The 72089-nt window shown below is 38.2% G+C and overlaps 1 long non-coding RNA gene across 4 annotated transcripts; it reads left to right on the top strand.

The window, feature by feature from the left end:
- The first annotated feature begins 15306 nt into the window (after positions 1-15306).
- LOC113970606 lies at positions 15307-63949 on the top strand. 4 transcript variants are annotated; one of them, XR_003535230.1, is made up of 4 exons: positions 15307-15418; positions 20220-20310; positions 52562-52638; positions 63857-63949. It is a non-coding gene; the product is annotated as an uncharacterized LOC113970606 (long non-coding RNA). The 4 variants fall into 4 exon arrangements; XR_003535222.1 differs by having other exon boundaries at positions 15307-15510; XR_003535226.1 differs by lacking the exon at positions 63857-63949 and adding an exon at positions 54081-54885 and having other exon boundaries at positions 15307-15510.
- Positions 63950-72089: the final 8140 nt, after the last annotated feature.

The following is a 72089-nucleotide window of genomic DNA, read 5'->3' as shown; positions in this document are numbered from 1 at the left end:
AAGAGAGAAAGAAAAGGCAGGCAAGGTGAGCTGTAGAATGAATGTAGGACACAGAACTGAACATAAGCTTGTGTTGGGCAGGAAACCTCCTACTGTATCAGAGCAGTGAAAAACACAAAGGAAACTACAGCATTCTATACGTAGTAGTGGAGAGACTTGAAATTTCTGGCTAACGTTACAATCTGAGCAGTGTAATTAATCTGGAATTGAAATAATACCACAGATGTTTAAAATTATTTTTTTCTACCGAGTCAGTATCCTGCACATTTACAAATTGTAGGTTGTGGATTAATAGCCCCTGAGGTTCATTACTCAATGGGCCTTGCTCCAAGCTTTGAATTTACACTCAGCAAAGTGTATTTGGATTGAGACAATTTCCTGAAGTCAGGCCCTGAGTCTTCAAAATAAAGTGTGTTTTCTCTTAATGTGTTCTGTGGGCACTGGGATGGGAATGCTTGCTGGGGTGCATGAGATATTAAAATAAATTAAAAAACCCCACACCAATTAGAAAAAAAAGCACCAGATAAGATTTAGCACATGTACATTTCAGAATGGGATGCAATGTGGAGATGGCCAGATAGTATAACCCTATTAATGTCATATACTCAAAATGTAACACTGGTAATAAGATATTATATTTGCCTGCTGAAGGGCAGGACTTATTAACTAGTTCCATGTTCTACACTAATTTGATTGCGCTGTCTTGGGACATGAGCTGACATATACATGCAGTGCAATACACCTCTCTGTGGAGGTACTTGCTACTTAGGGTTTGTTATGGGATACAGGCAAGCCTTCTAAGATTCTGGGAGGTACAGAAAGACTGTGGGTCATATTCGGATAGGGTAAATTCCATCAAAGGCTTTGTGCTTGACATTTCCTGTTGATTCTCTGTAGGCAGCTCTCTGTCTTGACCCTCATTTTAGTTCTTTAAGTCATTCCTTAGAGTCTATCAGCTGCCCAGTTCTCCAGACATGGCACTTAGATGTACGTGGGGCTGTTAAAATAAATCCCTCTGTGATTGTCATGTTTCATTCATCCTCTGTGGCATGCTTGAAGTGAGAGCCCAAACACTGGGAGGCCAATAATGGATTCTCTTCACCTGGGGGAATGGGACATGTGGCATTCTAGTTTCTACTCAGAAATATTTACATAGATTTTACAAAATGAAAAAACCCCAGCAAGAAGGGTGAAAATGTGATCTTGTTTGGAAATGATGATGGTCATGTAACAGTTGAATTAAACCTCTGAAGCAGAAAGGACTTCCACAGTTGTTAAGTAGAGGGGAATCCAGAATTATTTTTTACTTATGCGGGCTCCTGAGAGAGAGATGGAAGAACAGTGCCTTTGTCAATTTTTTTGTGACCAGGTAATGAATGGCTGATCATTATTTAGATGGTTGTGCACCTTGTTGACTTTAGCAGTGGAAGAAGGGGATGTTTTAAGCATTGAATGTTCAAATGATGTCTTAAATGTTGGGCTTGGAAACCTGAAGAGTCATAAAGGTATCTTGCGAACCTAACTCTGGTCAACCCCAGCATTCATTTCCTGGTGGTAATCTTTGAATATGACTTTTTTCAACTAAAAGAGAAATTGTACACTGAAGTAGTGCATCTTTTTTTCCTGTCACATTTTGTACCAAGAATCACAATACAAAAGCTTATTTGGATTTATGGTTGGATAAATGGTTTTGTGACATAGGTCAAGGAACCCTTCACGTAATTATTTAACTAGCCTCTGGAGCATTATTTCTCTGATTGTACAATGGGAATAATTTCTCTTGCACTTTGCTATGCTTAATTAGTGTGCAAGTTCTTCTGGCAGGTCTAATATCTTAAAATATAGGTAAGCATTTTAAGGACCTATGCACTGAGATCCCCATTTCCACTAAGTGCTGCAGGTAACAGGTAACAAGATGGGCTGTGTGACAGCGTGCATGTCATAGGGTGCTCTCAACCATAAAGCTTAAGACAGTATGCACTTCAGACAATCTAAATACCAGTGATTTATTTTAGCAGCTGTTTACATAATTCTTGTATAGGTGTGAAAATTGTCTATGAAAATATTTAAAAGTAAATGCAATTTATTCTTCTGAAGTTCAGTATCCAGTTCCTAAACGTGGAGCTCCAGATGGAAGTTTATTTACTAGAAGTGTGTCTTTAACATTATGTATGACAGTATATGCTCTTCCTTCCCTTTTACAGTGTTCTTATTTCTATGTGCAGGTTCCATTTTGAACCTACTCCATAGCAAACATTTTATTTTTCAGTCACCTTGGAAGACATTTCTGAGAATGGTATATATTGAAACAGGTTCATGACTTTCCTGTTTTTCTCACAGACTATCATCATGGCTAGGCTTCGCGAACGAAGATTTAGGAAGGCTCTATCCACATTTGTTACAAGCACACTGGTGGCTAATGAGGCCAATACGAGATAGACATATCCGATTGCAAAAGGCACAGCAGAAAGACTCCTTAGGTGGTATATTCTGCAAGACATGGTTCTTTCTGCGTTGTCTTTTCTCCTTGAGAGTGATCCTGCGTGTGTTCTCAACAGAGACAGCTGCGTTATAGATGGTGTGTCTTCAGGCCTCCCGATTTGAGGCCAGAGTAGACCAGTTATGTTGATCAATATGGCCAAGGCTGAGATGTTGTTTCAGGGAGTCCTTGTATCTTTTCTTCAGGGCTCCTCTCTTGCGGCAGCCGGTGGCAAGTTCACCATAAAGCAGGATCTTAGGGAGGCGGTGGTCCTTCATCCTTGAGATGTGTCCTGCCCAACGCAGCTGCGTTCTCAGCAACATGGCCTTCATAATTGTGATTGCTGCTTGTTCTAGAACAGATGTATTAGTCACATAATCTGACCAGTGGATGTTTAGGATTGTACGGAGGCAGCGTTGATGGAAGCGTTCTAAGAGACGCAGGTGGTGGTGGTACCCTTTAATAAATATTGCCTTGATTCTTCGTTACGTTAGCTACTGCTGCTGTGTCTTTAATTCAGACTTTTCCATTCACAGCTGTTGTTTAAATGTTTAGAGATCAAGGGGATAGAGTAGGTCAGACCTGTTTGTATTTTGCATGCATAGATCACTTGATTTTATGAGGGGAAGGAACTTATCTAACCTTGTAACTAATAGTTACACATTGATTTGCATAATGAATTTGTAGCAAAGCTTTCCTTGTCAGCAACGAAAAGCAATATTGGATTCAAATTTACAAAGTTGTAAAGAATGATAAACCAAAATATACTGATCCTGGGAATTAAGGTAACAAAATGTATGTCTGCTTTCCACATGTTAGCCTAATTCCTTGTTTCTCTGGATTCAGATCTCCTTTGCAAGTGACTTCATGCAGCCAGATGGGGAAGCATTTTCCTCACCTCCCATGTGTGCAGGGAAGATCCTCACTCCAGTGAAAACCATGATCCCTTGATGGCACAGCCATCTGATATGTAGGTGGGAGGACACTTGCCTGTGTCTCTTTCAGCACAAGCAGCATAATCTAGAATAGGAAGGAAGGTGTAGGAGATACAATTTGCTGCTACATATATCCACTATGAGTCCAGAACTTTTGTGAATTTTATGCCGCAAAGCTTCTTTGTAAGTTGAATTTGTTTGCATGTTAGCTCCACTTGGTATGTTCCTGTATGTTATCACCCAGTTACATATTTCTACACACAGGTCTTAAAATTAGGTAGTGCATGTTATATAATTTTAACAACTGAGATCTTTGGTTATGAAAAATTCTACTAATACAAAGCAGAAACACAAAGGATGAAAAAAATAAGGGAATGAAAAACATTAACCTAGAAGGGTTGTTTTTTATAAAAATGTTGACATGATTTATTAAAATATGGGATTTTATAGAACAAAATACATTTACATATCCTAGAGGCATGGAAAAAGTGGAAATAGACAAGGTAGCATTGAACATTCATTCTTTTTTTATACACTTTTTCTTTATTAACTTGGGTTATAATATCTGTTTTATTATTGGCTGCTTTTATTTTTATACGGTTTGGGCCTGATCCAGTATCTTCTTACCAGGAAAGACTATTCTTTGAATAGGGAGAATAGGATTTCATCCTTTTGTTTGTTGATTATGACTGCTCATTGGAGTTCACTTTTATTTCAGCCGTTAACACTAAGTCACTATATCTTGAGAGTCTCCTGGATTATTGCTTGATAATTGGGAGACTGTGTAATACAACAAATTGTTTTTAAAAAGGTATAGTGTGTAACAGAAGGTTGCTCTATAATTTGTTGTAATTGTTAGTTTGACTCACTTGTCTATTCTAAACAAATTTTACTGTTATTGCAATTACTGAATGTCAAAAAATAGTAAAAGAAAAAAATAATATCAGCTTCAATTTCAAGGGTGTTGTTAATAGGAGAACCTGAACTTAACTGCAGCATTAACATACAATATCGGGTTCTGCCCTTTTAAATGCAACAAAAGTCAAATAAATTTTGTGGATGAAACTGAAGAGTATTTAGTCTGTTTTGTTTTACTTGGTGCTAGGATAGAATGTGAAACTAAATATGTTCATCCAGAGATAACTGAAGTTCCTGCTCCTGTTTAGATTTCATCATCTGTTAGAAATCTCCTAGGTGATTAAACTAATGCACTGTAAAAGAATGAATCAGTCCTGCAGAGCTCTTCTCTGTACAGGGAATAACTTGCTCGGTAAAGTACTATTGGGGTTTTACTAAATTAAAATCCTAGGAATTTTTGTACATAATATATTTTATCTGTGAAAGCTGAGTAAAATTTTATATGTGACTCTCAAACTAAATTCCTATGGTAATTAATAAAGAAGATTTGAATACATTTCTGGTAGAGTCATCTTTGACCAATTTAATAACTTGATTTTCTTAACAGAGGAAAATCCTTATCTCTCAAGGCTTGCAGTAACATTGAGATACACCATAAAATTGTTAAGAAAATCACAGAGTCTTTCCTTTGTTGTGAAAAGATGAATTCAGATTGGAAAGTTATCATTTACTGACTCAGGTGGAATTCAGTCTTGGTAATTATTTAATATTTATATTTCAGTTCTTTTCTAGGTACCAGTAGATCCCTGAAACTCTTACCAGATGCATCAAGTAGGCTGCTTGCCTATGCAAAGCCAACTCATTTTAACTAATCACTTGTTTACAGATAAACATGAATATTGGTTTTTGCATGTCTGCAAAGACAGGTAAAAAATGTAGTCAAGTGCATATTCTTCTAGCATATTATACACACACTTACCTTATTTTAGTAGATTTATTAAATGTTACTTATCCCCACCCCCTCTTGGCCTATTTTTTGTGACTGCTATGGCAAGGGGGAATGACAAGAGCTAAAAAAGAGATAAGGAAATGATCTTATCAGTCGGCTCAGAGATGGCATTTCCTGAGTGGCATTTTGCAATTGTTGCATGGATTAAAAGTGCAGATATACAATAAATTTGTGTTTTTCAGTGGGTTTGTCTTTCCACTCCTGATCTTCAGCTGCAACTTACTCTTGTCCACTTCACTGAATGTAGTTGTGGATAAAGACTACAAGAAATTAATTGAAATCAAACAAAAGCTTCCTTTTATTATATGACATAGCATTTGTGTATGCATTCGCTAATTCTAATACTGTTTGTTTTTTGATTGTAGTGGACAGAAATAATTATCTCCGCTTTTTTTTAATATGGTATGTGCTTTTCCAGTTTTTAAAGTTTCTGTCAAAATTCCATGTAAACAACTTACTGTGCTGCACCCAGTAAGTACTTGCATGATGTGCACATTGCTGTAGATTGCTAAATCAATGTTAAATCTGACTAGAGTTGACTGAATTGGTAAAAAAAACCCCCACAACCAAATATATGTACTCATTTGAATTCAAAAGGAAATTTTAATTCAATCATGTATGCTGCCCTTTTATACTTTCTGTTTGTGAACACTTAAGAACTTGATTCTGAGAATATTCCAGGAACATTTAAGACTGAAGATTTTATGAAAACAAATGTTTCGTATAGTAGTAACAGGGTGAGAGTCCTTTGGTCCGTTGGTAATAAAGCTTGTGATGGTGTTGTGGAATAATGGTTGTCTTTATAAAGAGCTGGTTGATGTAGAACTTGATTTAGAAGAGGGCCTTTCATGGTTAAATTCAGTAGTCTTACACCAGCTGGGGAAGACTACCATACTTAGGAAGTAAAGCTGATTGTTTTTCATAGGTATGTTACAAAGTAATCTATTTGATCTACTTGAAACAACCAAAATTTTCAGGAAAGAGTTTCTTGTGCAATAGCACTTGGCAGAATGGAAAAGAGGATTGCACACTCTGGAGAAAGGAGTTGGTAGCAGCTCAGCATACAGTGCTTTCCTTAGTTATTTGGGAACAGTACGTTTAGTTGGCTTTTGACCTGGTGTCCTCCTAAATCAACAGTAAAGGTTGGACAGATAAATAAGAGAAATTTGATGCACTGGTAATTAAGAAAGTATTCAGATTCAGGGCAGTAACTTAGAGGAAATGAAGAATGCAAACAGACAGATGCAAACAGAGGAGAGCTTTTCCAAAGCTAATCCAACAACCTTTGAGCTCTGTCTCTGCAGAGTACAGTACTTTGCCCGCTGTGGAGGGAAGGCTGATTTCATTCTTTCTCCTATTTTGTTTTCAGTGTGGAGTCACTGCAGTAATCTCTGTTCAAAAGATGTTAGGGACATGGCAGAAGTTGCTGCAAGTGAGAAGGATTACCCAGACAGTTTCTGTTGTGAGTTCTATTTCCTTGACAAACATTGACCAAACAGGACAGCAATGGTAGCTGATGGATTAAGGCAGGGCAGATCCTGAAGGAAAGAGTTCCTTTCAAGAGGTGGGTTTTCGACAACTGGCAAGTCAAGGAATTTTATCTTTAGTGGAATGGAGACTTGGAAGTTCTTTCTACCCATCTGGGAAGGTAATAGTCTAAATTGCCAAGGAGTCCTAAGGTAGCAAAGTAATGAATTAAGGAGAGCATCAAGCTGGACAGAGTATAAAGAGGCATGTTAATGAATTTAAGAGTAAAATAACTGCTAACTAAGGAACACATTCTCTTATTTAAGTCACCAATTATACTGGAAGACAGCAAATATTTTACTTATATTTATAAAAAGCCCCTGATAGGATTTACAGTGCCTGGCAGAATGCCTGTTTCAGCTGAATTGATGCCTAAACCCCACCCATTTCCTCTGCCTTGCTTAGCGGTGTCACATTCAGCCAGCTTTAGGAATCTCTTTAGCTGCATATTAATTGCATGCAAGTATGCCATTAGGCATCAGGGCATGTCTGAGTTAGGTATAGTAACACTTTAGTATCTTTGATGTTCTGAGCAAAGTAATACTCTGATAAAATAACATCCTTAGTGGATAAAAGAGTACAGAGCAGAGAAAAAAGGGAGTTCATTTTCCTCAGGAGAAAAAAAATAACCTTTGGAGTATCTCAGGTTTCCACATATGGGTGGAAGTTGGTCTATTTATTAATCATTTGGAAAATGGAAGACCAGTGATGTATTAAATTATAAGTATGCTCCAAAATAATGTAGTTAAAGTTGAAGAAATGTGAACAAACTTCAGGAAGAACTAACAAAACTGGCAGCAAAGTTGCCACAATAGCAGGATAAAATCAGTGTTGATTTAAAGTGGTGATCCAGGATGCATGGAGATCCAGGAATATACAGATGATAGGAACGAAAAGAAAAGCCCACCAGTTCAATAAGGGTTTTTAAAGGAGCCTTTAGTTAGTTGAAAACACTGATGATTAGGATTAGAACAACTGTACCTAAGCATGCGCTAAAGTGTATTTTGCTTTTCATGCCATAGTTATTTTTAGCATCAATACTCTGTTTTTCAATTTGAACACAAGCCTTTTGTTTTCATTGAAGTTGGAAAGGAAAACATTCTGGAGTAATTAGAACACTACTATTCTTTTCAGCCTTAACATTCCCTTTATTCGTAGGGTTAAAAAAAATCAAACTAATGGACTTCAGAGCCTTGTTGGGTGCATAGGCTGGGAGAAGCAGCAGGAAAACAATATACCTAATGTGGCGAAAGGTGAGATAGCAAACTTTTATGTACCCTGGGTACCACGTATTAATCTCCTGATAACTGCTTTCACATTTGAACCTTCTGTCTCTTACGTGAGATCCAGCAATCTTTGCTTTTTTCTGTTCTGGGAGCAATTTTCTGAATCATTAATTTTCAGTGGCCAGGCTTCAATTAGCTTAATCAGGCATTGATTAGATTTCTCAAGTCCCTGGCATTTATTTTCCACCTTGCCTATATGGTTCCTTGACTCCATTACCTGATTGTTCACTTATTGCATATAAGGTTGATTCCTCTCCATTAACATTCCCTGATGAGAGGTCTCGTTAGCCATCCAGCTAGCCACTTTTATTAGTGATGGTGGCAATTCATGGTGAAGGCCAGTTTCTACTGCTCTTGCAAAGAAGGATACTTTCTAAGTTGTGTTACTCTATCGGCAATTTACTCTTAGATGAAGGTGCTGCTTATCAACAGTTCTGACCCAAAGGGAAAATACTTTATTTGGAATACGCTTCATACTTTGTTTAAAAAATTGTGAAATTGTAGAAAATGAATTAAGTAAACTACTAATTTTTTGATAGCATACTTAAGTTTAGGTTTTTTTTAAATCTGCTTTTCTTAGTGTCTAGCCTGATGTATTAAAATGCATTTTCATAGCCAGTACTCATGATTTCTGAGGGAGTTTGACATAGCTTTATAAGTAAGGCTGGTGGAAGGCACACATAGGCTCCATGTCCCCATAGACTACAGCCCCCATAGACCCATGTCCCATTCCTAGATACCAGTTGCTCAGCAGTTGCTCTTGTGTGCAGACTTCTTCCTCATGATACATGTTTTGGAGAGGTGTGAGCATGCAGCAAGACAGAAATGAGCCTGGAAGTGAGGCATTGGACAGAGCTGGAAAGTGGGACTTGAGATTCAGGTGAATTTTTCTACATGGAAAAGCACTTTCTTTTCTCTAAATTCTATTGAGGTTCTCGCATTGTCTGTGGCCAGATGTGTACATTATGTTTTGTTTCTGCAAATTGTGTCTTCTAAAGGCTCAAACCTCTTTTTGAAATTCGCTTTTTAAGTTATGTGCATACAGTAGCTTGAACTAGACAGACCTGAATGTAAATGAGCTTGTGCCAAAATCAATAGCAGGGAACTTCTGATAGCACAGTTTCGAGTTTAACAACTTTGTGTTATATATGCTAATTAAAACTCCAGTCTCTAGTAAAAAGTTTTTTTAACAATAAAGTATGAATTGAATTGAAAAATATGGAATCAGATCTTCAAGCATTTTTTGCTGTAGGTTTTTTGAGTTGGGAGAGTTGCCAACATTTCCTTTTCTTTGTAACTAAACTGAAGTCGCCTAACTTCAGTTTTGATGAGTCAATGTGTCTAAAAAAATGACATACTGCCAGGAAGCTTCTAGCTCACTCTAATTTTCACATACTTATATAATTATATATGATTTGTCTTATCACAGTCCTAGGACATATAGGTGCCTTCTAATTTAAATGATAAAACACAGAAAGGGATCCTTGCAAGGTTTAACATTTGGGTTTTTTGTGATTGTTCAGAAATATTTTGAGCTTCAGCTTTTGGTCAAAAATATTAGCACAAAAAATTGTAAAAAGCAATTAACGATCCCTTTATTCTCAAGAGTTAGTTGAAACAGTGATTAGATTCAGTGTGAGACTGTTCTGAAGTTAACTTCCTCTTTTTGTAGTCTTTGCTTTAAAGATTCATTGTGATCTGCTGGATTTTTAGACAGAGAGAGATCTCTTATTTTTCTTATTCACTTTGTTGTTTATGCTTCATGTCCTTATTGTGCCCCTCCAACCATAACCGCTTATTTGAGAAATATAAAATGTGGGGGGTTTAGTAGGTTTCCTGTCTTAAAATTATTCTGAAGTTATATTTTAGTGGATTGCAATCTCACATACATGATAAATATTCTTTGGTTTTATTAAAATATCCCCTGTCCCTGTTTTGAATTGTCCCCTCCCTTTTGAATCAGAGGTACCCTTCAGCAAAGAAATTTTCATGTGTCTAAAGCTGTCTTTCTATAGAAACCACGGTCTTCTGTGATGAAAAAACCCTTTGAAAATATCTGACAGTTCATCTCTGCAATTAGTAATTTTCAATTACTACATTCAGAGTGGCATAGAGGATTAACATACAGCTATCTCAGAAATCACATCCAGTGTCATCACTCCTTCACTTTTGGTCATTAGTTGTCTCTGAGGTTTCTGGGGCTTACTGGGACCATTTGCAGGGCACCATCAGTTTGGACCTTTGTCTCTTCTGACTAATGAAACCCACTGCTGATTCACTGCATTACTTAGGCAGTTAATAATGCTCTGTGAAGGACTGCTAGGAAGAGGTATTTTGTCAGCTACAGAGGCAATGATGTGGGGCTCGTGTTTCTCCAGAATTGATGGCACAACTCTGACAATCTTGCCAGCTGCCCAAGCATGTCTCATTTTCAGTTTTGGAGCTGGAGGTTATTGATAGAGTATGGGTAAGTGGCCTGTTCAACAGCCATTCTTTCAGGCATAGCTTTACATGGTTCACCCAGCTGAACCACCCTAGCACAAAGCAAATGTGAAAATGGTTGCCCTGAGGTACTTTTTCTTTCTTCCTGGGTGGTCCCAAAGGGCATTGTTGGGTGCTGTACTTCAGTGCACTTTCTACAGGTCTATTTTAAGAATCACCTTAGAAATCCCTCATCTCCAACATATGCATAAAATAAGGTGCTTGATGAAGGGAGAAGTTATAGTCCTTGGTGGACAGTGCTTGATAGACACCTTGCCTAGTTCTGGCTAGTCAGAAAACTGCTGTGGCACATGTCCCCTCATTTGTGTTTTTCCTGCTGATAAGGCAAATAGGCCTATTTATTTCAGATCCCCACCTTGAAACACCTTTTTACCTTCTGAGTAGTCCATGGAAATGTTCCTTCAACAAGCACTACCTTGAGTTCTCAAAACTGAACTTAGCAAGGCTGCTTGATTTATTGCAGTGGGTTCTTAAGGAAGTCCTGTGACATTTTGTTGCTGACAGCTCAAAGCTTCTGACTAAAGATGAAGTTATTGGTTTTAATTAGATCTGGATAAAAGGAACACAATCATAACAAAATTCTCATAAAAGTTCATTTCCATTTTTCATCAAAGCTTTCTTTACAATGAAATTTTCTTAGAGGCAAAGATTAGATCTATGTAAATTTAGGTGCTTAACTAAGTTGCCAAAGATCAGAGCTTAGGTTTTTTTTAGATTTTCTCTGCAGTCAAGGGAGAGAGACAGAGAAATCTAGAAAGACTGTAAGTCTGGTTGATGTGGGCTGGGTTGCACACTGAAGCAATTTGTCTTTCTCCATTGACTACAGAGGATAGATACAAGAGCTGCATAATTATGCAGCTTGTGAAAATAAGCTTAGATGAAGTGCAGAAACATTGAGGGAAGAATCTAGATCTAAACATCTTTCCTGCAATGGGAATTAGTTGACTAGACCTCCATTTGTCCCATATGGTCTGCCTCAGGGAACGGACCTGACTTAGGTAGGGAGATACTGATGGAACAAGCAATGTGAGCTATCCTCCCCCTAAATGTATATATTGCATTAATGACCCAGGAAATATTCATGACTACTAAGCAAACCTGCTTCTGCTGGAGAGGCTTAGCTGTGGCTGAAAGGCTCCAACTGACTCCAAAGGGTTAGGTATAGAGAATTTTATTCTCTCTTTCAAGAGAGAAAGAACAAAAGCCAAGAGCTGGTCAAAATCCTAATACGTCCCTATCCCTAAACATTTTGAAGCAACTTGAACACAAAATTTATGGCTGAAATTCAGTGCTGCATAAAACAAGAGGTGTACAGCATTAGTTCTTAATATACATTGGTTCTTATTTTGTCTTTCAAAAAAACATATGCTGATAACACGTTGTGATAACAATACATGTGAACATTAATGTTCTGAAATAGAAATTACTGCATACCTTATTTACTGCTTCAGCTTATGTTATGGTTAGAAATAATAAGGCATATATTCTTGCTAGAAATAAAAGTAAATGTGGTACATTTTGTGCAGGATCTAAATGGAAATTAAATTAAGTTTTAGACAGTGAAGAGTACAGTTCTATATTTATTCTATACATACATAAAGAGAATACATTATGTCATAATAGGTGGGTTTTTTGGAGTGAATTTGGGACAGCCACATTATTAATGATTAAAATATGGTGGGTCATCTCTTGCTGTTATGAATATTACCCTGTATCATTGCACTTTGTACATGAAATATGATGCATGTATTGTGCCAAGAGAAAAAAATATTTTCAAAGCAGTTATATTAAAAAAATTGAAAAAAACCTTTTACTTTCTGCTTGTAAACTCTGGTACTTTCCACCTGTATATCTATCCCAGGCCTTTGAGGCAGCCATAAAAAATAACTTTAAAGTATTGGGAGTTTGAAATTTGATATTTCAAGGAGTTTTAAGAGCTAGATGCAATCCCTAGGACCTGTTGGGAAAGAAGGGGTTTCTCCTTTCAGTTACCTTTTCTGCTTTACAAGACTGGAAAAATTTCATTCTTTAAGTTATGATTTTTCATCATGGCTAGGCTTCGCGAATGAAGATTTGGGAAGGGCTCTACCCACATTTGCTACAAGCGCGCTGGTGGCTAAAAAGGCCAACACGAGATAGACATGTCCGGTTGCAAAAGGTACAGCAGAGAGACTCCTTAGGTGATATGTTCTGCAAAATACGATTCTTTCTGTGTTGTCTTTTCTCCTCAAGAGTGATCCTGTGTGCATTCTCAAAAGCATCAGCAGCGTTAAAGATAGTGTGTCTCCAGACCTCCGGATTTGAGGCCATAGTAGACCAGTTGTGTTGATCAATATGGCCAAGGCTGAGATGTTGTTTCAGGGAGTCCTTGTATCTTTTCTTCAGGGCTCCTCTCTTGCGGCAGCCGGTGGCAAGTTCACCATAAAGCAGGATCTTAGGGAGGCGATGGTCCTTCATCCTGGAGACGTGCCCTGTCCAACGCAGCTGCGTTCTCAGCAACATGGCCTCAATACTTGTGATTGCTGCTTGTTCTAGAACAGATGTATTAGTCACATAATCTGACCAGTGGATGTTTAGGATTGTACGGAGACAGCGTTGGTAGAAGCGTTATGATTTTTATTAATACAAAATTTCTCTGATATAGACTTTGTCTGCCTTTGTCCTTAGAAGTAATTTGTGGAGGAATAAAATCAAAGATTTTTGGAATTTCTTGTGACTCTGAAATATTAAAATAAGTCCCAGAGAGCAGGATTAATATGCAGACATCAGATATCCTTGATATAGGTGTTTTTTTACACAGTTAGTTTGTCACGCGGCTCTTACTGAATGTGCTATTTTGCCATGTCACTCTACAAGGACAGCTGGATAAATTTATTGAATGGTGAGTGTAGGAATTTCTGCAGATGGAGGAAACATTTTTCCTGGCCGATTGATTTAAAAAGAAAATGATTTGTCAGTGTGCAAATGTGTCTGGAGGAAGAAGAGTAAAGGAAAGAATTAGTCCGTATAATCATAAGTGAATCGTACAAATGTGTACATGTGCTCAGGCTGTGTAGATACCTGACTGAGTTATTAATTGTACTCATGAATATTATGCTGGACTGGGATTTTCCTGAAGAATATTGGAAAATGTTGATTCGGTGAAACCAAATCTTTTTATAGACACATATTTAGTTTCATCTGGATCTGTCTGGGAATATTTTCAGGTAATAGGAGAGAATTTGAGTGGCAGGAGAACATTGACCTTTCCACTGGAATAATGAACTGGTTGAGGCACCTGGCATGGACATGGACGAGAGAGAGAGTGCAGAGCTGACTGCCCGTGGGCCCACCTAACTGGAGGAGGTGAACCTCTTGCCTGTGCCTGAGGTAATACCTTTCCCCATCCTCCTGGCACTGCACAAGGAGGCTGTGCTCAGTGTGAGTTTTATAAAAAGGACCATTTTTAATAGCTTTATGTGGAGTGTTTTTTGTTCTTTTTTTTTTTTTTTTTTTAAATCTGGAAAGATATTCTTGACTCTGAAATTTCAGAGAAAATTCAAATTTTCTGCAAGTTATCCTTGAATCCCCATATTTGCTTTTAATCCCACTGCATATTTAAGCTCCTTCACTTAAGAAAATCCTATTTAATAAGTCAATCTCTACCTATATTCTTTTGAGTGTCCTGCTTCTTCCTTTTGATTCCTCCTTTTGTTTTCTAGTACTTCTGCATTCTGCCATAGGCCTCCTTTTCCAATATCCCTGTTTTCCCTAAAACTCCTAATCCAAACCACTCCTTAACACTTTATTTCCTTGCAGTTATTCCCTCACACTGCTTGTCTGCATTGTACAGATGAGAGTTCCAGTTTTGTAGTTGGGTCTTATCCCTCACATTTTTCTTTCAGAGGTGTTCTTTTAAGAAATCCATAAAGTTTTACAGGTTTAAAGGCCAAACTTGAGAGGAAGATCTGATAAGGGAGCAAGGGACTTTGCTATTCTTTCCTTTACCCCAATTTTTCTTTTTATAATATTTTTTCCATTTGCAGCTTTGCTCCATGAATAGCAGGCAAAAGCCCACGGGACCTGTTTATCCAATCACCCCTATTCTTACACATTTGGGGTGGAATAAAATGGACTCCAGATACCATCAGCTCCTGCTGTTGGGTAAAAGTCTGACTAATGTTATTTTGATAAAAACCAAAGAGCCATCCCCCCCTTCTCCCTCTTCCCTCCCCCCCAACCCCCACCCCACCAAGGGATTATGCATTTATTTTATGCTTTTAAATTGAACAGAAAGGAGTCATAATTTCATTTAGCATCTCCTCCTTCTAGCTGGTCTTTGGAAGATTGGGAAAGGTGGGGTGTACAGTTGGAGCACCCCTTTTTTCGCATTACCAATTCCCTATGCCTCTTTTCCTCCCCAAGCGCAGACAGGCACACAGGCAAACAACAGTCTATCTGCAACCCGGTTACCACTGCGAGCAACTACAGCTTTTTTGTTTAACTGTATAATTGCTCTCTCGGTGGGTTTTCTTCTCCCTGTCTCCATTTGTTTTCTTAATAACTAAGACCAGCACATTTAAATGGTCCTTTTTTTTTTTTAACAAGCATACTGGATGTAACAAGATATGCAACTAAAAACATTAATCATATTAAAACTAATTAAAAACTGAAAAGTTTCTGTGCATTCCAAGCACTGGGGGCGGGAGGGGGCGGGGAGGGCTTTGGACTGAGCACTGGCGTTTCCTGAGCACAAGCAAATGCCTGACACATGGACTTCGCCGAATTCCAAAATGTAGCAAAACAGTGCCTGCATATTTGGCAGGAATCACCACCAGTTCAGGTCAGTGTCTGTTTCAGCAGAAGACGAAGCCCTGCATGTTAACAGAGGAAAATAATTCAGAGGAAAAGGGGAGGACCAACATGTGACATTTTGTAAGTGCAGCACTTGCGTTACCCAAGGCGCAGTACTCTCTGTAAACACTTCCTCTGATGCCACTGCCTTCGAATGCATTTTTTCGGATTGGGGCGGGGGGAGGCAGCGGGAGGGGTGAGGAGGAGGTCAGGGCTTTCAAGCTGTTGGGATATGAATGAGCTAGGGTTTTTCCCTTTTTTTTTAAACTTGTACTTTTTAAATGTTGAGTGCAATAAATGTTTTAAGGAGACACCAGTGAATCTGTGGCCAGAAAGACATGCAAGCAGTGCTACAGGACACCAAACCCCAAACCAGTGGGGGCTTGGAGAAGAGAAGGGGCAAGGCTGCAGGGAAGGTGGTGCAAGTGATGGGGCTCTGCAGTGCAATCTCACAACACCAAGTGTAGGGGAGGCCACCTGGGAAGGGTGGGTGGCCCTTGGAAGCCCCAGTACCTCACCTTGCTTCCACCTTCCTGCTCCATAAGCCTATGGCATGTTCTTGGTCACTGATCCCTGATGTTGAGGTGCCCGCGTCCGCTTAGGGGCACAGTCTGATCCCCCAATTAATTTAGAAGCAAACCTATTTTTTACTTTCCCAGTAAGAGTAGGTCATTAAGATTTAAAATACTCCTTTGGTCATGGCCTGCTTGCTTTCTTGAATTTCAGCACCTTAAGCTGCCTTTGTTGTTGAGGAACTTGCTATTTCTGCAGAGATAGGGCTGCATCACTTGTTATTGTAACACTTCTTGGTGATAAAGTTCAGTCTAAAAATTAAGCAGCTGCAATGTTGCAGCACAAATTAGTTTAATGTAAGCAGTCAGGAGCAGCTGTTTGGCTCGGGACTGTGCTCCGGCAGTGGGGGAAGGGCGCTGTGATGCTGACAATGTTTTTTTCTCTACATAAACATTTTCGGCTGTTGCAGCTTTTGTGCCGATCATGTGACAGTGTCCCTAGGCAGATAATTTATTTCTGTAGCTTTCATGAGCAATCATTAACCTTCAGACACTGAGCTTGCTTTCTGCTTTGTGGCATTTGTTATTTTTTTTTTGTATCCTAACTAGTTTAATTCACAGAGTGTCAGGAGAAAATTACAACCAATTTATAATAGACTGTAATGCATAATACTTATGTTTCTATTAAAACAGACCTTGCTTACAAGACCATTCTTACGGCTTAGCTTGTGTTCATGGATCAGAATAATTATTTTCAGTGATGTAAGTGCAGCTGTCATTATGATACTCCCATAGTGTCTTATTCTGAATGCAAAGCCCTTCAGAGTCCTGATTTAGGACCACCCTTTTGAATTCTTCCTTTGCTGGACACACTGCAAAGTTTATTGAGATGCAACAGGCTTGGGAGAAAGGGCATAGCATTTATTCTGGCGATTCCTATTCTCCCACCATGACCGGCTGCTGAACAGGTATTGACCGCTGCAGAAAGTGTGTCTAGGGGAGAGGCGAGGCATTACTGATAACAATTACAGCTTGAATCTGTACTAACTTAGTCTGGGGTTTTAGAGCAAACTCAGCAAACAGGATTGGATCACAAAGCAGTTGTGACTGTTAGAAAAAGACTTCATTTTTATTCCTGTCCATTTTGTTAGAAAAAGACTTCATTTTTATTCCTGTCCATTTTGTTACAGTAAGGGAAACAATAAATTAAGTGACTTTGTCAAGGTCACTGAAGAAATAAATGTCAGGATAGGAATTTCCCTTTCCCTAATCCTTTTCCCCAAATCCTGTGCTTTTGTCTAGGGAAGATGACAAAAGAGTGAAAACAACAGTCTTGGGCAAAAGAACTAAAAAGTAAACAATGAAAAAACAAGGGTGTGGGGGGTGGGTGAAGGGAAATCTTGAGCTGAAAGCCAGGGTAACTGCTGATTTACTGTGAATATAATTTTCCTTCAGATCTGGATGTGATTTTTGCTTTTGTTTGCTGCCTCTCTGCCCTATCTTAATTCCCTTTTCTAACTGGCCATTCACTAGCACTATGAAGCTCGTCTTTTTTTATACCAGAAAGCAAGATATTATGTTTATATACCCTTTGAATAGGTGTAGTCTAGACATGTGTATTCCTTTATTTCTTATAGTTTGTGCCATAGTGGAATCAGACATTTATGACAGAAGTGCTACCAACATAATGTTGCAGATGCGATGGACAAGACAGACACAGAGTGGAGGGGAACAGACATGGAGAATTAAAAGATTTTTCCAATGCCCCAAGGAAGAAAAGGGACTTTATCATAATCTGGTCGATGGAAGAGCAGTATCATCCAGATAGCTCAACTATTGCTTTACCCCCTTAGGACTCAAATGAAACTTTGTCTATCCTATGATTGCCCATTAACTTATGAAAAAGACATATAACTGGGAGAAGACCAAAATGTATGCTTAGTCTGAGATATGACAGTAACACATGCTGTATCATCATGTAAAATATACAAATAGGTGGATGGATTTTGCTGTCAATGTCAGGAAAAACATTTCATTTCTCATTAGTTAAAAATAATGTCTGAAATTGGTGTTTTACTGATGCTAGGTTTCTGTGTGGAAAGACGAATGAATGAGTAGCTCACTGTTTGAAACCTCCATCTTTCAAAATGTTTAATGAAAATGAAAGCACAACATATGGTAAATGTGGACGGAAATGAGGGATGAAAAAGCAGAAGCCTGGGACACTCACTGAAGGGCAAACGCGAATACAGAGGGGCTTGTTGTGTTACAGATAGAAGCAGGTAACATTTTCGGATGTATTAGAGTGACTTAGGACTTATCATCCCGTTGACTTTGATTAGAGTCTGGATGTAACTGCCTAAGTGAATTCCGAAAACAGGAATTAGATTTCTAAGTCATTTTAAGGTGCTTTTGAAATTTTTAGCCGTAATCCCAGGGTGATTAATTTGTAACAAGGTGATTCATTTGTATCTTTCTTGTCTTCAAAAGCCTGAATGACACATCTGAGATGCACTCTAAAAGCACAGGTAATAGAGTGCTACCTCAGCGACTTTAAAAGACAATTGATTAATTTGAATTCATGCTTTTATTCACAGGTTTAAAGGATTCTGAAATTAGTAATAGCACTTTGGAGCCACTTGGTTTGAACTTTTGCTTCCGTGCCCTTGCCTTCATTAGGGTTTTCCCATTTTTTTTCTTTCTTTTTTAATTTTTCCTGAAAATTGTCCCTATCTATCCCCATTGCTAACAGCAATGCAGCGCCCTGGTCACAGCAAAAGCAGGAGGTCTAAGATAGTAGCTGTTTTGCTGCACAGAATGGCTGAATAGTTTTAGACAAAACAGTGTCCTGGAACCTGTTGTGAACTGGTCTCTACCAGTTTGCACTGGGAACTACAGGCACTTTTGCTGGAGCTGCCCTGCAGCGAGCAATGCTGGGAGAAAGGCCTGGTCAGATACAGTTAGTAAGACAAGACTTTCTTATAGTAAATTCAAGCCACCTAACCCGCTAGTTTGCCCAAAGATAAAATAAGACTGATCGCTTTGGTATTTCACCAGATTTTTTTAGAATCTTGCTAAGAACATACTGTAGTGTTTTATGAAGTTAATTTTTTTGTTATTACTGTCCTAATCTACTGTCGAAAAGCTGAAACTGTAGTAGTACTTGTATAGCTTTGGTCAAGACATTATATAAATCTATATATACTGTTGACTTACATCAACAACATTGTTGCTAAGGTCAGTTTCCATTGCTGCTGTGAGCCTCTGTGTTTTAGGGTATAAGTGATGACACAAGATCCTTTCTGGAGTGAAAGGAAGACTGCCAAGTGTATCTACCGGACTTCTTGAAAACATTAGTGCTTACCAGAAACAGCAGACACCAGAAACAAATCTAAATATTTGACTTGACTGTACTTTCAGAATCGAAGGATCTTATGGTCACAACAACTTAATTTTCATCCCCTGGTATAACTGCAACCAAACAAACTTCTCAAATTAATTTAGAAGGCAATGACTGGTATTTACTGTCTGGAGTAAGGAAGCCTGGATTTGCTTGCATGTCTTCAAGGAGAGAAGCAGAGTAGAGAGACTGAATGCAATACAGGTTTGATTTATGGACTAATATTGCCAGCTTTTGACTGTGGAAATTATTTGGTGGAATGATTTGTTTCATGCAGTTTCAAAGTAATCTCCCCGAGAGCTAGGAAGTTACCTAAGTTTTGTGTGCTGCGGGCTGGAGAGAATCATATTCCCAAGGAGCCCTCCTGCATTTTGCAGTGTGTCAGCAGTCTCAACCACTACACATTTTTTGATGTAAAGATTCCTAAAAGGTCCTAAGGAATATTGGGGACATATGAGTATTAGGAAAAACATGCCTGTAAGAACATACTCCAAAGCTCCCTACTCTCATTCACACAAGAGTAGAAGAAAGGTAAAGCTTCATCACAGCCTGGGCTGCAATACCTGGGCTTTTCTTTCCCAAGTCCCTTGGCTGGAAAAAGTGCTACGCATCATTTGGCCCTTGAGAAATGGAGTGCCTTGCTTTGAGAGCAACCCTTGCATGCACTTCTGGCTCATATTTTTATTTAGGACATCAAGCACTAAGTTAATAAGTGACAGAGCTTTCCTTCTTGGGAGCCCAGAACTGTAGAGGGTGTATCTAGAAGATCTAAAGTCTACTGTGAAATCTACCACCATCAGTTTTCTGAACTTGCTTTTTTAAATATAAACCGATACAACATAAATGTGTATGTAATACTTAAACATATTCTAAAACAGATCCCAGACTGTCCACCCTGCTCTCAGGAGAGAATGATAAAGCAGTTTTGTGAAGTAATAGACAGAGCTTGGAAATGGTGACAAACACAAGGTAAGAATGTATAGGAGAATAGTTAACCTGTTTTTTGAGGAACTCGAACTGTAAATTTCTTTCCCTTGCATTTTTCATTGCTTAAAGAGGGGAAAAAAAAACCCCAACACCCTCAAAAGGCAACGCCACAAACCAAAACCCTAACCCAAGACCCTGCAGAGGAAGTGAAACTACAGGAACATTTTTCACACTAGCTAATTTCAAGGGTCTGGCATATATACAACAAGCCTAGGAAGTTTACAGGTTTGCTACACCATTCTCCAGAATGCTGATACATTGGGTTTTCCTGTGATATGCACATGTGCTTTAATGTAGTTTTAAGCATTTCTTTATTTTCACTTTAAATTTTTATCTCCTGTAATCCACTAATTCTCTTCACTGCCATGCAGCTGATCAGATCCAGAGACTTCATAGTAATCTTTCATCCCAGCATGTGTATATATTGGGAAAGCTGAGCAAAATGAATTTATTTTCACAAGAACAACAGACAGTCCTTATTTTCATGAGGACAAGACAATAAGCTTGTAGTTTATAAATCAGTTTATAAATCATCTATCTGAACTGCAAAACAGAAGGGAGGAGTTGGCCAGAAACAGGAAACAAGGATCTCGAAATGTATTTTAACACAGTTATTCCTCCCTGAAAATTATCAACAAAATAAAAGCAATGGCTTACTAACCAGAAGCATTGAAGAAAGCTCTGAGGAGACCTCATTGTGGCCTTCCAGTACTTAAAGAGGGCTTACAAAAAATGAGGGAAGGCAACTTTTTACACAGGCAGATAGTGGTAGGACAAGGGGGAACAGTTTTAAACTAAAAGAGAGATTCAAATTAGATATTAGGAAGAAATTCTTTACTTAGAGGGTGATGAGGCACTGGAACAGGTTGCCCAGAGAAGCTGTGGATGCCCCATTCTTGGAAGTGTTCAAGGCCAGGTTGGATGGGGCTGTGAGCAACCTGATCTAATGAAAGGTATCCCTGCACATGGCAGCGGGGTTGGAATTAGATGATCTTTAAGGTCCCTTTGAACCCAAACATTCTATGATTATATGACTGGATCTTCTGCATAAGTTTTAGTTTCTCTTTGGGGTATCTGGCCATGGGTTTAGGAATGTGACTACAGGCATGAATATTTTGTCCTGGGGTTTTTTTCCCCTCTTGAGAAAAGTTGTCAGCTTGAAAGAACGTGGTATGGTGAGACCAATACCCTTTTATGGAGAATGTGTTTCAAAGAAAAGGATAAATCAGAGAAACAGCAGGAAACATCTTTATAATTTCATCAGCTCAATTTAGAGATAATATTAGGCTTCTGAAATGTGTTTGTTCAGTTGTTTGTTGGTGGTTTGTTTCCACTTGTTTGGAAAACTTGTATTTTTATTCATGGGTTTTACTCACTGTTCTCTGAGAGAAAAAAAAAAGATTTTTCAGTAAAGCTTTTACTTTTTTTTTACAGAGGATTGAATGTTAAAGGTGTTAGGTACCTGAGAATGGGTGAAAATAAAGAGGGACAATGTGCATAATATTAGTTAACAATATTACTTAACTGCCTACACAGTTTTGTCTTGCTATACACTAGGAGGTCTACTTCACACCATTATTGATAATATTTAATTCTACAAATGCCTTCTCCAAGAGAGAGTAAAATATCCAAAATACAGCTAAATGGAGAAAAATTCCCAGAATCTCCCAATTAGGGAAAGTTTCAGGTATAAATAGAGTGTAATTGAGACCTAAGTGGTACATACCCTGTTGTGACCTTCTGCAGAGAACATATTCACCTTTAGCTAACTATTTGAGCAAAGATATGTCTGGTATTAGTCCTGTAGTAAATAAAAGACATTCCTTCCCTTTAAATGTGAACTACGATGTGACTTGCAACCCCAGAATGTCAGTTCAGTTTTCTTGGAGGGGAAGCTGCTTTTTAAGTGCTTGAGTGGATTTGAGAAGCAGGCAGTCATATACTTGGGGGAAAAAAAGAATCCTTGAAGAAAAAAATTGATTTTCAGATTTCCCATTTAGAATTGAAAAAGCAATGCTTTTTGTTTGTGTGCTCAATATGTAGTGAAAATAGGACCTATTATAGCCAATCACTACTATGAGTTTACATCCAGTTTCTTGACTGAAGCTCAGATTTAGCCCAATATCTGCCTTGGGAAAGAAATACATATGTGAGATGAAATGATGGAATTTGATGTAATACAGAAATAGTCTAACCAAGTATAACTAGAAATAACGGCATGAGAGTGAACAAAGAAAAATCCATGCTGATAATGAGGAAAAATTTCATAGCAGTGAGGTGTGCTAGTCTGCTGAACGGTCTCCCAAAAAATGAGTTGAACCCTCATTGCTTTAGTTATTTTTAAAATGAACAAAACAGTCAAAACCCTTGTAAGAAGACACTCTTAATTAACAAGAAGATAGGTAAAATGACCTAATGGGTCTTTTTTTCCATCTCCACTGTTAATGACTATTATTTTAGATGAAACCAGGTTTGGCAATAAAATTATGGATTTCCGATTTTCACAGCAATTTCATAGCACTCTTAGTCCATAATAATAGCAGTACTTTCCCACTCTTCATTTCCCTCTAAAAACTTTTGTGTCTTACTTTTTCTTCAAAGAGGGCTGTTTTGTAGCCTTCTGACTAAAAAGAGCTGTCAGGTAGCATAATTTACTTTAAATAATACTGCTTGTAAGTATAAGATAAATATTTGAACCTTGGGCCTCCTCATTTTCATCAAAAACTCTTCAGTCAGAGCTCAGGTCCAGGGCAACAGTACTGGGAAATATGTCATTACCTGTATCTGTGGGTCATCCTATAAAAGAAGGAGCCCTGTATACAGCAAAATCTTGTGTTGATTTCCGCAAACATAAATTATGAAGGTATGAGATGCAGCACATCTTTGTGATTAGTATTTAGGGTTGCTTATATGATTTCAAGACTTTTCATCTTTCCATAGAAACCAGTCTTTGGCCTGAGTGTTTTCACACTAGCAAGAGGTCCAGGCAAAGGTGACTCCTGCTCCTCTGTCTGGGCATCTCTGGTACCTGTCACCACCCTGCATCCCGTCCCTTGTTCTCAGAAACTCCTTATCGACTTGTATGGTGAACTGGCTTGAACAAATGGTAGCTCGGCAGAAATAACAGATACGAAAATAGTGCAAGGAGAGAAACAATGGCACATGGTCCTTTATGGGCCTGGTTCTCAGCAGCTGCTTTTTTTCATATGATAGTGTCCTGCATTTGAATGGTTAATACTGATTTAAAAACTGAAGTAATGCTGCAATAAGTCAGGTCCTACTTCTTCAAAGTGCTGTACAAATATTTGCCAGTCACTCTTCCCAGCAGCCAGCAAGCTATGCAACCTTGTTGCTGCTTTATCAGAAGACAAATTGATTGAGGTAAGATGTGGGAAGTTCTGACTGTTGTGCTACAGTGATACAGCAAAGATGGGCAAAGGGCATTGAAGCCTGTACTTCATAATCAGCCCCAGACAGACTTGCGAGTAGTATGACCAAAATTATTAGAGTATAAAATTTAGAGAGACATGGTGCTAATGTATATTTATTAGTGGTTTACTGAGATGAACGTTCATCCCAAGAGTTAATCCAGGAATATCCAAACCACTGTAATTATCCCTGCACAAAGGCTCTCTATTATTTGCCTGTTAAATAACAAAGCCTTTTCATTACCTAGCACTGACATAGCTATAGCTGTAGTGGTAGGTAGGCAGCAAAGTAGCTTCCTCTGTTTGTGGGGGATGGGATGTCATGGGATGAAGCCTTCCCCCATCCCTGAAAGCTCTAGCAGAATATAAATGGGATGGCCACACTTTTCTTTGAATAAAAATGACTATCATTGTTAATATGCCAAATTTTCTATACCACAAACAGCTGAAATCTTAGGAATGGTACAAAAAGAACAAGGGAGCAAAATCCTCACACAAAAATGAAAACATAGAAGCACTGACCACAGGAAAGTAACTGTATTAAATTTGGGAAAGGATCCAAAATCTCTAGTAGCTTTCTAATCTGCAACACAAGAGCAAGGATTTTCATTATGTTTTGCATTCCACATGCGCCTTTGCTTTGGAGCTCTTATGCAATTGGTGATGCAGTAAAACCATTGTATTCATAATGATTTCAAACATGTGGATGCTTCCAGGGTTTGACCTATTTTACCACTCATGCATTATACACTGAGTAAAGCTACTCTCATATGGCAGAGTCATTAGTACTTAAAATGTATCTGTCTACTGCTGTCCTTTTTCTCTGCAAGGCTACTGATCTTTTACAATTCTAAATCAATTATTCTTTATTCAATAATTTATGTTTACATGCGGCAGTGGAAACTGCCCATGCACATTTTGAGGCAGAGCTTAGCATATAGAGTTAATGTAGGGGGTTACAACTGTTATTAGCCCATAGCAAATACTTCTGTTAGGAGTTCTTTAACCATAATCTAAATGGTCTTTTTTAATTAGCAATATTTTTTACTTTGGAGATATAAAAACATACCTGTGGCCATTACTTCCAGAGCAACAATACAACTCAGGTTTTTTGGAGGCTCATATTCAACAAAATTCTTAATCCCATGCTTTACTTTCAGTGGGATGAAGTCTTCCCTAATTAAGTATGTTTGAGACCTATTAATGTCTACAGGACTCAGACTTTGCTCTTGCTACAGTAAGGTGCAAACTTCTTGAACATCAGTGTAATGCTCCAGGACCTTTCCATGAGCCAGACTGCAAATTTTGTGTACTCTAGTCATCATTACAAGGACAAACCTTCCCGCTTCTTTTTGGAAAAAAAAAAAAAAAGGCATTAATATCTGATCACCAAACAGTGTAGTTCAGGGCTTATTTTCTTTAGATCTCATGAGCCATCCTATCTGATACTGCCAGCAAGCTTGAACTTTGAAGACAGATGATTTCTCCAGGCACTACCATGGATTGCCGGAGTAAGAACAGGTCCAGGTCAAATGTATTCTTTTGCTGCTGAAGTGTTACTGTGGGTAAGGCATACAGCAAATATGGGAGATGATCTCCAGAGGTCCCTTCCAACCCTAACAATTCTGTGATTCTGTGAGATAGTGAAAGTAGGCTCAGATGAAAAGTTTGCTTGCCATGGTGGGGGAAGCTAGTGAATATCACCCTTCCCCCCTCCCTCCTCCACAGGGATTTTGCTTTCTGTGGGTCAGTCTTCATTTTTCTCCACAAAAACTGGATTAATCTCTCTGAAGCAGCTGTACAACAAAAGCTTAGACGTCTGCCCAGAAAATCTTTCCTCTGTACCAGCTGCACTAGTAGCACTGGGGCACAGATCTTCCCTTACTGACTGCGCAGAGAGAAGCTCTTCACTGTCATATTGCTCCTTTTGACTTGTCTTTTTGAAAGTGTTGTGAGGGAGATGCCACTGCAATGCTGAAGAAGACCATCCACTGGTCACTTCATCATTAGGTGGCCTGGGGCAGAGACTAGAGCTATTCCTGTGGGTGAATTCAGGGCAGGACTGAGGGTTTCCCTGCTTCCCAGTTCTGGTCTTACACCTTGGCTCTGAGCTGAGGTAGATGGTGTTTTTCTGTCTGTCTCTGGGCTCTTAAGAGCTTTGGGGCCGAAGTGTGGTCTCTAATGAGAAATTAAATGAAACCTTGGCTGTTTCTGTGACCTCCAAAAATAGGAGCAAAGTGGAAACAGAGGCAAGAGTCAATCAGCCAGTGATTACATTAAAGGAAATGGTTCTCTGCGGAAAGCATGAAAGAGAAAACAGACTGGTTGCTAGGATTGAAGAAATGAAAAGAAGACTTGTGGGGTTTTGAGGTCCTTTACTTTATTTTGATCCTTTCATAGTGTATTTTAAATTCATAAATAATGGAATAAAAAAGACACCAATAAAACTCAGCCAAATGATCTTGAGCCCTCAAGCCTCAATCAAAAAGTAAACACTATAATGCTTTCTAAAGGAATTAGTAATGCACAATTATAGTATTCCATGTTTAAAAATAAAGCTGTTGAATAAATGAACAATACCATGGCAGAAAAGTATTTCAGCTGAAGAGTGAAATCCCTGCAGAGTGTGATCTGTGAGATTCTGCAGGAAATCTGCATTACAATACACCATTTCCATTTCCAGGGAGGGACTCAGAGAAGGACACATGGAGGAGAAAAAAGAAATGAAAAAGTCCCAGTCCTTTATGCCTAGGTTGTAGGGGGCCTTGGCCCATCATTCTCATGCTAAACAGTTACTTTTTGTCAGGTACCCAACTGAAATGGGAATATTTTTTTAAGGAATAGTGAATGTGAAAAAGGCTAACAGAATTGGTTCTCCATAGCTCGCCTAGATGCAGCAGACATGAGTTTACTTTTCTGCCTTGCTGAAAATGAAGTACGGAGCGTGTCTGAAGCACTGGGCTGCTCTGCTGCTCTTTGTCTTCTGCTCCTCCATTCCAACTACTCCACCTCTTGTTACTAATTAAATGTCTTCGCAGTGGAGGAAAGGTTTTGAGCTAGATCATTAGCCCACTAGTCAACCAGCTTATGTGGGATGTGGCATGCCGGGGTCCTAAGGCTGGTCCAGTGACAATCCCAATGTGGTGTTGCTGTTCTCTGGTACAGAGGACTACAAATAGTGTCCTCTAGGCTTGCGTCTTCTGGCTGTAATTTAGCAGCTGGGGCAGGGACTTGGATACACAAAGTATTATGTCCTGGCTGACTGCCCCATTTGAACGCTAGGGTGCAATAGGCCAGCCTTGCTTGTGTGTGGAAAAATTTACACAGGGCTGGTTTCCTTTTGCTGCAGAGTGGGGAAATTTGTGAAATCTTGGTTAAGTTTGTGGGATAGGAAAAAGGGAAAAGCAGCAAGTGGAGGAAAAAAGAATAAAACTCCTGGCTCCTAGTCCCCAGGTTATTAAGCCAGACACAGCAGAGTGTGACTAGGTCACTGGCATTAGTATGTTCATGTGGTTACACTGGTGAAGAGTAGCAGTATACATACTGTCTGCACCATGCACAGCAGGCATATAAAATGTTTTGGCAGATGGAAAGAACAGGCCCATCAGCTGCATAAATATGTTTGTTGCAGACTGTACTATAACTAATACAATGGGGTGCTACCCTCTTTGTAGCAGATGAAGACAGTCTTGAAAACAAGATGCCTTGTCTCTGTTTCCTTAGCATATCATTACACACAGAGTGTCTTCTGCTTGGACATGTATTTAAAGGAAGAGAAACCACAAAGCAATCAGCACCTTGTTATTTCTGATAATCAGAAGTTTGCGGTGATTCCAAAAGACACAAAATTTGCCCCTAACCTCTACTCCTGGAAAGCATTATGTTTTCCCTTAAACTGTCATCTTTTGCTTATAATTTATTGTGGCTCTGCATTATACCAAAAGATGATCTAATTAGGGATAGAATAATTTGAAATTTCTGCATTTGTAAAAAAACAAATGCCTGCCTTCATACATGGATTTATTCACATCTACACACATAACTTGGTGCATGTTTTTATGTATGTGCATTATGACTATGGATTTTTGTATTTATGTTTGTTGTGAGTGTGTATATGAAGGCAAACATTTCAAATAGGTGTGTATGTGAGGAGACAGTTTTAAAAGCATACCTTACATGGTATAAAATATACTGCTACATAAATCACAGGAAGAATTCCATCTCTAAATTAAAGTACACTCCAGAAGGAGCAATTATTGCCTCTAAAATGTTTCTGTTAAATTCATGAAACACCATACAATTTTATTCATGTTATCATCTACAGTTGCCTGAAAGTGCAAAAAAACCCACCTTAGCCACTAGCGGAGAAATGTGCAAAATACTGTCAAAGGAGTGGCAAAGGTCATTTCTATTGCCTGCCTTTTTATGCATTTCATTTTTGTTGTCTCTTTTTTCTCATTGCAGTTTGTTTGTGTACATTGCAAAACTTAAATGGAAGAAAATATGAGGGGGCAAAATAAATATAAAGAAACAGACTGCTGTTCAACAGTGCTGAGCTGGTATTTCCATGAATGATGTTAGACTCGTGTTTAGAATAAAAATTTGGAAAATCCACAAAGAGAAGGTTGCAGCAATGCTTTTCTCCTTTTCTCTCTCTTTTACACCTGACACATTTTAAAATTAACATCTATTTCTGTGTAGTTCAATAAATGTGTTATCATTACGTACTGATTCTGTGAGGCACAGAGAGGCCATGAAATAGCTGGCCCGTTCATTTTCTTTGGTACTGTAGATGGCCCATTGCTCTGTGCATGGGACTTTCTTTGTGCAGGTTCAAATTCCAAACTTGCTTGCTTAACCCCTGCAATGATAGTAATTGATTAGGGTTTAACACAGCAATAACAACATTTCCATATGCAGGTGCCTACCATCAGGCATGGAAGCCCTGTTTGAGATTGTTAAGGAAAAGGCATCATTTTCCAGAGGTAGCAGTTTTCGTTGAGTTCAGTTGTATCAGCATCTCCTTTGTATCACTGAGAAGGAGCAGCCTTGAACTCTGGTTAATCAGTTGAAATATTATCTCGATCTTCTCAGTAAAGTGCCTTAAATTCAGATGAGCTTTTCTTGTTCAAAATCAGTCTTAGCAAAGTGTATAAATAAATGCTGAAGTAAAAGGCAAGACTGAGGATAATCAGATATTTAAGTGCTTTGCTGTATAAGGGCATATCTTAAGTATTTCCTCTAGTCAGTCCCTAATTGTCTGTTATGTCTGCCTGGAAATGAGATTTACAGGTGTTTTGGCAATGTTGAAAGGCAGTGTATTTTCATTTCTATAGCTACTTTACTTTTTTTGCTGTAAATTTGCTTTCTGCCTCCTTACTGCAACACTCCTTCTAACAGTAAAGAAAACTCCATGTGAAGTATGAGCACAGTCCTTGAAGGAACACTTTAGTCGTTGAGATAAGAAAAAGCATTTTTAGGAAAATGTGATGGATAAGTTGACCTCTGTTAAAAAAAAAAAAAAGTGTTCTGGTTTCTGCGCAAAATGCCACTCAGTAGGTGATGGTGCAGGTTTTTCAATCCTCACAAGAGTCTGCATAGTTGCAAACTTACAAAAGTGAAAAATGGTGGATAAACAGTGACATTACAAGTAGTAGCTGCACCTCCTGTGCAAATGCAGAGATGATACCAAGTGGAGCTTGTGCAAAAACCGGGCAAGCCTTTTCCCCACAGGTCGCTGCAAAAGAGGAGTGAAATGGTAGCTGAAACAAAGGTGTTACAGGACAATACCTGAGTGCCAGGCAGTCTCAGCTGTACTGCCAGGACCATAGCAAAGGCAGAGAACAAGGTGTTGTATGCAAATATTTCCATTGAGAAGGTAGAAATTCCTGAAATCTTCATATGTTGAATGGTTTTAGGAGAGTTCCAGCATAATTTCTTTGATCAAAAACTTTAAAGATCCTGAGGTTTTAGATGTGTAGACTAACTGGGCTGACACTATGACCTCTAGGGCTATTTTATAGACAAGAACAAGATAGTGACACTCCAATCCAGCAACATAAATCTCTTGTTTAGTAGCAACAGTGTATTTCAAGGCATTTTCATATTTACTTCACCTATGGAAAAGGTTAGATCTGGGCAGGGAACATATTCTCAGCCCCATGAAACTGTTTATGGTTGCAACTGTTTTTCCTGTTGGAACAAACCCAACATGATTTTAAAGTTTTTCATGGAGAGAAAGCGCATCACTGAACTGTTAAGAGCCTGCTCATAGTGAGTTAAACCAGGGACCTTACAGAACTCAGAGTGTGGCTTATTTGGGCTGGGATTTGTGTGTTTGAATTCTGGACAATCCACGTATTAACCTGTGGAAGTGATGTTTTCTGTCTCCAGAGTTTCTATGATTAAAAAGACAGAGAGACAGTTATACCTCAAAGAAAATCACTGTTTGCAAATAGCATCCCAAAATGGGTTGAATCCCTGTAGTGGAGACTACTACGTATCACTCAAACTGTTTTGTCTACCCAGACTGGTGGCTTTACTGCCCACTTACATAGCCAATCAATATGACTGGCAGATTTCATCACTGATGTAGAATTAAGGTATCAGAAAGTCCACATTTGCTTTCACCTGGTCCTGGACCGAGTTCAGCTCTGATTTCTGGCATGAACTAAGCTCCAAATTCCTTAAATTAGCATTGGCTTCTGACTCAGACACTCCTACCTTCTCTCTGACCTGTAAACAACAGCATAGGCCAGCCAACTCCTCTCCCTACCACTATACCTATAAGCACACATCTAAAAAAAAAAAAATAATTTCTCTGTTTGCCTCCCAGTAAAATAGTTTTCTCAGCCTACATTTCTCAAGCCTTTATGAAAGGGACTTTCTTTTTGACTGTGACTTGTGCAAGCAACTACATGCATAATTTCTGTTTGATAAACAGTAAAAACAATGCTAAAATTAAAACATTCTTTTTGTCAACATATGTAGCTGGAATGCTGAAGGCTGTTCTGCTAGTAGGGAGAGATCTTGCACGCATTTATTGATCTGGTTAAACTTTGCGGCTCATCTTTAAAGCCAACAACTTCTCAACCCCAAGCAGCAGAGCACAAGTAAAGGCAGATGGTCGAATGAAGCAGAAAGACTGACTATAAAAATCTCAGCCTTCCAATAACACTGCTGCCTCCCAGTTTTTTCATACAAATCTCTCCATTTTGCCTTCCAGAGACTCACAATTAAAATTCTATTCTGCCTGTCTAATCAAGACAGCAAATCTATTGAATTGCATAATGCTGGGGATAATCAAGGAAGGATGTGACATGAATCCATTTTTCTTTACAGGTAGAAAATGAAATATTTTCTCTCTTCCCCTGAAAACAGATGAATGGCTAAGGATTTTTTATTTGGCCTATCTTTCCCCTCTTGTTCCTTTCTGCCTTTGGTACCAGCCATTCACTGCTGAGTAGTCTGCTCATCAGGGACCACCAGCATCAGGGCAAACAGGTTATGCTGTTTCAGTGGTAACAGTGCCTTACTGGTGTGGGAAAGGCACTGCATGTAGCAAGCAGATTGAAGTGGCGGTGTTAATCTCCTTGCTGCCCACCCCTTTATTGAAGGTTATTTTTCTAGTATACAGGAGAACTGAATAAAAGATGTATCTGCTCCCTAGTTGCTGTAGCTAAGCCCTGTTTATTAATGTACTCTGAAATCCCTTCTGCACCTCCTGTAATTCATGATTACATCCTTTAAGGCTGGTCTGGGCTTTTGAGAAGAAAACAGGGGCTTGCAGGATTTGATCCTGCAGTCTGTGGGTTCTCACACTTCACTAAGTGACCAAATGTAACTCTGGAGCAAGGGCATGTTGATCCCATTCAGTTGTTTTAAGAGGAGTTATGTGAGCTTATGCAATGATTAAAATTAGCATGTAGCTTCCTACCCACCAGTAAATCCCTGTGCATTGAAGTGAACAGGCAGACTACTTTTTGTGTAAAGTCAGAGAGACAATCAACCTAACTGAGCTGAATTGGTTTGTAACCCAATCACACTTAATTTGGTTATAGGAAAAACAAGGCCCATGGAGTTTCAACCTTGTTCCTGTGCAACATCAGGAATCTGATTTGTGCCGATCTCATAATCGGGTGCAGACAACAAGGAAAACAACTCCTTGCAGCGGTTTCTTTACTGAGCCTAACAAACCACATCTGATAAGCTATATAATTTGCTACAGCAATTTGTGCCAAAAATAAAAGGCACAGTCCTACAGTGCAGCACGTTTCTGAAAAAAACAGAACCCCACCCCTTTCCTTTGCAGCATCTTTTTCTTGCTTTTGCTCTTTCAGTGAGCCTGAGCAGATGCCCTCCATTCTGAACGACTGTTTCTGCACTGGTGTCGGGCGTACCTTGCCCACCCTGCTCACCAAACTGATTTTGTCTCGTCTCTTCTCTGGAAGATGATCCAAGGCGATGGCACTGGCAGCACTATGAAATGATGACAGTACCATGATGACTTGAACAGTGAAGGCTTTTTCTTGGCTGAGTGACCCTTACTAGAGGGGGGGAAGCTGAGGACCTGAATTGTCAAGTAATAAGCTACACAACTTTTTCTTTAAAAAACCCATCCAAGTGGCTTTTGTTGTTGTTGATTTGACAGTTATTCTAATCTTGTAAGAAATGTGTCGCTTTTTAGTTCAGTGACCAGAAAAGTAACTAGTTCTTCATGTGTGTTTTACATATCAGGCCCCTAACGGAGAAAAAAATTCCCATGCTTTTTTTGGGTTTGCTTTTTTCTCTTTGTCCTGCTGCTTACAAAGAGAAAGGGGAAGAAAAAAACAAACAACACAAAGTTCTGAAGAATGCAGGCTGTCAGCTATGCTGCGAAATAACTTGGAGGTTAAATGTGAATCACTGCAGTATGTTTTCTAATTTGGATTTTGCCAAGGTTACCTTAAAAACCTTAATGCTTTTTGCAGTGTTTACAACAAAACTGCAGATGTGCTTCTTGGTTATTAAAGGGAAAGCATATGAGAGGGAGGTGGGCTAAGAGGAAAGGAGAATGAAAGGTCAATGATTTTAATTCTACCTCGCTGAATTCCAAAGTTTGAAGGGATATATTTGCTTGAAAGGTCATGCTATGGAAGGTAAGCACCCTGAAAGCAGCATGTTCAGGGTTGTACAGTGGAAATAAACAACAAGGTAACTTGCCGGGATGTTTGTGTGTCAAAGGTGACAAAAAGACCTGCCTTTCTTTTCAAAGCCTCTCAGCCCTCTGCAAACTCACTGGGATCAGGACTGGAGTTTAAAGGCAACAGATTTGTATTTGCTTTAACTCCTTAGATAAAAGCCCGATCCAGAGGCCAACAAGATTTCACTTCTTACTGAAAGCAACTAAAGGAGAGAGTAGCAGGCTTCACATCTGAGCAGTATGTGAAATTTTCAGTGTTTGTGAGTTCACACTGTGTTCCCTTAAATATAAAAACTCTAGAAAAACAAGTGCTGGGCACAAAGATCTGCAGTGCTGACTTTGATTTATCCAGCATTATGAAAATCTTCTGATGATAATTTTGATGCCAAATATATAATACTTTGTCCTGTGCTTGCACAGAACCCTGCACAATGGGTTCCAAATTTATGACTAGTACATCTGAGCACTACTACAACACAACAGTGAATACTGATAATGTTATTTGTTCTTCAGTTAAAGTTACCTGGAAGGAGTGAAGCCCTTCAAGTCAAGTATCAAGAAAGTTTTCTTTTAATACCCACCCCTCCTCTCTGCCCCACTGGCCATTTCTTGCTTGGTTCATTAATGAATTTTAACTATATTGCAGTACTGGAAGGAAGGAAAGTTCTTACAGGCAAGGACAACTGAGGCGCAGGACAGAATAAGTGACTTATACAAGGTCATGCAGGAAACTTGATGCTGTGCCAAGAACAGAGCGTAAGTTCCTTGAGTTCTAGTCAAGCTATTTGTCCATTTACCCATCCTACTGCCTGCTTGCCTAAGCCAAATAAACAACAGTAGCCCCAACCAATGCACGTAGGTACATGTGCACACATTACAAGACAGTATGCCTGCAAACAAACTCAAGTGTTTGGATCAGCAGGCAAAGTGTGCTTGTGCACCTTTAGTTTAAGCAGCCATGTCTATATGCATTTTAATGCATGATGCTTAAACAAACTCGGCAGTTTAAAATTGCAGCCCATGAAGCATATGGAAAGTACAATCTTGGAAAGGTTTTTCATCTGGCAACATTTTGGTGGAATATGGTTCATCCCAGAAATAAAGTGCATGGAGTTTAAGTTCCTTCCCCGAAATGAATAGGCACAAGGGCTTTTTGTAGGAATCATCACTATTTTAACATGGGAAACAGCTGATTTAGCTTTGCCTCATTGCCAGAAATCTTTACTCAAGACTGAAAAGTACCATGAGCATTGATAGCCTGAACCATCACAGTCTGGCAGACACAAGCAATGGTAAACAGGATTGTATAATGGTGTCAGCAGCTTTAGGAGTAGCTGGTGTTACTCAGCCTATGTTTAATCCTACAGTGAGTTTGAATCTCTGTTTAGGCTCTACTCCTGTATTCCTACAAACAGCGGAAATTTTGTCTCTGTCTTAAATGAGAGGAGGATCAGGCCTTAAAGAAAGGGGCTCTTATTTTTTGCAAAGCTGTACTCAATGAGCATGTTTTGGAAATACATCAGCATGACCTTTCAGCAATGTGCCAAAAAATGGGAAAAAAAGGAAAGACTTTGGGAACTGCCAACCAGGAATCATTGTTTTGTTTGTTTAAAAAAGAAAACTAGAAACCCGTCCAAGAATTTTTGTGTAAGTTAGAGGCTAAGCCACTCTCCTTTATAATCACTCATCTTTTTCTGGATACTATATTTTCAGTGAGGGTAGATAAAATCTGGCAACATGCTCACTGGCTCTGTGTTTGGATTCAGTCCCCTTGACACTCCTCTGCCTCCATAAACTTTCATCTCCTAAACTCAAAGCAAGTTCACCCAGGAAAGGAAAAAGAGGGAAGGGGGCTGGGTAGAGGGCTCACGAACTGCACAATAAAAATCTAAATTGCAGCTTCTGCCATTTCTCAATGAAAAAAACATTAGAAATGGCCAAGGAGTGCAATAAAATGCCATAAATCACCCAGCTTTTATTTCCTGCATGGGAGCCCTACATATAGAGGAAGTTCTGGCAATTTCTAGATACACACAGGTTTTGCAAGTGTGATTATTTCATCAGGTTGTGTTGCTCTCAGTGATTTCCTAACACTCACAGACAGTGAATTGAATAGAGACCGAAAGGTGAAAAGCTGTATATACTACTCCTTCATCCTCTTCCTGCTCCCTTCCCCCTGTGCTGGCTGTTCTGCAGCGTCAGCCTTCCATGCATCATCAGCTCTCTATACAAGTGATGGAAACCCCCTCCCTAGAAGTCAGAGGCCATGTGCAAAGCTGTAGAATTTGGCTATCCCAAATGCAGTCCTGGTGCATTTCTTATTCTCCTTCTACCCCCTGTTTACCTTCTAGCTCATTTCTCATTTTCCGGGAAAGAAAGAGATGCTAGCAGGTATAACATAGGGCCCTTTAAATATTTCCTGATTTCTGCTTGCTAATGGGATGCTGATACATAGTGTGTTTTACAGAGGTTCTCAACACAATTTGCTTTCAATAGCAGTGTGACTTTTATAGAAGTTTTGTTAAAGTGGGGAAAAAAGTTCTAAGTAAATTATAAATTCTTTTATTGCTAATTGCTAATGTAAAGTGGAATAACTGCCATTTTGTTAAATACAAGTGAGTCTGACAAACCCAATTTTACTTGGAGCTTGGTAATTTTTCTTAGGCGACTGTTCAAAGGGATACTGTCACTGGTTTAGACCCCTATTTAATTCACTTTAAAGCTTATTCTAATTTTGTAGGTAATTAGAGATAACTCTCTTCATTTTAAACATATCTGATCTCACAGAATGATAACAAAATCCTCCACACCAGTGTTTATAGAGGACATATTAAAACACCCCCCAACATTTTATGCCCCCTCTAGCTTTACAGCTTCTATTAGCTAGTAAGCACTGAGCCAAATTCTGCCTCAGTGACACATATGCAGCCAGGCTCTCCCTGACCTTAATGAGTGTTCTGTGCCTACGTCTAAGGGCAGAATTTGACCCATTTTTTCCCAGGGTGGTAAGGGGCTCAGATGCATCTTCCATCTCCTATTTCGCTTTGCTGATGGATGAGTGCAGTGCACCAGCACAAACAATCGTGGTATGGATCCTAAACATAAATACGGTGTTAATTTCAAGGTCTATTAGCAACACCATGAAAAAAAAATAAATGTTTGACAGGACAAAATCTGCAGGGGAAAAGAAAACATTATTCTCAAGCTTCAGGGAGGTTATTATTACAAACAATGGAGAATCGATAAATTATATTTAACACTATTAAAGGTGGTTGACAGTGTTCCTTTGAGTGAGCACACCGAGGTCCTGAACACCGTGTGACTGCTGCCCGTGTGCCCAGAGCTTGCTAACTCACCATAGGGTCACGTTGGGAACACTCTGCGCAGCATTCGCGGAAGAGCTGCTGGGAAGTGCCCTGTGCTGAAAACACACACACACACACACACACACACACACACACACACACACACACGCAGAGCAATAAACTGAAACACAGTCTTTCCCCACCCCCCTGCCCCCCCCGCCCCCCCCACCCCGAGCTTGTTATGCTTAATTTCTGAGTTGGTGAAGTGCGCTGGTGCACACTCTCATGGTTATTTTTTGTTTCATTTGAAAGTGAGTGGAAAGGCAAAAGCAAACAGGGTTTTGGCTACGAAAGGATGACCTTCCTTGTAAAGAATTTAAGTCTTTTAACTTCAGAGGGGAATGAGGCAGGAATGCTGTTTGTATCTGAAAACTAACATGGTGAAGCGGAGTGGGGGGAGGGAAGCGGCATCTTCCTCCTATAACTTCAGTGCTTTCAAAGATCCCCATTTCCCAGAACTACCTCTGTAGCAGGATAATATAATTATTAGCAGCTGTTAAAACAAACAACAAACAAAAACAAAAAGCGCAGGCCAGGACTGGCATGTCTGCACATGCCTGAATGCTCTGACCGTTACACTAAAAACTCAAAAAGAGGCCCCTTTTCCCACACCACCACTCTGATTTAGGCCTGGTAGAGCTGGAGCATGGAATGGCAGGGAGAAAACTGCAGCCAGAGGCATTTATTTTCATCCATTCATGTTATGAATGCCAAACACTCCTCCATTTGATGAGTGGAGCATTGATTCTTTCGCTTCTCGAACATGCTTTCCCATAAACAAAGGGCAAAAGAGATGACTTATTTCAGATTTAGAGAAACACAGGGGGAACAAATGAATCAACAGAAGGAACAAATGCAAAAACTTCCATGTTTTTAAAGAGGAATATGAGGAGAGAGGGAGAAGTGGATAAAGAGGTTAAATGATTGCCTGCTCTTGTGGCTTTAAAAGTCTGACAAACAGTAGGATTTCTGATCACATCTTTTGTTGTCTTGTGGCTCGTTCCTGGTATTGAAGGAGGGGATGCAGATCTTTTTCTCTTTCCCTTTTTAATAAGAGCCTTCAGGGCCTTATATTCTGGCTAAAAGTTTATAAACATGATCCTGGGAATCTGTAAAATCCAAAAGCAAATAAAACCATTCCCGTGTGAATTGTTTATTAAAATCACATGATTTTTAAGTAGCTCTCATGATTCCTTGGGCCAGTTTCACAATTCTGAATGCTCAAGGCTGGCAGTATAATTTCTACCTGCTCCCTGGGACTACTTTTTCTGATTAGCTGGCTCTAGGCAGCTCCTTGGTCTGCAAATTCCTGTTCAGAATCCTCCGTTCATTTATTAACAAGGCAGAGGGGCACAGGTAGAGTGTCAGCCCCATGAATATGAATGGCCTGCTTGACTGATCTGAGTGTCAGGCACCAAAGCAGCGACTTACAGCAATTTAAAACGTGACTGACTCCAACAGTGCGCACTCTCCCTTCCTGCTTCTAGGATTCTATGGCCGGTGTGTTAGTGCAGAGATGCCCTTTATTTAAGCTGTGGGCTGTGAGCTGCAGTGGCTGAGGCACGGGCATATGTTTGGGTTGTGTTGCTGGAGCTCTAAGGGAAGGCAGGCAACGCCTGGCCCAGGGGCAGGGCGGGCAGATGGGTTTGAAACTGCTATAGCAGAATGCACCGGCTTTCCTCTCTCAGTCTGCAGCTAAAATGAAATGCAAAATGGCACATATCACATGCATGTCCCCTTTGTCTGGGAGGGAGAGACTTCGCTCTTTAAAGAGGCAGTACGCAGAAGCAGCAAGGTTTCTGTCGCTGCTAAGCTTGCTGGTATCTTTCCAGGCTGTATAATAATTGGCAAATGTCGAAGTATTAAACAATATTTAGTGGTAATTAAAAATGTGACTAAACTCTGAAGGTTGGCATTAAATCCAGACAAATCCCTTTAATATACTCGGCCAAACCTGCTCTAACTATTTCTGAAACTTTGCAGCTTGGACCCCTCTCCACTGATAATGATGGTCAGTCTTGTCATCATGGACCTCTTCCTTTGTCCTTTCCTTGCCTGCCAGGCAAAGAAGCTCTGCCGCATACATTTTCTTCTTGACCCTCCTTGTCCTTTTCTCAAGTGCCTCTTATGTTGGCTAGATAAAAGGTAGCAGTGTTCTAAAACGCTGGCTCTGTAGTTTTGCTATGTAAAATGACATTCATTCTGAAGAGTGGTAAGAAAATAATGATCTCATTAGAAGAGAGTTTAGCTGTCTAGTGGTTCCTCTCTGTAGTGGAGATTAAATAGTAGCTAACTACAAACAATAGTCTTTTAAACAAAGAGCCTGCATCAAAGTTATTATCTCTCTTTCTGCCCTTCAAGAACATCATCAGAAATTGATCCTCTCACCACTGAACATTTTCATCAAAGGTCCTGAATTTTAAGCTTGAAACACTAATTGTTTTGTGTGTGTGTGTCTATGTGTGTTCCTAAACTGGTTCCTCGGGTTGGTGTTCCTAACTAATTATCGGTGACATTTCACTTTTTTTTCATAATGAACTTCCTCAGTTGTTGTTTTTTTTTCTTTCTTCCTCAGAAAGAAAGAATACAAATCCTGACCCAAAATAGAGAGGTGAAGTAGCAGAAACAAAGGAAATAATGGTGCAAACAGCTTTTTCTCCTCTGTGTATGAGGAATGCTAGGAGCGCATGACCACTGCACATTTGGAAAATGAAATAAAAGAGATGGTTCAGAGTTGCAGATGCTGCCCAAGCTGTAATCAGAATAAGAGAAGGATGGGAATGGTGAACCTGGGATTTCCAGTTTCATGCCCCATCTAGGAGAATGTTAAAGTGGAGTTGGAAGACAAGAAGCAAGGAAGCCGTGAAAATAAGTATTCACCTCTCTCTCCTCTGACCCAACACGCTCAGCCTCCTCTGGTGATGGTACATCAATTGCTTCCTTTCTGAAACAAGAGCCTACTTTCCTTGGTTGATGGCTGCTCACAGCAGAACATCCACTTTTTACACTCATGCAAACTTCTGAGCTGTGGATGGGCAGAGGCATGAAAAACAAACCATACAAGAACATGTTGCTTGAAACTGGAGCTGTTTAGTTGCTGCTCATGCTGTTGCAATTGCTGCCATGTGACTTCAATGAGGGGCCTGTGTTTCAGAGATGGCAACAAGCAAAAGGTTGGGGTAGGATTATGATTTTGATGTTGATGCATATATGCATACATGTAGCAAACCCCAAGTTGCTTTATTTGTGGTTGACTCAAGATCGGACATATATTCTATGTCATTTAGGAAGGAACAGCTTGTGAGAAACGCTCACTGTAGTGTGTGAAAATGCTTAATTATTCTAAACATCTTTTTTCAATGTGAAGACCCAGATTAATGAAGACCCAATATACAGAGCTGTCACTGTTTTTTTAAAGTCAAATGTACCTATGCAGTCGTCTACATTCATTATGACCTCCAAATGCCAATTCTATCTCTAGGAAATTTGAAAGAAAAATGTCAGGCTTTTTGTTAAGAGATTTCCTGTGAAAATTGAAAACTGAAGCAATAGCTTCGTTAAAGCCTCAGTCTAGTTTGTGTTGGTCTGATCTGAACTGATTTCTTTCTGGAACAATGCCCTTTGCCATGGAAAACACTGTAAAGTATATATTTTTCTTTCCTTAAAAGTACCTTTTTATTGAAAGAGACTTTTTGTCTTTTAAATGAAAAATATTTTGACCAAGTCAGCTAGGCACATAAAAGTGCCCAAATATGAGTAAGTCTAAATTCCTGACCTCTGATCTGGAAAAGTTACTGAATGCATAATGTTGAAGAATAGCAAAGAGGGAACAAGTGGAATAACAGATAATAGCAGTGACTTCTACTACCCACATACAATAAAGAAAGAAGTTATCTAAGGACATTGTAATACTCACAGAAGCAGCTAAAAAAAAGCAGGAGGAAAGAGAAAACAAATTATGATTAAATGGCGAAGTTCAAAATGCTGTTTGAGGTAAGCAAGATTCCCTGGAAAATGGAGAGAGCAGGAATGAAGCCAAAAGTAAAGAGTGCAAGCTATGATAAGGAAAAAGAAGATGAAAATTCTGAAGAATGGCAATTACTTGATAATAAGGGTTATTTAAATATGTGAGATACCGTAAGCCTGTCTGTCCACGGGATTTCAAGGATGCAAGGAAAGCAGTTAAGGGGAACAGGGTTTTTCCAGAGAGTTTTGACAACTCCTTTGCTTGCCAGCAGGGTAGATGACACACAGGAATTCAGTGAATTTGTGGAAGATCAAATTAGTTTCTCATTGGTCCTGTGAACAAAAGCATTGCACTGCACGACAGTGTCAGGCCATCTGTGCAACTTACCTGGGGTTGTGGCTGAAAACACCTCTTCCAGAGCTAGTGACAACCTGCAAGATGAGGATTTGTGTGGATGGGCTGAATCCATGGGAGCTGCCTCTGCTATTTCCGAAGATTTTTTTCAGTGTGTTACAAGCCTCTGGGTGTTCAGCTCTGCTGCTTGTCCTGCCTCTCTGGGGAGCAAGGTAGTCAGGACAGCACTGGCTAATGAACGGAGCACAACAGCAGGAGGTCTTCCACCCTGGTTTATTCATTGTGGCCTCAGGTTTTACTTAGCAAAACTCCTTCACTCACAAAGCAAGTTTAATGCTGTCTCTGATACAGTGTATGGCTACTGTACCTTGACTTTCAATTACATTAAATCCTATTATAATCACTTTCTTTATAACAAATCCTCTTTAACACCTGAAAAGCTCAGTTCCCATGGGTGCAGTGCTGTGTTCTTGAAATAAAAAACAGAGGGATTCTAATGGAAATGCATTAACTGGGACAATACTTTGAAAATGTACCTGGGATGAAAGACCTTCAGCACACAGCTTACATTCAAATAGCAGTGGAGAAAAAAATTCTCAGAGCCAAGCACTTGTACACCAGCTGCCTTAAGATAGAGTGTCTGAATCACTGTGTTATCACAGTAAAACATCTTGTATGGAAAATCATCACTATCCAAAGACAGGTCAAGTACAGGTTATCTAAGTACTATTATTATAGAACTGAATGTTTTCCATCAAAACAGGAGCAAGAATTTGAAGAGATTTACAGTGATGGCCAAAAGGCTCAGTGGTATAGTTGATAAACCACAAAGCTTCTTTGTGACTTTAGTTGATGTTGTTTTTACTGCTTTTTTTTCTGGCTGGCAGGAAGGCACCAAAAGTAGTGTGCCACATTTTCTTACAATTCTTTTCATGATTTTACCCTTCCTGGAAAAATAAGAGATTTTGTGTATGATTCACATGATGTTTTGTTTTTCTTAGATAAAAATTGCTGTGCTGTTGTCTATTAAAATGAGAAATAATGACTCTGTTGCACTTCATTGGGAGACATAGAGAAAGAGAGGAAGAGTATTTCTAATACAGATGCAAATCTGGTACCTCCATCCAAACAACTGGGTCTTTCTCAATGCATATTACATACAGCTTGAAAAAGAAGTGCTTACTCAGGGGTCCTAGGAGATTGCAAGTAAAATGAGTTACATAATTCTTGCCTTTAGGGTACCATAGTCACCTTGGTTCTGTTTTCCATGCTAGTGGAGTTTGCTGAGGGAACCTGAAAGCCTGAACTACACCTATATAGTTACAAACTACATGTGGGGTCCTCTCACACACTGATCAAACACTGAAGAATAGATAACACCTTTGCATACAGTTCTTAGCAGTAGAAAAATTCTCAACCCTGTTCTTATCCTTATCTGAGTACTGTTTCATCCCTGTGCTTTCTCAGTACAATACCTAAGTAGACAATACATTGCAGAGACACAGTTTATAGTAAATGTTTTCTTGCATGGATCTTGCTTGTGAAATAATTAACCACATCCACTTTAACTTATGTAACTCCTCTTGGTACTTATATACTTTCTTTAAACACCACCAAATTTTATTGCATTTTAAGAAGTACCTCTCTTCTGATTTCTAGCAGTGGTGCTGGTAAATGCTTTGTTGATTTGGGAGGACTACCCACATGGTCCTTCTAGACCGCATCAGCACCAAAAAATGATCATGACCATGGTCATGGTTTTACAGGGTAGGCAACTGCCTTCTGACCTAGAGCTCTGTTTTGGTAACAGTTTGGCCCTATATCAGCTTGTGATGACTGTGAACCTGCACCATAAGAGGTTGGAGTCTGTCATTTTGTGCACACATTTCTCCTTTATTTTCAAACTAGGGAGACAGGAGTATATGCTGGCAGGTTCTGCTGTATACTGTTAGAATATGGCAAAATGTGATGGCATTGTTGAATGGTGAATGTGCACTGTGACATTAGGCAATACTCTCTTCTGAAGGAAAAATCCCTATTTTTTTTTTCCATATAGAAATCTTTTTATAGATGATTGTGTGTATAATTCTGTGGAAGCAGCATACTTCTTTTTGTAAAGGGAAGCTAAAAAATTGTCTGAATTTTGTGAAAAGGTTATGTAACTGTACTCTTTCTTTAAATAGTACTTTTTATTCATGCTGCTTACTTTCTCATCAGTAGGGAAAAAAAAAGAAAAAAAAATCATATTTTCCTAGCACAAAAGGTAATTTCCAAAGGACTGTAATTAGTTCATGAAAACTCTATCTTTTGTCATATCTCCTCAGCTGAAATGGAAAAAAGGATGGACCTTTTTCTTTGTTAAAACAAAAACATAGCATATGAGGTAAGGGAGCCTAAAGGAATCATATGACATTTTATGTCTTAGGTCTACAGAAAATGATATTGCAGCAGTACTGTGGATTCATGACTTCTCGCTCTGATTGCCAACTTTTGGAAAACCTAGAAGTGGCAACTGTCATCTATTTCTTTGCTCATCTCTCCTGAGAGAGAACTTGGAGCCTTGTAAAAATGAGGTATAGTTCAAGTGCTAATGGGGAGATAAGAAGGAAGAGCTATAAAAGCCCTAATACTGCAAGGTGACTCTAGCGCAGTCACATATACTTTTGACCTCTGAGGATCAGCTGAGTTCACCATTGTTTTTTGGCCCCAAACAGGAGGAAAGGGGTACTAATAGAAAGAAAAAGACTGGCAGGGATTTGGGTAAAAGGAAAGAGATGAGTAAGGAAAAAAAAGAAAAGGGATAAATTGATGGCAGTGGATAATAAAGAATGAATCCTGCTGAAAAAGAATGGTCTGGCAGAAAACATATTTACAAAAATAATAGTGATAATTTCATTTTGGGTGATGTTTTTGAACACCATATTAAAAGATCATAATTTTTAGCAATAGCCTTAAGTCTTATCCATTTTGGGAAATACTCAGTGAGAACATGGACTACTCTTCAATTAAACTTAATTCAAAACCTCCTATACTAAATTTATTTAAAACAAAGACAACAAAGAAAAGAGAAAAAATTATGGGAATAAGAGTAACTAAAATATTTTCACCCTCTCACGCTCATCTTTCTTATATGTTCTTGTCTTGAAACACTGCCAATAAGTGATTTATTTATAATAATAAACACATGATGCAACCATTTCTGTTGCATCCCTGAGATTATGTCATGGATGAAGGGAGAAGTATCTTCTGAACAGAGGTTCTTCTTTACATAAAGATATAGCTAGTCCTAAAATAATAAAAAATGATACTGCAAATGAATTTGGGGCCTATAAATAGAACTCAATTTTAAAGGGCTACTTAAATAGGCTCAAACTACAAAATAGAAGTTTATTGAAATATGGTTTTAAATAGAAGTTTATTTGAGTAGGCATAAGCCATAAATTTCAAATCCAGATTTAGAACCCCCCAAATTTTAGGACTATTTGGAGCTATAGGTTTTGTTTCATCCCATTGTACTGGGGGTTACTTGTTGTTTAGATTAGGGGTCACATTTCATATGCATCCAAAATCTGGAATTTGATTATCTGCTCTGGTTAAAAGCTATAACTAGAGAACAAACAAGAACCTCTTTATTTTTTACCAGTTGTATTTTAATCAAATACTACAATTTTCTTTTGTAGTTCTCTTGTTCTGTACTTAACAACCATTTTTAATCTGAGGTTTTTCAATAAGCATAAAGACATTGACCGACCATTAAATTAATGAAATTAGTGAAGGTAGGAAAACTATAAAAAACATTACAAGGTATTACTAAACATGAATCTAAGGAGATTGAGAATATTGTATGGTTTATTACTTGAGGAGCAATGTGGGATACTGTAACTAAAATCTATTTCATAATTCAGATACACAAGAGGATAGACTTACGGTTGCAAATAGTGTAACTCAGCATAAATTTAATGGAACTATGCCAATCTATAGCAGGAGGCTCTCTGTGTCTCAGAGGGGGTTGACTTAGGCTTCTGAAAAAAAATTATCAGTGTAGTGACAGTGTCTCCCACTGCAGCTGGCACTGAGGGGCTTGGTGGCAAAAAGCTGGTGTTGCCCTTGATGAGAGCTGGCTCTGACAGCAAGCAATGGCCATGCTTTGACTAAAGGGCTGTCTCTGTGAGTCTAGGGAAGAAGAGATAGGCTTTGATATTCTCTGAGGTAGGAAAGGCAAGAAGGACACTGCTAGATAAACATGTTTCCAAAGCTGCAGCAGCCCCAGCGTTGTTGGTCTGCTTGGTTTCTATGCTGGGAAGATGGGCACAGGGAAGAAACATTGGTGTAAGGAGGGCAAGGTAAATATAGCAGTAAATGATGAAACCATGTGTGACTGGACACTTTTTGGTAGGCCTCTTGGCTAAATCTGATGAATCATTATGCTTTGGGGAAGCAGAAGAACTGGCCGTGTGAAACGTAGGATCATGTTCATAGGGAACTGCAAGTGTCTTTCCTACTGCACCATAGGCTGCCACTGTAGTAGGTAAAAAGATGCCTCTTAAGAAATGACACTAGGTTGCTTGACATATCTGCTCTTTTGGCTCAGTTCAGTTTTGCAGCAGCTCCTTAAGTGAAAGCCTGACCCTGGTGAAGCCCATGTGTTTTTTGTTATGACCTGCAGTGTAGCAGGGATTTTAGCCTTAGGTCAAATCCACTCTGAAAAAGTAAGGTGAAAAAAAAAGTCTAGGTCCTCTGAGATGGGAAGTGTCTAAGATTCCCTTACTAAGACTATGCTATTCTGCCCTCTGAATACTTTGCTTACACCTTTGTAGGTGGCCTGACTACACATGAAAGTTGGAAATTTGAGTGGAGGGGCAGACAATATTAGCCGGTATTTGTTGATTGTAACAAAAAAGACTAAGGGAAATACAGAGAAATGTCTTAATTTTTCTGAAACTACATGGCCATCCTTACTGGACTTCTCATAGACTCCTTGACATTTTACTCATGTGATCAGTATTTAGCCATGTCTGCTTTCAAATCAAGAAGAGTAAAAAGACCTTTTGCTCACCATTGTGTTAATTCTTTAACTCCTGCTCAAATGCCTGATTCTCCAGGCTGTAGCCTGGACACTACAGGATAAATACTAGTTAATACACTAGAAATAATGCAGTATCCCTGTGGAAGCAGAATTAAGTACTTGATTTTGACTAGTTTGACTAGTGAGGTTGTTAGGAAGAAAAAAAGAAGGGAAAAAATGGGATTGCAGAACTGCGATACAGTGTTTTAGAAATTTTATATACCTTGTTGTGCAGCTTCAGTAGGCTGCTGGAGACCTAAAAGAAAGCTCAGTACAATTAATACAAGGCAGCCAAATCTTCTTGAATAGTGGATAGTCTTTGAGTTTCAGGAATGTATCTGATGCTTTTGGCAAAGGTCGATGAGTCATATATATTCCTTGTGTGTTCAACATGAGGATCAGACTAAAATTAACCCTATTGTGAGGCAGAAGGTAGGCAACTTGACACGGTGATCCATTATGCTAAAGAGAAATGTCTCTGTCTAAACCCAGAGGTAAACTGCACAGACAAGGAGTCATTGAAATGAATTATGTGGCCAATCTTGTTAGGCCCAGGTCAGAAGCAGAGATATCTCTCTATTTCTGTTCCTCCACCTCCTAAGTACATTTAGCCTTTACACTATTAGACTTCCCTAGGCCCTTTTTCAAAATGTCACCTGCTCCACAAATTCCAGCATTTTGTATTTTTAGATGCTGGGGTCAGGACGAGTGCAAAAATAATGACATATCTGCCCTTACAAGTAATTCCTTCATTTTATTGCTTGTAGGAATGAGCCATAATATGAAGTGAAGGAAAACTGCTTAACCATTTTAACCTCTCACAGTGTGGGAGAGAAATTACAAAGAAAACAAGCCTCTTCCTAACCTGATAACCCTCCTTGTACCTAACACCTTCATGAAGAAGCCCCTTCCTGTTGTGCTTTTGAAGCTACATGCATGATTGACAATGGGGGAAGATATTGTTGGGCGTTATGTCCCTCCATCCATTCTGGAAAGCAACTTTGCCAGAAAACCAGCTGATCTGATACTCTAATTTCACCAATCACAGTTTATTTATTTTTATTTCATTTAGCACTTTTTTCCTTCAGAGCAAGGTCAAATGCTTGTTCTAGGCCTCTCTTTCTGTCTTTGAATTAAGATCCTTTTCTCCCTCTCTGTCCCCCCCTTAATGTGCAAGGCTATGTCACTGCTCCTGAACAAGGAAGTGAAGCTGTTTTATGTAGAATTGATTATCACTGACAGAACCCAACATGCCATTTGCAAATGGGAAGATCTGGTTTAAAATTTTTTTCTCCTAAGACAGGTCCTGCTTCTGAATCCACAGTGATTTCCATTTTAAGTGTGGGGATATTTTCTCAAATTAACAAAAACTTTCAAAAGATAAGTAAAAGACCTTAATACCACATTTTTCACTTAAGGTCCATTATATTCAAGACCTGGCCATAAGTATGGTTAAAAGCTTCTCAGTGTCCTTATCATATTTTAAGGTTTGGACTAGTAACACTCCCTCTTACATGCTTCAAGGGAAATGACCCAATTTCCCTTCTGTTAAGTGCAAAGAATTTTGCATGTCCAGAGATAGGAAAAAAGATTGAATGCAACATATACATGCTTTTTGTTTTTAAATATTAAGTAATTCTGGTCTTCGTTGCTTTATTGTCTCAAAATGGTGTTTTCTGTTCTTGCCTTTCACTAGCTGAGATTGCTTCCAAATATGAAGAGCGAGACTATCAAAGGGAAAAGACAATCTCACAGAGGTATTCTCAGAAACAGTGTATTAAACTGAATCTTCTGGGAATGCATTTTTAAAAATGGATCCAATTTACCATCAGGCTGCCTTGTGCCTTAACCTGGTGTAGTTTTCCTCAGGGGAATACATTCAAGTGTGGTGGTGGAGTAAAGAAAAGCATGTGTTTTTTATTAAGAAATTTTAGCCCTTTACCATTTCTGTAAGGAAACACCACCACAGATGATAACTGAGCAAAAGAAAGATCGTATTTTAAGTGAATTCTGATGCAATCAGTGATGATTTTTCATGCCTTTTCATCACTTTTATTAGTATTTTAAAGGAACAATGAAGAATACATAGCTATTAAACCCATGAAACCTTCCACAAAACTTTGGATGCAAAAGAGAAAGAAAAACAATCTAAACCACTCATTATAACTTCAACATTTGTCAAAAATATGATTTAAAAATAGGAAGGAGAAATTACGTGTTGATCTATATTTAGTATAATCAGGCTTTTGAATGAAGTTTTGAGGCCCATATTTTCATAATTGTGTGTGTGCAGTTGATTGGAATTTTATGGCAGGCAAGCTTTCCTTGAGGGAGGGAGATAGATTACTGAATCAATATTTGAGGGCTCTTTTGTTTTGCTTTGTTTTAATGTTATTGAAAAGTCTGGGTGGCAGCCATGATAGGTCCTTTACAGCTCACAGATTATTAAAAAATAAGAAATAATTAGGCATAGCTGACAATCAGTTGGTTGCACGTGGTCAGTACAGGAGAGCAGCAGTTTAAAAATTTGTCTCGTGTGCTTTACATCCATGGAAATACCATGTGAAGCTGTACTAACGATCGGGATAATTTACTTGAGAAGAGACTTCTGGAACAAGTTAGTTTGTATTAGAATTTCACACCTCCTTTCACTGCTACCTGTGAGGCATTTAGTGAAATGAAGAGGCAGAGGAAGAAGGATATTGTGCTTTCTGCTAAATAATAATAAATAACAAAGCAGAAAGTTTTTTCAATACTTAAAGATTTGAAAGCATACTTATCCTGTGCTAAAGACATCCCTAGTATCTCAATAGATTTGTGTAACTCTCAAGAATCTATTGGGGAAAAAAACCAAAGAGTACATCTATATATGTCACTACCTACTTCTATCCATGTATAGGTAAGGTTATTCCAGCAGGATACAGGTGACCCTTAGACCATTAGTACCTACATACCATATTTTCAGAATTCTGGGAAACACATTAAGAAGTTACACTTCTGGAAACAATACTCCTCTGTCAGATCTTGTAAAGCAATACAAACCAGAAAGATTCCGTAAACTTTGCAAGTTTCGTACAGCCATGTTTCTTGAAAAAGGCAATTCCCCTGTTGTCCTTGGCTCTGAGTAAACTTTTTGACTTCTTTTTTTGCCATGCCCATGGAATAAAATTAATCTCTCAACTTAATGAGATATTGTCAGTTCAAATAGTTGAGAGACCAGAATTTATTCTTTTTTATTTCTTCTAAATGCTTTACAGAACCAAACATTAATTAAAGTATATAGATACACATGTGTGTCCATACATACATACGTCTGTGGATGTAGTCCTAAAGGACGCAGCATTTGGTCTCCTAAACCATCAACTAAGTATGTTTTTTTAATATAAAATGAAATAACTTATTATTTGAAATAAAATTGACTTTAAAGATGCTGTTTTTCATTCTTCGTTGTTTTCAGTCCTCTGTGTTTCCTGAAGTGGAGTTGATGTCATCAGAAGAAAACATGAAAACCAGAAAACATCTAAACTGGACTTCATAAGTCTGAAGTACCCTAAATCAGTGGCGGTTTTAAGAAAAGTACCCTTATTACCTTGTTTCTCTATGCTCTTATACAAAATAATTTTGTGCCAGACTGAACTCTGGAGAATTGTAGAGTTGTAGAGTCATAATTTCTGCTTTATTCCCATGTTGACTTAGGCTATTCATAATAATACTAACACTATCTAGCTCTTTTCTGAATCCTTAATTGAGGGGTCTGAGAGATCTTTAAAAAAAAACAAAAGAAGAAAAAAGAAGAAGAAAAAAAAAAGGTAAGCATATGTTTTCCTGATTTTAAAGCTATGGAAGTGGAGACAAAATAGAGAAAAATGATTTTCTTGGTGTCACTCAGGAGGCCAGTGGCAGAAACAGGACAAAACCCAGATTCGTTGAGAACCAATATAACATGCTATCCATTTTCCAGAGACTAAAAAGCATTCTCCCCTATCATGGGATGATATCGCAAACACTCTTCCTCAGGCTGCTTGTCTACCAAGCATGCACAGGAATGAATTTTCTCTTGTTTATTATCACTCAATCTATTTTTTACCCTGGAACTAAACACAAGAGACCCATGCTAAATTTCACATCTCAGAATCAGACATTTTTACAGGAGCTGTGTTATCACCTTTTTTCTTTTTACAATGAGACAATTCTTCCATTCCTCAAAAAACTGACAAAAACATTTCCATCAGAATTTGTTTTTAAGAGTCACCTCAGGCACTGTATAATAATGGAAAATTGAGAATAGCCACAAGGCTGAATGTTTGGAGAAACCATATCCATGAAACTGATGTCTTAAACACAACATGCCTAGAAATGGTTGGTTTTGAAGGCCACTTGGAAAGGCAGTCTTATGCATGGCCATGAGCTGAGTCTGGGACACCCTGCAATATTGCCAACAGCCTATGTCTCTGGTGCAGCTGGCTGAGTTTTTCCCCCAGTAACAGAATGTTTCTTCTGGACTTATTTCGTGATTGCTGCCCTGCATCCCATGGTGAAGGACTCACATGAATTAAGAACTGAAAATATATAGGTGGACACCACTTTGAATTTAATGACTCAGGTGACAGATCACTTGAGAATTAGGCTGAGATGGTAACTGCTACCATTAAACCAGACTTTCGGAGGTAAGGATGATCCAGCATGTAAGTGCTGACCATAATGAAAAAAAAAAACAAAAGTAAAAAATTCTGTGACTGTTACATCTTTCAAAAGTCTGTGTGGTTTGCTTTGCCAGGTATCTGTGAAATAGAGCAGACACGTGATGACATCTTGGCAGCAAGCTTTGGTTTGGTCTGGGGAAAGGTGGAACTGGAATTTTGGCATCAGAGAAGCTTTTCTCTTATAGTGGAAGAGCTTGCTTTCTCCTCTTCAGCTCTTGGAACTTCAGGGGGGAGCAGATGACAGAGAGAGTGAGAAGGTTACAAACACTTCACCTGAGCTTCTCTTGCTGTGGAGTAACAGCAGGGGGAGTCTGGGCTTGATGTCTTATATATTTCTTATTTTTTTCAAAAGAAATTCAGCTTCAGGGGTGTCATCAGCTGGCTTAGTGATCACTTTTCAGTCATCTGACTTGTTACATTAGGATAAAATTAACTGCTCTTACAGCCATATCCTGCCATGGAGTTTCATGCAACAGTGCCATTGACTTCAATGGGAATTCGGTATATGAAACAATGACTGGAAATGCCTGTAGTATTGCACATAGTGACATTCTATCCCATAAAAAACCTCACAAAACAATAGCCAAAGGTCTTCCTAGGCAATAAAATTATGTCTAGTTTCTTTACTTTTCCCCCTCTCCCCCTTCCTGGGAAGCTTCCATAGCACGAGGTGTAAATTTTGGGGCTGTTAATTTCAGACATTCCTTTTCATTGAATGAGAAAAATCTTAAAAATATACCATGACTTACTCATTCTGCTGACAAAGTATCCAGTGAAGAAGCTTTTAATAAAAAAATGGACACAACTGACACTTGGTCTTTTACATTTTCTTCTTCTAAAAAAGGAAATTAAAGAGTTTTCTTTTACTAAAATTAAACAATGAGCCCTAACAACAGGAATAATACTGGCCTTGATCCAAAACTCCCTGAAGTTAATGAAGAAACTTACATTGTCTCCAGTGGGCTTTGGGTCAGACCAGTTTTGAACTAAAGACAAAACATTAGCTTTGTTAGAGAACTGTCCTTCATTTTCGTGAAAAACGATCCTTGTTTCCTTAGTATTTCACACCTGCTGTTCACATAGAGCACACTGTTTTGTCTGTTTAATATTCTTCGGGTGTGACACAATTAGAATAAACGAAACACCTGAATGTCCATGTGCAGTATGTGTGAATATTATCCTGGAGAAAAAAGAATAGCAAATTTAATGCTTCCTTAGAGGTTTCTTTGCTACATAAAGCTATAATTTTTCTTGCTTCAGGTAGGGGATTTTCCCCTCCCCAGTTAGGGGCAGGGATTTCCCTTTCAAAGATCTTGTAGGATGAAGAGGTGTCTCCCTTCAACTGCCCCTTTTTCTCCCACATAATCTGAAACCCAAGCCCATATTTGAGGAACCAAGGTTTGCTTAGTCATTTAAACTGTCCACCACAAATAGGATTCCTAAAAGTGATTTACTGCTCACAAATGTATCAGCAAAGTGCTTATTTACAGATACCAGATTTTTTTCATTAGTAAGCCCTGTTGTTTAGGAAAGGTTTTCACAATATTTGTTCCTTTTACAGTGAGTGTGGCACTGTGAGATGACAATTTCCTCCACATAAGCTGAGATCAAATTACCCCACCCAGATAAACCAACAGTAACTGTGACTCCAACAGCCAAAACAGCTTTTCTTCTCTAAGGGGAAAGCATCCATATTTTAAGTTTATATTGCATCCCATCAGATAATGTTAGACCTTATAATCTAGTGCAGTACTTACAATACCCATAAATCACTCAATCTGACATAAATGCAGAGAATATTCATTCTTTTCTTTGAGCAGGATGCAATCATGCACTAATACTGCCTTAAAACCAGTGAGGAGTCGTATCCAATAACTATCCCAATTATCTCTCAGCACAATGTTTTCCACCTGCAAGGAATGATTATGTGTCAGTAACGATGATAAAGTCCTTAAAGAGATGTTGATGCCTCATGGAAAAATTTGAAAGACATATTGTTTAGTGAGATTTCTGCTTATAGACTGCATCATATATATCTGAGGTATTTCTTTTCCCTATTTTTTATTACTAAGGACATATGCATAAAGAGATATTGTGTGTCAGGGAAATAATCATGATATAGCTAAAGTAAAAATTGGCAATCATGTGTGTTCTATTCTTGTTTTGACAGAGACTTCTCAATGACCTTGGGGAAGTTTAGTAACTGTTCTGTGCCCTACTGAAATGTGGAGACAATGCTCGTATGAGGTTGAGTATTAATTCATAACAAGATGTTCCATACTGTTGGATGGAATGTGCCAGGAAAGAGTTAGAACATGTTCTTACCGTTTATACCACAAGTTGTAGTTCTCTTCCTATTAAGCCTAAATGCAGAAATGAACCATCAGTCCATTACTGTTTTAGGTGCTGTAATAAAAGAAGTACTGAAAAAATTGCAATTTAAGTAGTAAAAATCAAGGAAAAAAGGGACAGAAAAGTGATATTGAGAGGAGACAATCTTTGATAAAAGTTAGAGATTTTTTTAGTATCAAAATATGGACAAGAATCTGTATTTCATGCCTTCTTTGTTACCTCTATATGGGCAGATAGAAATAGAGTTGTCCTAACCCCATTTAGGCTCCAACTTGCCAGAGCTGTTAGATCATAGCATTAGTTGGAGCCTGGTGCTATGTGAATGTGGCTGGGTGGCTTTTAGACAAGGAGCTATCAGAGGAGCTTTGGTCTGTCTGTGCCCTCTGTGTGAATAACTTTGGGTCTCACAGCAAAAAAATGTTTACTAAACCACATCCCATCTGGCTGTGGGAGGTGGTGAATTCTGCTTGCGTTGCAGAATTTAACTCTGATTTGCAGACCTCACTAACATTCACTCAAAATCTGCTTTCCTAGCAGCATCATTTTGAGTGTGTTTTAATGAGCTGTACCTCCTGCAAAACAAGTAAAGTACCAGAAACATAGTACTTTCAGTTCCCTCCCTCCCTTTTTTCCTCTCTTTCTTCTGGAAATCTTTGAAGAGACTCTAATCTTGTTATTGAAGGGTTTTCCAAACCATAGAATCCAAATTTCAGGATTCTCTTCACCTGTTTCTATCTTTAAGCAACATGAGTGTCTTTATACCAAATATCAATTTTCATGGTGACCAAATGCTAATATCCACAAACAAAATTTTCAGAAGTCAGACTTACAGACAAAAGTTTTAACCACCTGCAGCTCACAGTAACTTTAGCAGGATTTGCAATGACTGCTATTTCTATACAGAAAATCACCTCTGTGCAGAGATCTGTGTTTGAGTTTGGAGGACCCACTGTAGGCAGCCAAGGGGAAAGTCATGGTTCTTTGCAGGGTCCCTTCAGCTTGTTACCATGTGACTGACAGTCCGACAAGTGAACTACAAAGGTTTACATAACCACTTGAACTTTTAATTACACCCCTGTACTGAATTAGCTCCCATAATTTTTGAATTTATCTATCTCTTGTTTTAATTGACTGTGCTCCTTGATCTGGCTGTCATCACACAAAATGTATTGTTAAATGGTTTTAATAGCTTCCTGCATGTGCAGCAAGCAGTATCTAGCATATGTTAAGGGACACGTGTCAGTCATAATTGACTTACTCTTAAATTTCTTTGCTGTTGTGGGTTTAAATCAGATCCTTAATGATACTTGAAATCTTCTTTTGTGGTTACATTTTAGTGCTTTTTTACTAAACCTTCAAGAACAATGTCCTTTCCTGGCGGGTGATACATCGAAACCACAAGTGCCAGAGGGGAAAAAAACTGCTATTGAAATATGTGAAGATATGAATGCCAGACTGTTCACTTAACTTATACATTCAAAAATATCTACTTTGTCCTTCCGAGAGTGAAAGGGCTGCTTTGACATAATTGTGGTCTCTTATATGATGTTAATCCATAGTGTCAAAGCCATTATAATTCTAGTTCAGGTGTGCATATTTTAAAAAAGAATTCTAAGAAAAACTTATTTTACATACTCAGCCACTGACATTTTTATGTTAATGTTGGGTTTAATTTCTAAAAAAATTAGAAATATGGCACTATAGGGAACTATTGGATTTAGTAAATCTGCTGGCTATAAAATTCCTTTTCAAAGGAGTAAACTTCTTTATAATCCAACTCTAGTAAACTAGTTATTTTCCACAGGATGTTAGCATTCATGAAATGTATTGGATTTACAATTCTAGAACACATGATTGCTCAAAGAAAGCATTAGTGTAAACAATAAAAAGGTCTTCAGATTGCTCTGCTAATAAATATCTTGGCCTCAGTTTGCTGTAACTGTCTAGTTTCAATTTGCTCTTCGTGTCCACTATCTGCTTAAACTCTCAGATGAAATTAATTGTTCTTTTCGTTTTTTATAATCTTTATACCTGTTCATTAGGAGTTGTACGGAGTCATGATCAAATTTATGTTGTTCGTTCTTTTAGAGCAACCAAGAACAAGAATCTGATTTCATCCACAGACAAGACATTTCTTGTCTATTAACCTGTTAGGATTGCTTCAGCTTCAATGAGCAGAGAAACTGAAAGCATCTTTCCAACAAATGCCAGAGGAAGGAGGTCCTACATCAATCTGGGAAGGCATTCCAAAGTTTGCCCAAGTATTTTGTGTAAGAAATTATATGATAAAGTTTGCATTACTCAGAATTATATTATTGAAGGAAATCAGACAAGCTATTAAACTTTAAAAATGGGAAGGATGCTTTAATTTTGCATTAACTTGGTCAGAATCTGAAAGATGCGATACATTAACATCTGATTGCGTAAATCAACAAAAGTGAAGTATGCTTTGCCCTACATTTGAATCAGCCTCAGAAATAGGGTGGAACAGTTGCCAACATTATTTATGTTATATGTGTTGATATATACCAGAGAAGCTGCATGTGAGGCCCAGATGCACTAGGCAGTGCACAATCTAAATAAAAACAGGGACAACAGAAAGATGAAGTAAAAGAAGACAAGAAAGAAATGATGCTATATTGCTGTGAATTACAGTTTCAGCATACCAGCAAAATTTCTCCAGATCGTTTCGTAGGACAAAATAATTTTTTAGGATGAGCTGGTATGAGAGCGGACTTTCTGGGTGTTTATGAAAGCTCCTTCCAAACTTGAGGGGAAGCATTCCAAACCAAAGATGGCAATAAAGAGCCTTGAGAAGAATGAAGACATACCTTGTATTGCAGCAACAGAGAAGATGTTGCTGAAAAGATATATATTAAAAAAAAAATAGTATTTGGCTGAATCAGTTGTTTAGGATGGTCCATGTGTATAGACAAAAGATGATGTGTATAGAGAAGAGATCTTAGAAATGCTACATAGGAGCTATAGAACATAGTATTGGGTTATCTAAAGAAGGGTACGACATGGATCTTTTTTATGGTACACTAGAAAAAAAATTATTATATTTGGGATTAGAAAGAAGAATAGATATTGATATAAAGCTAAATACAGAGCACATTAAAAGATAGAAAAGGGAGGCTGTTCTGGCTTGAGTCAAGCAGGCTGCTGTGCTGGGTGGCTTTGCTCTCTGCTTTCACCTTCAGGAGTGATACACTCCTCTCTTCTTGCACATTAGATAGGAGCCTGGCTACACTTCAGGCCAGTCTTTCTTTTTAGGTCAGTTCTTTTTAGTTAAATACTTTGGTAGCAACAGGCCAAGTTGCTGAGAATTGGATCCAGTGCATATAGTATGTTTTGAGATTCCTAATGTAGAAAAAAATAAAAAAAACCCCAAACGCTCCCAAACTGAGTAGTATGATAACCTTAACTCTAAAATACCTGCATATTGTGGCCTTAGGCAAAGTGCGGAAATTTAGATTCCTCTATTTTTTATATGTCACATGTGACTTCAAATAAAATACACTTCATATGTATTTAAGATATTAGAATCATAAACTCACCATGAAGTGGCGAAGAGTTTCAGTACCTTTGAAATATAGTGAGTGACAGAATATAATCCAAATGCACATTTTACTCTGTGTGCTCTAATTGCTACTGTAAACTTATGGCATTAATGTATTGAGAACACTGTGTAGTGCATTTCCCATGCTATGTGTGGAATCATATAACTTATGCATGAAATTCTCATGTGTCTTCTGAAATCATAGAAGAAATTGTAAACCTATGATATATTTTAGTTTGAAGTGAAGCAGCACCTTTCAAAATCATGGGAAAACTGTGTGGTGACTTTTAGCTGACTCCCATTCTTATTTTTTTGAAATAAAGCAATATCACTAGTTCCTCAAGGAAGCTAACAATTCACTGTGTTGTAGAAAGAATGTCCTAAAGACTGAGATGTTTCTGTCTGCTCAAAACTTGTACCATAGAATTTATGCTACTGCAGAAAAGCTTGTGTTTATGATAGATTGAAAAGAAAACAAATTTCTGGTGTCCAAAAGTGCGCCTGTGACCTGGGATCTCACCTTAAATCCAGTCCATTATAAGTCAGCTTCAAAACATGGAACATATCTTAGATTTAGATTCAGTTGGGATTTCTGGAAATTCAGATCTTAGAACATGGTCCCACCTGTTCCATTTGCTAGTTCTATAGGCTAAGTCAATCTTCTGGAGAATATAACATTGGTTATCGCATAGGACAATACAGGGCCACTGCTTCCCTCAGAGATGCTATGTTCTTAAAAGATATAGATATATTTATTTTCTCAATGGTTCTTTTAACTGCAACATTTATAGTTCAAAAGAAGGTAGAGTGGGTTTTTCTAGGTAATAAAACAATTTAATCAGTGCATTTGTATGAGCATCATGTTTCTCAATCAATTAATCAGATGTAGGAAAAGATAAAAAGGAAAGCAATGATCAAAGAGAGGCCAGTATGGCCAAAGAGAGACAGTATGAATTGTGAGCTGTAAACTGGCATCACTAGGACCACTCGTCCCTGATTGTTTTATTTATTCATTGACTGCTTCTTTTATCAAATTTTCCAATGGCTTCTTCAGATTGAAGAGAAATTGACCATAGTTGTGCCTGTCATGCCTGTCTCAGAACTAGCTCACATCTGCAAGCTTTTCCTGCTTTATGCAGACTGAGTTAAATTACTTTTTTAATTGTATTTCAATGAGAACTTTTTTCTTTCAAGTCAGTGCTCAACAGTGATGGATGGAAGGATGTAGGAAACATTGGCTTTTCTCAGGATATACTGTAGATGACCTTATGTCCTATGTCCTTGCTTCATTTGAAAAGAATAATTACTAATCAATAGTGAAGGGTTAGGTGACGCAGTAGGTTAATTTACTAGCCTTTTGCCTCTGGAGAGCTGGATTCTTGCTTAGGTCACATGTAAAATGGGTTTGGTGGTTTCAGCCTTGTCTATTGTGGATGTCTGGCTATATCACAGAAAACAAGCTTGAATTTGATATGTGTTAGATGCCTGGCAGTTTCTGCTTGGGCAAATCTCAGGACTTGAACTGTAGGGATCCAAGCGTGGGCAGAACAGGCACACGCTGACATCTGCAAGAAAAAATGCAGCACAGCATCACAGTCTGCCTGACCACAGGGGACCGGGCCCTCCATCAAAGTCAGGGCCATTAGTCCCACTGGAGCCAGGTGCATCCAAACTTTTAAAGACCTGAGATTCTCTTTCTCTCTGTATCTGTTGGAGTCTTGCAGGGACTGCCTTTTGGGACATGCCTTTAGAAGACCATTCTCTCAGTTACCTTTTTCTCAAAATTAACCATCCAAGAAGCTGCTTTAAGTTTGTGCTTCAGAAAAGTTCATTACAAGAGTTTTATGAGTAGAAATACATTATCTGTTTATAAACTGGGAAAATAATATAGTTTCAGCCAATTAAAAAAATTATGACATCTCTTTGCTTAGCAGCTCCAGACCCTTTATTCTTTGAATGAGGGTACTGACATTTTGCAGGAGGCTGCTCTGGTGGTGAGGTCATATAAACCCTTATATGATTGTTAGTATCAAGCCTGAGTTAACCTTGATAGCCTGCTGAAACTTTATTTTGTTTTTAAAGTGTAACTTTGATCCCAGTCTTTAGCATAATTTGGATTTTTAATACTCATACTTGATCTGTCTGTGAAGTGTCTGACTTCACCATTGAGGAGGCAGAAGGGGAGCTGAGAGTAAGAGTCTGTTTTTTTGCTGTGCTCAGAGTGCTCCTCTTCTTTTAGTGATCTGTCCCATTGACTGCAGAAGGTGGAAGGGGAAAAGTGAACAAGGTTAGAAACTGCGGGCAGAGAAGAGACCTCTTGTTCAGCACTCACAGTTGCATCTAGACTTGAGCGGAACTATAATTTGAGTATATAAAGAACTGTAAAATACATGATGTATTGATGTTTCGTGTTGGGCACAGAAAACTAATGGACAATTTGGACAATTCTGGCCTTACTTTCCTTTTTTTTTTTCTACTATAAGATGGACTCTTAGTATGCATTCTTCCCTTCAGGACGTTGAAAAGATTGGTGCTTGAGAAGGATTTAGACATGACTGTAAGTAACCTAATGAGGAATTGGAAGGGATGAATAATTTTATAATCACTGCGGGTTTTAATAGTCATTAAGTAAGTTCAAATAACCAATGAGGAAGATGAAATGAAAATTTGAATAATCACCCATTTAGAGACTGTGCCAGGAAGTCCCATGGGGAGGAAAGTGTATGAACATGTGAGTAAAGACAATCATAATACATATACAGAAGAGGGAAAAAAAAGGTTGGATAGACAACTTTAATTCTGGCATTTCCAAATCCCTGTAAGAGTAAGTGTGGTGTCCTTTTACATAGCTTTTTTTTGTGTGTAGTAATGTAGGCATGATGCATAATAATTTTGACGTGACTGATGAGCTGCTGCTGTGCCCGTGTGTCTAGGCTGAATTGTCAATTGCCATCTGAAACTTCTCCTCACAGGAACAGGCTGGCTGTAGCATATAGTCAGTGATACTGCTATCACTCCCTATATCTACCCTGAAAGGCACCGGTGGAAGCTGTTTGTCTAGGCACAATGCCCTACTGGAACCTGTACACTGAATTAGTCATTCCATGGGAAAGAGGATGCAACATGGAAAATAATTTCTTAAAGAGCTAAATGCCTCAGGCTTTATGGAAATGTTTCAAAGGGACTTCCTTTGAAGGGGACTTCCTTGACACCATTTTGATTTGACCATACAGTTCATTTTTTCAGTTATGAAGACTTTTAAAAAAAAAAAAATAACACATTTCTAATTTGTGATATATACTTATTAGGTTTTCCATGTCATGCATTTTAATTGTGAGTTCTAACTGACTGGTTTAATGATACTTTGCAAAGTAAACTCAACATGTAGGTCATAAGTTCAGAATGAATGAATCCCTGGATGTTTACCAAACACCAAAATTAAATTACATTCTTAATTGTTTTGCAAATACTTTGGCCTAACTAATTAAATAGGAATGACTTTCTGTGTTGCTGTAGTGCAAGGAATATTAAAGTCTTTAGGACTTATTTCAAATTAGCAAACTCAACTACTTTCATTGTACACTATGTAGTCAACTAGCACTTCAAACAAAACAACTCTTGTATCCTCCCAAAACAGACAAACTAAATAACAAGTAATATGATACGGCTTCAATTGTAAGAAATACCTCTTGAGGACAATTATTAGACTGAGAATATTCAGTGTTACTAAATTTCCACCCACCTTCCCTGAGGCTCTTGTAGTCTTCTACAGTATTCTAATGTGTTCCTAGACTAGTAAAAATATGAATGAAGAAATATTTTCTTTGTCTTGTTCCCTGATTCTTTACCAAATTAATGGAATGTAGACCCTGGAATACACAGGTGGAAAGGTAATTCAAAAAGTAGGTTTAGCTGTTTGCAGTGGAACAGCTGAGATTTTATTGTGTCTTGATCTCTTCCAGACATGAACTTCAGCGTCATGTACTAGTTCCCTGTCTTTAAGAAATGTGTTTCTCTCTCAAGGTTAACAATTTCTTTGCTCCGGGGTAATAAGGTCAGGGCTGTGAACAGGGATACTCATGTAGGTGAGCCAGGCTATTCTGCAAAGGTTTCTGAAACCTTGGATTTGACTGTATTCATCAGAGAGTCAGAACAGCAAGAGCTGTGTATTCTCTGTGGTCTGTGATGCTGAGCAAGTGGACTTCTCAACTGTGCATACCATTTTGGTAAAAGAAGACTCTTTCGTATTGTTGTGTCATGCTACAAAGGATTACAATAAGCCAAGGAATCGTGGAAGTTTGGGTTACACAGGCAGCTGTGGATAGAAGGAAAGTTTTAGCCAGATTAATTTTGGGATGTCTTAACCTTATGTATATCCTCGTATCTATCATAAGCCTATGTGTATCCAATGTATTTTTCTTGCAAAAGGATGATATAAAGACATCAAGGATTTTAAGGGTCCTTCTGTCTCCTCAAAGATTCATTTGTTCCTCCAGGAGTTACCTTCATCCATTTGCTGTTTTCATCCAAGCCCTTGAAGTCAGTGCTGTTGGGGTCTAACATGACTGTTGTGAGCCATACAATGCACTGACAAATTTAACCTCTTTTTGAAACAAGAGAAAACTGTGAGATTGTTTGCATATTCTTTGCTACTGGGATAAACACAGCCTCTGTAGTTCAGGATAATACCCTTGAGTCCTGCCTGGGTCATTTGCAGACTTGTTCTGCAAAGCAAATTAAAAATGCAGATGATGAAGAAAAAAAATATAGTGTTTTCCATTGTTCTCAGAGACAACAATTATTAAATGTTAGTACTGAACAGCCATTGAGCCTATGCTGGAAAAAAAAATTGTGATCCTTTTCACCTCTCTGCTAGTGTTCAGGAGAAGTGGTCATGTGTAAAGCTGCTGATGACATCAACCATTAAAGTAGAAAATGGTTCTGCAGATGTCTGAACCAGAAAAATACCACGGTCTGCTAAAACTTCTCAAAAATTTCAATGGATTCTACGCTAGTTAGTTAGCTTATATTCCAGAGAGTTGCTGGCATGTTGATCCAGGAAGCTGGACCAACATGTAGTGTTTTCTAGTTTATTTATATGTTTTTCTCTGTTTATAAGACCTAGTTGAACACTCGCAGGAAACTATATAAAATTCTTAAATAATAAATTATCACAAAGGCCTAGCTAGTTATACAAATAAGTAAGCAAGCAAGCAATAGGTATATATATTCCAAGTATAAATGCTTGAATAAGACGATTTTAAGGAACGTGTTCAATGTCTGAAATTCCACCACAAATTTACGTTTAGGAAGTTGTTTCTAGTAGTATGATTTTACCTTTACCTTAGAGTAGAACCGAATAATCTTCAAAACAATGTTGCCTTTCCAGAAAGGCAAAAAAATCCCCTTAAAACCAAATGAGAACAACTACTGTCTTCCCAAATAAATTTTTCAAACTCTGCAAGAATAAGAGTTTTGCTAAGGAATGAAGTATTTGTGCAGTCATGAATACATCAGAGGTAATTGTGTTTGTAAGAATCTTTGTGCATGCTGCAATACTCTGACAAGTGCGTATTCAACATGTTAAATTGGGATGTGCTGCAGAAAATGTAAACTCAAAGCTACCATTTTTGAAATTGTGTGTAAAATAATGGATTTCACTGTTACAAAATTCATTGAAGATCAGTGAAACTTATCTCTCAGAAGGGGAACATAGCAAAGAAAGCAAACAAAAATGTACACAAGATAATACAGTGTTGAACTGGAAGTCCAGCTTAAGCATCTTCTGTATTTTGAAGCAAGGAAACTCAACCCTTTTCTGGAGAAATGCTGCCTCTCAACTGACTTTACTTAGAAAATGAAGAAGGGTTCATTTGCTGGGTAGATTTCTTCTTATTGAAGAGAATGTATTTTCATGTTTGTATTGGTGATTTTGAATAATCACTTCCTGTTTCTACTAGCAGCTCTCAAACAAAGCTATTTCTCAAGTGATAGCTAAATAAATCCTATATTTAGCCTTGCTGAGAATGTTCATCATAAAAAGAACTTTGTGGTTTATTGGTGTCAGTTGGTAAAGGGTCTCATTGCTCATTGTATCTCTATCGTTTACCACAGCTCTTACTTTTATTGTGCTAATTACTTGATGAGAAGTTACATTTTGTTTATGTGAAACAACACTTTCAGTGCTTTATATCGTAATTTTTTTAGTGGCAGAGCCCCACCTTCTTTTTCACTCACCATAGAATGGCATGAACTTTTCTGTACAAAGCTCCTTTTCAGAGAATCTGGGATCAAACATCCTGAAAAATATCTGTTGCTTTAAGTAAATGCACTATTATAAGAAAAGTACATCTGGTTTTGCATCAGATATCTTTTGAAACAGTTTTTACCAGTGTTTTTGAGCAGTGCTTATTCTACTTCTGTCCAAAATGAAATGTCATATGACCCTGAATAGAGTTTATATTTAAAAGTTTATAACAAAAAAGATCTAACTTTCTTAATAAAGGCCACAAAAATTAGGTAGAGTTCTTCAAAGAGATACAAGAGGACCAATTATTTCAAAGTCCAGTCATATTAAAGGTGAGAAGCAAAATGGAGTCCTGACTTGAGTCTGACTACCCTGTAATCTGCAACACCATAACAGATTGTCAACACTGAGAACTGGAATCCCATTTGCAAATAACAACCTTTTTTTCCTAGGTACTCTTTATCTCTAAATTTTCTTTGTTGATACTGTTGACAGTACTTAGAAGTGGGCAATATTCAATACTTAGAAATAAGTTTCTGATGTCTTTATTTGAATAACCTCAGATTTCCAAGGCTCATACCAGAAGAAACTCAGAGGAATAATATTTTTAATGATTTTTTTCTTCCAAGGACAGAGTATTCCGTGAGGCATACAATGACAGGAATTACTATGCACAGCTTTTTGAGAAGGGTAGTGATTTAAAATACTAAAATGGCTAACCATTTTTAATAGTGTATTTTAATTGCAATAGCCTCTTTCTCTGAGCAGGCTGTACTAAGAGATAATTGACCTCTGTGTCTGTTAAGCACTCTTACATTTGGCTTGGGAAGCATAATTCACATTACAACCAATTACCTTGTATAGCCTACAAAAAACCCCTCAACTACTAGCATAGCACTGCCATTTCTTTCCCTTTCTGTCTTCCTTTCTTCTTTCCTTCCGGGCTATAATAGTTGGGCTGTCATATTTGTCAGATGCCCTCTTTGTTCTCTTCCATCTATTCTTTACTGTAGAAATCCAAACATCAGAAAATAACGGACTCAGTTCCACCGTTTCGGTGCATAAAGCTAAACAATGATTTACAGTGGCAGAAAATAACTCTCTGTTAAATATTGCTTTTAGTTAGTTTTGTATATAAAACCTTTCAAACTAGCTGCTGAACTGTGTGTGATAAGGAAGTCTGATAAAAGAGATTCTGTGTTGCTTATTGCTATAGAATTGTGTGTTGTTCTCTCAGGTACTTTTTTATAATGATTTAAGCAAAGCCATTCAATTACTCATTGTCTCTTGATTGTTTCTTTCAGATCTGCTGTACTGGCCATCATGTTGGCACCTGGGCAACTTACATAAATTAAAACAGTGTATTAAGAAAATATGACTCCTTTGGGAATAAAAGTCTCACTACCCAGACCTCTGCCTCTGTTACTAAAAATGACCTAGAGGTCAACTGAAAATCAAGGTGATAAATAGATCTAGTAGAGTCTTGCAAACTGCCAGAGTCTGGTTCCCTACTGGAACCCCTTAACTGTTGGACCAGGATGACTATAAGCCAAGGAATGACAGCAAGAGATGATCTGACTGGCAAATGGATCTCAGACTTATGCCAATAACTCATAATCAAAACCTTAAGCTGCTTTCCAGGCAGAGAAGTTGTACTTTCATGGCCATTACAAACATGTTTGAAAAGCACCAGCTGGGTTCCTGTTGACAATATCTTATCTAGGCTGACTTTAGTTACTCCTGTCCCCATCACTGCACTTGTCAGAAACTGGGAAACCACAGAAACACCACAACTGGATAATTTTGGGTACTGAATTTTCTGGATGACAAAAGACTTGTGACTCATAACTTCATTAAAAGACAGATTGCCAAAAATATTTAAATGTAGATAATCTGATTTACAAAGATGCATCTGACACTGAAAAACCAGTACTGCACACCAGGGACCTCTCAGCAACCTCAGTCAAAATCTCCAAAAGTAAAATACTTGTACAATTTCTGGAAATAGTATCCTTCTATGAGCCAGATTTTTCTGTGACTTAACATCTCCTAAAAACTAGGAACTTAATTAATAAATTGGAGTAGATGATAGGTTTTATGAAGCAATCTTTTATACTCTGCTCTGTCAGGTTAAAAGCATAAGATGCAGTACTATTTTGTAGAGTAGAATTTCTGAAGTTCTTTCCGAGAATGCATTGATAATATTCTGTGACTGAATACACTTGCTAAGACTTTAATTTGCTTAATATAGGTGACAAGATAGTTAATAGAGGTTTGAATTTAAAAGGTGGTGTAATATATATTGTATATACTGTATTTATATTATACTAATCCCATGCTTCAGGGTTTACAGTGATTACTTTTGGGGGCTAGAAAGAACTTTTCCTTCTTTGATCCATATTGTGAGTTCTTTTTTCACCTGCCTCTGGGCAATGGAGGTAGAGAAGTAAAAAGTATTTTTAGTGGCATTAAATTCATACATGTCTGATTCATATATGTTGCTTACAAACTCAGGATTAAACCAGTGATCAGATTTGGGGCCAGGAAATGTTTTTTCCTATGGCTAAGACTGATGACCTAAGTGGTATTTTTTAAACATTTTCCAGTACCATGGGACTTCACTTGCTTCCCAGCATTTTGTAGAAATTTTATTTGAAAAATCCCTTTCTGCTGGATACTAGAAAACCCCCTTGATCTCTTTACTTTGTGGCACATTATGTACTTTACCTTTTTATGAAAGAACTCAAGTTTTTTGCAGGGTGTAAGACAGTTTTGGTAGCTGGCTGTATGTGCCATAGGCATGGCCTAGGGTATAGATATTTTATGGAATAATATAGATGATAGACAAAAAGACATTTCTAATATGGTAGCCCATGACTGCAGTTCTGGACACACTGATGCATGTAAACCCTTCAGTTCCCATCTTCTTGTGTTTTGAACAGTCACATCAGAGATGGGCTGGAAATGATTTTGATATTTGGCACCAGGTTTTCAGCTCCAATCTTTCCTTTAATTTTGTAGAGAGAAAATCGGGTAGAGAATGGCAAGACAAGGGTAATGGGGATGGAAATCCAGTGGCTGGCTGCCTGTCTGCAGCAGTGGTTGGAACAGACAACAAGTGCAGCCTGTTGTATGGAAAGCAAATTGGCTGGAGAGTTATAGAAGGTTTTGTTTGTTTCCATTTCTGTTTTGCTTTGAAAAAAAATGGCCACAGTTGCTTCTATGTTACACATAGTGCTTGCAGTCCCAAGCCTGATGCCTCATCTGTTTTTTCCTTTCTTCACCTAAAGCTAATAGTAGTGTAAGTGTGGGAAATTGTAGATATGTTTCTGATTTAAATAGAGAGTACAATATGAACCTATTAGATTAATAGTTATAATGAAACCTGCATGCGTTTTTCTTGGCAGTCATTTCAATCACTTCATTGTAAGCAATCCAACTTTCTTGTGTTTCCTCAGTGAAGCATATTTCCAGAGAATTCAGTCTTTCCAAGTGCATTGTCAAGTGCTGATAAATTTTTATGAGCTTCAGCTAGTGGGTGACAGCCACCATGGATATCAGAAATTATAGGAGAGCACTTAATGTGTTCTAGTCCTCCTCTGGAGTACATCTGCTTCAAGTGTCAAATCATGACTGGAATCTTTACTTTTTTTCCTTGGTTGTTGGAGTAATAACTAAAACTCTCTTCAGAAAAGCCAAACAAGGTTTCATTAGAATAGTAGACAGGTCATGCTAGTATCATAAAATCCAGCAAAAACTGGATTAGTCTGGTATGATAGACCACTGCATCTTTGCTTACCTGTTCCTTGGTCAGGGCATAAGGCAGTGAAACAAGCTAGGAGGAGGCTTTAGCTGAACTAAACCATTTTTAAACAAGTGTCTCTTTTGCTGAGCTGGGACATTTTACAAAGATTTTGCCTGTCATGATAGGATCAGCCTATCCACTGAGCCCAAAATTAATTTTATCTCCCTTTAGACAACTGAGGTTTGTAACCTGGAAACAGAGAGGCCTTGCTATACGTAGTGGAGGAAAAGGTTTTCAACACCCAAGAGATCAATATTTACTCTAATATGCTTTTAAATAAAAAAAAAAGACACATTTCTAGGCTAATATAGGTATTGAGAACAAGAGACATGAGGAAAGCAGAATATAATGACAGACTCTGGTTTAATTATTTTGTTACATACTTAGCTACGAACTAGTAAGCTCCCTGAACAAAACTAGCTATCTTATAATGTTTTTCATTCTGAGAATTCAAAGTACTTTGTCGAAATGGTGAAATTAAAGCAGAGACAAAATGGCTTGGCTAAACATCATACAAGAGAGAGGCAAGTGTCATGGTCTATAGTCTAATGGACCATCTAAAAGATCGCATCATGTTAGAAGTCCCCCAAATGCACTAGTAATAACTTTTGGAGCAGTAGCTCCATATTTTTGATATTGATATGCTTAAACATTCTATATGGGTAATCCATCAGTAATGAGCTAATACAGGTAATGGGAGGAGGAGGAGGAGAGGGACGGGAATGCCTGGATAGAGTTTGCACAGAGGGTGCTGTGGGACTCAGTCAATGGACATCCCTGTGTTCTCAAAACAGAAAGGAAGCTCTTTCCATAAAGTTTAAACAAGGGCTACTGAGCTGGAAAGAAGGAAGAGGTTCTAGTGGAGCATGGCAAGGAGACGTAGAGAAGGGGTGATAAACAGAGATGGTGAACTGAAATGTATAATCAAGAATTAGGGGTGGAGTGGGGGGAAATGTGGTAAATAGTTAATACTGGCAGAAGCAGTTTCTGCATATAAATATATGACTTATTTCTATGGAATAATTCACAGTACAGTTAAAATAACCACTGACACTTAAATATTTTGTCTTCCGTGAAGTGAATTCTGTACCAGCTAAGGATTTTATCACATCCCTTGATATAATCCTTGCAGATCTGAGCACTGTTCACTTAATTTTTGACACATTTAGTTAGAGTATAATGAGCATGTAAAGAAAATAAAACATCATTATATGTAACACAGATGTACCAGATTTTATTTTTACATTCCTCTGAGTTATAGCACTTACATTACAGTACCATCTGTAATCTCTGGCAGAGCTGAGGCATTCTACGGATATATAAGAAATGACAGGTACCCTATGACAAACAGCTTACTGCCTAGCACACTGAGTAAGCTGATGAAAGAAAGAAGGTACAGTATATGAGTGAACAGGCTGAGCGAGCTAGCGAGGGAGGTAACAAAAAATAGAAAATTAAATTTACATAGGCATGTAAGTCATCTAGGAACCTAACTCAGAAGTCAGTAGGTTTTAAAAATGGATTGTGCTTCACTGTTTTCCAGCATATCTTAGTTTATTGAACCCACACTATCTTCAAAATGAGATGTTGATTCTCATACCAATCACCACTCTGGTCTATGGGGCACACCAAACGAGGTGTAAGAGGTTCTGGGATAGCATGGGAAGGCATGAGAAAGAACAAGTTCAGCTTTATGTCCATACATTACTTACATCGCTGCGTACCGAAACCTGCTACTGCCAAATCAGTGGGTAGACTTATACCTTCAGTGTTGCAAAGCATATTTTAATAAAGTGTAAAGTAAAATATGAGGTTGCTTAAGTAACATAGGCTGCTAGTTTGAATTAATTGAAATAGACAATCTCAGGTTCTTACTAGGCTACTTATGTGTTTTGAGCTTTCATTTACATTGCAAGAAAAGTCCAGGACACGGCATGCCAGGAAAAAAGCTCATTGTGCTTCTTCATCAAAGTGATAGCTGAGTCCACAGTAGTATGGAAACAATTAATTGAGTGCATAACACTACAGTGAAGGCACCACAAGATCTTCGTACCTTGTGATTTTTAGAAGAGAGAGGCATTTGCTTCTGTAGGAGTACCACAGTGCAGGAGGTGACAGAATATTTCCTTTTTCAGGAGACTACACTCAATAATTTTTGGTCAGTTTACGAGGAATTCCACTTTGCTTTGATTATGGTATTTCATTATTGTCCATTTACTGAAAGAAGTTTATTGATGATATAATCTTGGTGCATGACATATGCAACCAAAAACCATCAATGAATAATCACTAAATAAAGGCCAAGAACACAGAAGAGGTGCCAGTCAAATGATGCTATCTGTGCTATTATGTAATGTGTTTGTATCAGCACCTAGCTCTCCCTGAGGGGATTACTGAGGCTACCTTAAATTTTTTGCTTCACAATGTCTAAAACCAAGGAATTGCTTGGCCAGGTTTATATACACTTAAATAGAGTCACCAGTTCTAGAAACATAGGCATTTACTGCTGATGGAAAACCTCGAGGATTTATGTATTTTTTTGGCATTTTTCCCACAGTGACAAATTGCCCTTTATTCAGTGATTCATTATTCCAGGTGATGAACTCTTGCCAAAATTTTCAAACTCAAGTAAATAAAACTAGATACCCAGAGAAAAGGTTCCTAAATTGTTCTCATATAGTTCCTATTCCTGACAACAAATGAGATAAATTAAGGAGTGTTGCACATGTGAAGCAATTTTGGAAAGAATTTTATTAAGCCATTTAGATGACAGAATGTGGTTGCTTAAGTATGAAAATAATGCCTGCAAATTTTATCTGAAGAAGCAAAATCCATAAAGATACACACAGGGAGGACAAGTGAATAAATTAAATGTTTTAATAAACTGGAGAGTGATACAGCAAGGAAAAAAAAAAGGAGATAAGTGGTAAATGATTTATCATTTTCTAGGTAGCACATTTTTTTATGGTTCATTTCCTCCTCAATGTGAAATCTATGAAAAGAATCTTCAAGGAAGTTGAACAGAGTGGGGTTTCATTAACATATTACAATTACCCTGTGGCCATTCCTTGCTGTTAATCACAAGACCACAACAACTTCTAAAAATACAAACCCACAAAAGGGTAACTGTTATGAACAGATTTCTCCTCTCTCCACACAAAAATCTGGAGTTTAAGAAAAGAACCCAGACTGTTTTATCGTAAGTAGGCTTTAATTGCTATCTACACTGTGCTCTTCTCACTTCTATAGCCTCAGAATTTGTGACTGAACAGCACTGTTTGGGCAGCCTATTGCCTAGTTGAAGATGTCAGAAGCAATTACTTTCACAGATTTAAGATTTTATCATACAAACTGGACAACACAAGTGAGGCCATTTGTTAAGCATTTCATCATATCTTATCAATTGTCCAGAGTTTACATCTCCTCACAGATTAGATCTCACTTTGGATGTGAACAGAAGTGGAGGAGAACCGTAACTAAATGAAGTTGTCTCTGGTTGGTGTTTGAATGGCTCTCTTGAAAACCAACTGCTTGCCTGAGGCAGGGAAGTCAAGAAGACAGGAGGTGGGACTTGTGATATTGAGCAGTGCTTAAAACATTCATGGTTAGCACACAGCTTGTTCAATAGGAAAGACTTCAAAGAAGAACAACAAAGCTGGTGAAGGGTCTGAAGCACGAGTCTTATGAGGAGTGGCTGAGGGAGCTGAGTTTGTTTAGCCAGGAGAAAAGGAGGCTCAGGGGGAACCTTATCGCTCTCTACAACTACCTGAAAGAAGGTTGTAGCCAGTTGAGGGACAGTCTCTTCTTCCAGGTAACAGGTGATAAGACAAGAGGAAATGGCCTCAGATTGCATCAAAGGAGATTTAGATTGGATATTAGGAAAAGCTTCTTCCCTGACAGGGTTGTCAAGCATTAGAACAGGCTGCCCAGGCAAATAGTTGAGTTGCTATCCCTGGAGGTATTTAAAAGACGTATAAATATGGTGCTTGGGGACATGGTTTAGTGGCGGACTTGGCAGTGCTGGGTTAATTGTTGGACTCTGATCTTAGAGGTCTTTTCCAAACAAAATGATTCTATGTACTTGGGGTAAATTATGGTCAGCTTTTCATGCAGAGAACTGCAATGGGGTTTTTTTCATATGTACATGTTGGGTAGTACTGTTTTCAGGTGTTTAGGTTATGGGTTTGGGAGAAAAGCTGACAAAGGAGAACTGGTCTCAACCATGTCTTCAACAGAAGCTGGTATTATTAGGATTTTAATATAGATGTGAAGATTGCTAAAAGGGTTACTAAAAGATTGAGAAAACTTTACTCCTGCTATCTCGTCCAATGTCACTTCTTGTTTCCATACATGTCTCTAGAAAAGTCCCTGTGATTGTTTTAGCTATTATGGTGGCACTAGAACTAGTCCAACAGCAGCTTCTCTACCATGTTTAGCCCTCCATGTTCATTTCAGAGGGAATACCTAATAATCTCTATCAGGGCTAACAAGCTAATTATGTGTGAGCTAGTAAGTTAAAGTCAATGTTTCCCCTATAAACTGAAGCCATGTTTTGTAAGTTAATTTTCAGTAGTAACTCTTAACAGTGCATCATAATATTATTATAGAAACAAATTTTTTTGCCATGAAATTATATTGTATTACAGGAATTCTACATATTTCAGTATCTTTGAACAGTAGGATAAACATTATATCCTACTAATATTTCTTCCAGCTTCTGTATTCAAAATTTCTATTTCTATATATAAGAATATTAATCTTCTTATTTACCTTTAGGTCTGGAAAATTATAATTCATTAAAATATTAAAGCATTTGGTTAGCACCCCATTTTTGGCATATATGTTTTCCTCCAGTTATAATACTATTTGTCCATTTTTGTCTGTCAGTAATATCACACATTTAGATGATACAGAAGGCATCTTTTTCACACATTGTCGATGAACAGAGGGATTTTATGGTTAAGGTGGTTTATGAGAACAGATTTCAGCCTTAGACTGAAAGGAAGGATTTGAAGGAACAGTGGATATAAATTTTTGATTTTTCTTGTTCTTGCTATTCTAGTTTATCGCTGAGGACCTAATCTTCATATTCCTGACTTAACCTGTGATAAGTTCTGTTTAAGTTTAGCTAACAAATCGGTGATTAATTATTAACTAGCAATCTCATTGCCTGAAAGCCTCTTACTTGGCACCCCAAGTATTGTTTTTTGTTAATTTTACTCTTATCTGATAAATTTGACCCAATGTCATCATACTTTGTCCACTTTAAAAGTGAAAACATTAATCTCATCACCTCAAATCTTGCTACTTTTTTGCTATAGAAGTTCCACTTTTATGGATGTAAGTATCCTTTTTTTCCCCAGACTGCCCTTGAGCTAGGACTGAGGAATCAGAGCTGGGGTATGGGGAAATGGCCTCTATCCTGACAAAATGTAGAGGTGCCTTCTGGAATATATATGGGCTAACTGAAGGTAATTTATTCTTTTCCCCCAAATATGTTATGGATTAACCTCAGATAATCTCTTGGTGTTTGGGTTTTTTGTTTGTTTGTGGTTTTCTTTTTGTTTTTGTTTGGTTTGTTTTGGTTTTTTTGTCAAGTTATCAGAAGTACTAGTAGCAACAGTTAACATGAAAGAAGAAGAAAGAAAAAAGAAAAGACTGGCTCTTGCTACTGGGAATGGGTGAGACTGCCACTCAAGACAGGATAGCAGGGCAGACACCTGGAAGCACAA

Source organism: Neopelma chrysocephalum, unplaced genomic scaffold (assembly GCF_003984885.1).
Source record: "Neopelma chrysocephalum unplaced genomic scaffold, ASM398488v2 Primary Assembly neopelma1_23, whole genome shotgun sequence".
NCBI lineage: Eukaryota > Metazoa > Chordata > Aves > Passeriformes > Pipridae > Neopelma > Neopelma chrysocephalum.
Note: the sequence above shows the minus strand (reverse complement) of the source record. Positions and strands in the feature narration are given on the sequence as shown.